At 44.4% G+C, this 69,191-nt stretch overlaps 6 protein-coding genes across 12 annotated transcripts; all 6 read right to left on the bottom strand.

The window, feature by feature from the left end:
* Positions 1-12,128: 12,128 nt before the first annotated feature.
* LOC128930645 (G antigen 10-like) lies at positions 12,129-19,752 on the bottom strand. 2 transcript variants are annotated; one of them, XM_054251020.2, is made up of 5 exons: positions 19,656-19,752; positions 18,477-18,565; positions 17,800-17,923; positions 14,115-14,240; positions 12,129-12,245 (listed from the first exon to the last, which is right to left on the bottom strand). In XM_054251020.2, exons 2-5 carry the CDS (start codon positions 18,555-18,557, stop codon positions 12,223-12,225), a joined length of 354 nt encoding a protein of 117 aa, XP_054106995.1. In that variant the 5' UTR covers positions 18,558-18,565; positions 19,656-19,752; the 3' UTR covers positions 12,129-12,222. The 2 variants fall into 2 exon arrangements, with proteins under 2 accessions (XP_054106995.1, XP_054106996.1); XM_054251021.2 differs by lacking the exon at positions 19,656-19,752 and adding an exon at positions 18,717-18,860.
* Positions 19,753-21,947: 2,195 nt separating this feature from the next.
* LOC144581084 (G antigen 10-like) lies at positions 21,948-29,570 on the bottom strand. 2 transcript variants are annotated; one of them, XM_078363239.1, is made up of 5 exons: positions 29,474-29,570; positions 28,295-28,383; positions 27,620-27,743; positions 23,935-24,060; positions 21,948-22,064 (listed from the first exon to the last, which is right to left on the bottom strand). In XM_078363239.1, the coding sequence occupies exons 2-5, from the start codon at positions 28,373-28,375 to the stop codon at positions 22,042-22,044; spliced, it is 354 nt and encodes a 117-aa protein (XP_078219365.1). In that variant the 5' UTR covers positions 28,376-28,383; positions 29,474-29,570; the 3' UTR covers positions 21,948-22,041. The 2 variants fall into 2 exon arrangements, with proteins under 2 accessions (XP_078219365.1, XP_078219366.1); XM_078363240.1 differs by lacking the exon at positions 29,474-29,570 and adding an exon at positions 28,535-28,678.
* Positions 29,571-31,766: 2,196 nt separating this feature from the next.
* Positions 31,767-39,399, bottom strand: LOC100386748 (G antigen 10). Of its 2 annotated transcripts, none has more exons than XM_008989283.4 (5): positions 39,303-39,399; positions 38,124-38,212; positions 37,447-37,570; positions 33,754-33,879; positions 31,767-31,883 (listed from the first exon to the last, which is right to left on the bottom strand). In XM_008989283.4, exons 2-5 carry the CDS (start codon positions 38,202-38,204, stop codon positions 31,861-31,863), a joined length of 354 nt encoding a protein of 117 aa, XP_008987531.1. In that variant the 5' UTR covers positions 38,205-38,212; positions 39,303-39,399; the 3' UTR covers positions 31,767-31,860. The 2 variants fall into 2 exon arrangements, with proteins under 2 accessions (XP_008987531.1, XP_017823875.1); XM_017968386.4 differs by lacking the exon at positions 39,303-39,399 and adding an exon at positions 38,364-38,507.
* Positions 39,400-41,595: 2,196 nt separating this feature from the next.
* LOC128930644 (G antigen 10-like) lies at positions 41,596-49,220 on the bottom strand. 2 transcript variants are annotated; one of them, XM_054251016.2, is made up of 5 exons: positions 49,124-49,220; positions 47,945-48,033; positions 47,268-47,391; positions 43,583-43,708; positions 41,596-41,712 (listed from the first exon to the last, which is right to left on the bottom strand). In XM_054251016.2, the coding sequence occupies exons 2-5, from the start codon at positions 48,023-48,025 to the stop codon at positions 41,690-41,692; spliced, it is 354 nt and encodes a 117-aa protein (XP_054106991.1). In that variant the 5' UTR covers positions 48,026-48,033; positions 49,124-49,220; the 3' UTR covers positions 41,596-41,689. The 2 variants fall into 2 exon arrangements, with proteins under 2 accessions (XP_054106991.1, XP_054106992.1); XM_054251017.2 differs by lacking the exon at positions 49,124-49,220 and adding an exon at positions 48,185-48,328.
* A 2,196-nt stretch (positions 49,221-51,416) lies between these two features.
* LOC100409965 (G antigen 10-like) lies at positions 51,417-59,033 on the bottom strand. 2 transcript variants are annotated; one of them, XM_054251018.2, is made up of 5 exons: positions 58,937-59,033; positions 57,758-57,846; positions 57,085-57,208; positions 53,404-53,529; positions 51,417-51,533 (listed from the first exon to the last, which is right to left on the bottom strand). In XM_054251018.2, exons 2-5 carry the CDS (start codon positions 57,836-57,838, stop codon positions 51,511-51,513), a joined length of 354 nt encoding a protein of 117 aa, XP_054106993.1. In that variant the 5' UTR covers positions 57,839-57,846; positions 58,937-59,033; the 3' UTR covers positions 51,417-51,510. The 2 variants fall into 2 exon arrangements, with proteins under 2 accessions (XP_054106993.1, XP_054106994.1); XM_054251019.2 differs by lacking the exon at positions 58,937-59,033 and adding an exon at positions 57,998-58,141.
* A 2,196-nt stretch (positions 59,034-61,229) lies between these two features.
* Positions 61,230-68,852, bottom strand: LOC144581083 (G antigen 10-like). Of its 2 annotated transcripts, none has more exons than XM_078363236.1 (5): positions 68,756-68,852; positions 67,577-67,665; positions 66,900-67,023; positions 63,217-63,342; positions 61,230-61,346 (listed from the first exon to the last, which is right to left on the bottom strand). In XM_078363236.1, exons 2-5 carry the CDS (start codon positions 67,655-67,657, stop codon positions 61,324-61,326), a joined length of 354 nt encoding a protein of 117 aa, XP_078219362.1. In that variant the 5' UTR covers positions 67,658-67,665; positions 68,756-68,852; the 3' UTR covers positions 61,230-61,323. The 2 variants fall into 2 exon arrangements, with proteins under 2 accessions (XP_078219362.1, XP_078219363.1); XM_078363237.1 differs by lacking the exon at positions 68,756-68,852 and adding an exon at positions 67,817-67,960.
* Positions 68,853-69,191: the final 339 nt, after the last annotated feature.

Here is a 69,191-nt window from a genome sequence, read left to right as displayed (position 1 = left end):
CAATACGTGTCAATAAAATATATACATATATTACACATATATGTATTTAATATGCATACAATACACACATGCATGTATTTATATGTGAATGAAATATGTTCACATAAACATACACATGCAAAGAATACATAGCTGCTTCTGATCACAACTAAGCCTAAAGACCTTTCCCCCACTCTATTCTATATACTTAATAAGGTTACTCTATCCACAGAAAGATAATTCTGGGAAAAGTTTCCCGCAAGGACTCTGGAAGCTGTTTTACTCTATTGCAGAACAGATGTGTACAATCTGAAACTAACAAGCATGAAGAAAGTCCTGGCAAAAGCTGGAGAACACAAGAGAAAAAAAAATCTTCCTGAATCAATGTTTCCTTCATGAGACACCATAATCATTTTTTACCTCTCTCAGTGTATCTATACTAATGCAACAACACTATCACAAAAATTAATTCCTGCTAACCAAAAACATCAAATGTTAAAGCACTCACCAGCATAGGCCTAATCACCTTAGAAGGTTTTATATATCATACTACTCTAGGCTTCCTCACCAACTCATATTTCACACTGAAAAACAGAAAACCGTGACTGGGAACATGTACTTGAGAGGACAGCTGTATTCTATCACTTCCATAGCCAAATTTTAATTTTGAAAATACTTTTAAAATAAGGATCAGAGATAAGCATAAATTGTACGTTTCCCGAGTGCTTGCAAAGCCACTTATGGTGCCCAAGGTCACAGAGCAATCATCTTAAGGCACGTGGCATAAGGCAGAGGACATTATTTTAAAATTTATTTTTGATGTGGGGTCTTACTCTGTTGCCGGCGCTGCAGTGCAGCAGCACGATCACAGCTCACTGCAGCCTTGACCTCCCGCTCAAGTGATCCTCCTGCCTCAGTGTCCAGAGTAGCTGGGACAACAGGCACGTGCAACTACACCTCGGTGACGCACGACATTTCTCATGAGGTTTAGTTTCCCAAGTGTACTCCACATGAAAACACTAGTGAATCACAATTCCCATGACTGCTGCTTTTGGTACACTCCCACTTACTACAGCCAGTCACTCCCTTCAAATCAAGTTTGCTTTGACCGCATAGCCTCGCCCAGTCCTTGCCATTGTTTCCAGACCTTCCATAACGGATATGAGACCTTGCATGGCTTCTCACTGGGGTGCTCCCCATTTCACGCTGCTGGGGAGCCCTCACCATCCCGCAGCCTTCCCTAATGCCAGGCCCCTTTGTTACTGCCCACCTTACCCCCATCACCACACCCCCGGGGCCCCATTCAGGATTCAGGGATCTGCCCTGTGTCAGGGGTTCCCAGAACCTCGGGACTTCCGTCCCTCCAACATCATACCCAGCACTCGCACCATCTTCACCTGAGCCCATGACCACCTCCCCTCTGCAGCCCACCTTCCTCCCTGTCCTAGCCCCTTCACGACCACAAAGCCAGTGGTGGCCTCAGAGCCTGTGAAGAGAAGAAAGACAACCTCGAGGCCCTGTGCTTTCGGAGGTCAGGAGGCCCTTCTCCCTCAGAGACCACAGACCATGCAGCAGGACCCACCACACCTCCCCAAAGCTCACTGTCTCCTCTGCACCATCACTCACACTTCAGCACCCAGAGGTCTGGCCTGCAGGCCTACCAGATGAGTTTCAGTAGAGGAAAAAGAGTCCGGACAGCAGGAAAGCGACGGCACACCCTCATAGCTCCCTGGCGATTTCCACGAGGGTGAAGATGCTGACCAGATGTCGACCAGTGAACATGCGCACTGAGACGGGAGCCCAAGGAGCATGCTTGGCTGTGGGTGGGAAGGAAAGGGCTGCCGTTCCCAGCCCCAGAGCCCAAACCCCCTATTCCCATCCTGACTGGGGATAATGGAATTCGACCTTCCTCTGCTGTTTCCTATGCCTCTGGGGCTCAAATACCTCAAATAGTGCTCCCCTCAAAACTCACTCCATCTTCAACTGAACCCCCTTCATTACAGGATCCTCTCTTGCCCTGGCTGCACCACTGGAACAAGGACCATAGTGATTGCCTGGAAAGACAGGTAGACCACCTGCTAAAACAGAAATAATGACCTACCCCAAAAGGAAATTGTTCAACATGAACAAGACAGAGGAAGAGACTGAAAGAAAAATGAATACAACCTCAAGGGTCTGTAGGAAAATACTAAAATGTCTATCATTTGTAGCATCAGAATTACAGAAGGAGAAGTGACAGTACCAGGGAAACAGGAGCCTAGGACAGCCAGAGTGAACTGTTTAAAAATCGACTCCATCTTGAAACTAGCAGGACACATTCCTTACCAGTCACAACGCACGGCCCTAACATGTTTGCAGTTGAGAAAACAGACTAAAGGTACCCACAGGGACAGGCCCCCACAGCAGCAGAGAGTGCAGGGGTCCCAATTATTTTGAAAGCAATATATGCTTTCAAAATAATTAACTTTCACGTACTCACACACTAGAAAGTCAAGGATAGTTTTCTTTCAATCAATAGAATGATAAATTTCATCATGCTGTTAGCCCACCCATGCAAAGATACAGCTAAGGTTAGTCGTTACATGGATAAGAACCCAATGTGCCAGGCCAAGGCTCACGCCCGGAATCCTAGAATGGTGGGAGGCTGAGCTGGACAAATTGCTTGAGCTCGGCAATTTGAAACCAGCGTAAGAAACATGACAAAATCTCATCACTACAAAAAAAAATTAGAAAAATTAGCTGGGCATGGTAGCATGTACCTAGAGTCACAGCTACTCAGGAGGCTGAGGTGTGATTATCCCTTGAGCCCAGAAGGTCAAGGATGCAGAGCTCTGATAACACCACTGCACTCCAGGCTGGATGACAGAGTGAGATCCTGTCTCAATTTTTAAAAATAGGAATTAAAAATTACAAATTTATCAACCTAATGGACTACATTAACAGATTAATGGGAAAAGAATGCTGTGGTAATTGAAATAGATGCACTGTTTGATGAAACTCAACATATACTCAAAATGAATACTCTCAGAATATTAGAATAGAATGGAATGACTTACTCTGATAAAGTCCAAAAATAGTACAGTAAACATGATAGTGAAATACTGAAATGATTTCATTTCTCATCAGGGATAAGACAAGGATGTCCACTATCACCATTCTATCAGGTGGGTCTGCCCAATGCCATAAAATCAAAAAAGGAAGTAAAACTCTTAAAAATGGCAGCAACAGGCCTGGCGCAGTGGCCCACCACAGTGGGAGGCCAAGGTGGGTGCATCACATGCACTCAGGAGTTAAAGAACAACCCAGGAAACATATCAAAACTCCCTCTCTACAAAACGACAAACAAAAGAAATAGAAAAAAAATGGCAGAAACAGAATTGTATTTATTCAAAGATGACATGACTCCTTTTGCTGAAGACTGAAAGGGATCTAGAAGTAAACTTTTGGAATTCATAAGCACATTTAACAGGTTTCTTGTTGAGAAATGTTGACTGTATAATAGAATGTATCATTTGCTAAGAAGAACAATGGCAAGAAAACATAGCTGCCCCTTTCCCCAAGTGGAAGAGTACCAGCGGCATTCTAAATTGGCAAGAGAGTATATGTATATCATACAGCGGTAAAAACAATTCTTTTTTTTTTTATTCCTGAGCTTTTTATTCTTCTCTACTGGGATTCCTTATTCTCAACCCTGTAGTACCTGTAGATGTGTTGATGTGAAATTATTTTATCTATAATGGGAGAAAAAGTCATGTTCAAGGTTTTTACAAAATGAATATTCTCACATGCTTTCATTTGTTTTTTGTTTGTTTGGTTGTTTTTTTTTATTGCATTTTAGGTTTTGGGGTACATGTGCAGAACATGCAAGATAGTTGCATAGGTACACACATGGCAGTGTGTTTTGCTGCCTTCCTCCCCTTCACCCACATTTAGCATTTCTCCCCAGGCTATGCCTCCCCAGCTCCACCCTCGCTGTCCCTCCCCTATTCCCCCCACTAGACGCCAGTGTGTAGTACTCCCTTCCCTGTGTCCATGTGTTCTCATTTTTCCTCACCAGCCTATGAGTCAGAATATGCAGTATTTCATTTTCTGTTCTTGTGTCAGTTTGCTGAGAATGATGTTCTCCAGATTCATCCATGTCCCTACAAAGGACACAAACTCACCATTTTTGATTGCTACATAATATTTCATGGTGTATATGTGTCACATTTTCCCAGTCCAGTCTATCATCAATGGGCATTTGGGTTGGTTCCAGGTCTTTGCTATTGTAAACAAGGCTGCAATGAACATTCGTGTGCATGTGTCCTTATAGTAGAACGATTTATAGTCCTTTGGATATATACCTAGTAATGAGATTGCTGGGTCAAATGGAATTTCTATTTCTAGGTCCTTGAGGAATTGCCATACTGTCTTCCACAGTGGCTGAACTAATTTACACTCCTACCAATAGTGTAAAAGTGTTCCTATTTTTTAGGAGGAGAGTCCACATCCTCTCCAGCATCTGTTGTCTCCAGATTTTTTAATGATTGCTGTTCTAACTGGCATGAGATAGTATCTCAATGTGATTTTGATTTGCATCTCTCTTATGACCAGTGATGATGAGCATTTTTTCATATATTTGTTGGCCTCATGTATGTCTTCTTTTGTAAAGTGTCTCTTCATATCCTTTGCCCATTTTTGAATGGGCTTGTTTGTTTTTCTCCTGTAAATCTGTTTGAGTTCTTTGTAAATTCTGGATATCAGCCCTTTGTCAGATGGGGAAACTGCAAAAATTTTTTCACATTCTGTTGGTTGCCGATTCACTCTAGTGACTGTTTCTTTTGCCATGCAGAAGCTGTGGAGTTTGATTAGGTCCCATATGTCTATTTTGGCTTTTGTTGCCAATGCTTTTGGTGTTTTGGTAATGAACTCCTTGCCTACTCCTATGTCCTGAATGGTTTTGCCTAGATTTTCTTCTAGGGTTTTTATGGTGCCAGGTCTTTTGTTTAAGTCTTTAATCCATCTGGAGTTAATTTTAGTGTAAGGTGTCAGGAAGGGGTCCAGTTTCTGCTTTCTGCACATGGCTAGCCCGTTTTTCCAACACCATTTATTAAACAGGGAATCCTTTCCCCCTTGCTTGTTTTTGTCAGGTTTATCAAAGATTGTATGGTTGTAGATATGTTGTGTTGCCTCCGATGCCTCTGTTCTGTTCCATTGGTCTATATCTCTGTTTTGGTACCAGTACCATGCTGTTTTGATTACTGTAGCCTTGTAGTATAGTTTGAAGTCCGGTAGTGTGATGCCTCCCGCTGTGTTCTTTTTTCTTAGAATTGACTTGGCTATGTGGGCTCTCTTTTGGTTCCATATGAAGTTTAAGGTGGATTTTTACAGTTCTATGAAGAAAATCAATGGTAGCTTGATGGGGATAGCATTGATTCTGTAAATTACATTGGGCTGTATGGCCATTTTCACGATATTGATTATTCCTAACCATGAACATGGAATGTTTCTCCATCTGTTTGTGTTCTCTCTTATTTCGTTGAGCAGTGGTTTGTAGTTTTCCTTGAAGAGGTCCCTTACATTCCTTGTAAGTTGTATTCCTAGATATTTTATTCTTTTTGTAGCAATTGTGAATGGCAGTTCGTTCTTGATTTGGCTCTCTTTAAGTCTGTTATTGGTGTATAGGAATGCTTGTGATTTTTGCACATTGATTTTATATCCTGAGACTTTGCTGAAGTTGCTTATCAGTTTCAGGGGTTTTTGGGCTGAGGCAATGGGGTCTTCTAGGTATACTATCATGCTGTCTGCAAATAGAGACAATTTTGCTTCCACCTTTCCTATTGAATACCCTTTATTTCTTTTTCTCGCCTGATTGCTCTGGCTAGAACTTGCAGTACTATATTGAATAGGAGTGGTGAGAGAGGGTATCCTTGTCTGGTGCCAGATTTCAAAGAGAATGCTTCCAGTTTTTGCCCATTCAGTATGATATTGGCTGTTGGTTTGTTGTAAATAGCTTTTATTACTTTGAGATACGTGCCATTGATACCGAGTTTATTGAGGGTTTTTAACATAAAGGGCTGTTGAATTTTGTCAAATGCCTTCTCTACGTCAGTTGAGATAATCATGTGGTTTTTGTTTTTGGTTCTGTTTATGTGGTGAATTACGTTGATAGACTTGTGTATGTTGAACCAGCCTTGCATCCCCGGGATGAATCCTACTTGATCATGATGGATAAGTTTTTTGATGTGCTGTTGCAATCGGCTTGCCATTATTTTATTGAAGATTTTTGCATCTATGTTCATCATGGATATTGGCCTGAAGGTTTATTTTCTTGCTGAGTCTCTGCCAGGTTTTGGTATCAGGATGATGTTGGTCTCATAAAATGATTTGGGAAGGATTCTCTCTTTTTGAATTATTTGGAATAGTTTCAGAAGGAATGGTACCAGCTCCTCTTTGTGTGTCTGATAGAATTCGGCTGTGAACCCATCTGGACGTGGGCTTTTTTTATGTGGTAGGCTCTTAATTGCTGCTTCGACTTCAGACCTTGTTATTGGTCTATTCATACTTTCAGCTTCCTCCTGGTTTAGGCTTGGGAGGACACAAGTTTCCAGGAATTTATCCGTTTCTTCCAGGTTTCCTAGTTTATGTGCATAGAGTTATTTGTAATATTATCTGATGATGGTTTGAATTTCTGTGGAATCTGTGGTGATTTCCCCTTTATCGTTTTTTATTGCATCTATTTGGTTGTTCTCTCTTTTTTTTTTTTTTATCAGTCTGGCTAGTGGTCTGTCTATTTTCTTGATCTTTTCAAAAAACCAGCTCTTGGATTTATTGATTTTTTGAAGGGGTTTTCGTGTCTCTATCTCCTTCAGTTCTGCTCTGATCTTAGTTATTTCTTGTCTTCTGCTGGGTTTTGAGTTTTTTAAATCTTGTTCCTCTAGCTCTTTCAATTTTGACGATACGTTGTCAATTTTGGATCTCTCCACTCGTCTCATGTGGGCACTTATTGCTATATATTTTCCTCTAGAAACTGCTTTAAATGTGTCCCAGAGATTCTGGTATGTTGTGTCTTCGTTCTTGTTAGTTTTGAAAAACTTCTTTATTTCTGCCTTCATTTCATTGTTTATCCAATCAACATTCAAGAGCCGGTTGTTCAGTTTCCATGAAGCTGTGCAGCTCTGAGTTAGTTTCTGAATTCTGAGTTCTAACTTGATTGCACTGTGATCTGAGAGACTGTTTGTTATGATTTCCATTGTTTTGCATTTGCTGAGGAGTGCTTTACTTCCAATTATGTGGTCAATTTTAGAGTAGGTGTGATGTGGTGCTGAGAAGAATGTATATTCTGTGGATTTAGGGTGGAGAGTTCTGTAAATGTCTATCAGGTTTGCTTGCTCCAGGTCTGAGTTCAAGCCCTGGATATCCTTGTTAATTTTCTGTCTGGTTGATCTGTCTAATATTGACAGTGGAGTGTTAAAGTCTCCCACTATTATTGTGTGGGAGTCTAAGTCTCTTTGGAAGTCGTTAAGAACTTGCCTTATATATCTGGGTGCTCCTGTATTGGGTCCATATATATTTAGAATCGTTAGCTATTCTTGTTGTATCAATTCTTTTACCATTAGGTAATGACCTTCTTTGTCGCTTTTGATATTTGTTGCTTTAAAGTCTATTTCATCAGAGACGAGAATTGCAACTCCTGCTTTTTTTGCTCTCCATTTGCTTGGTAAATCTTCCTCCATCCATCTATTTTGAGCCTTTGTGTATCCTTGCATGTGAGATGGGTTTCCTGGATACAGCACACTGATGGGTTTTGGTTTTTTATCCAACTTGCCAGTCTGTGTCTTTTGATTGGTGCATTTAGCCCATTTACATTTAGGGTTAATATTGTCATGTGTGAATTTGATACTGCCATTTTGATGCTAGCTGCCTGTTTTGCCCATGTTGATGCAGATTCTTCATTTTGTTGATGCTCTTTAGCATTTGTTATGTTTTTGGAATGGCTGGTACTGGTTGTTCCTTTCTATGTGTAGTGCCTCTTTCAGGAGCTGTTGTAGAGCAGGCCTGGTGGTGACAAAATCTCTGAGTACTTGCTTGTTTGCAAAGGATTTTATTTTTCCCTCACTTATGAAGCTCAGTTTGGCTGGATATGAAATTCTGGGTTGAAAGTTCTTTTCTTTAAGGATGCTAAATATTGGCCCCACTCTCTTCTGGCTTGTAGAGTTTCTGCTGAGAGATCTGCTGTGAGTCTGATGGGCTTCCCTTTGTGGGTGACCCAACCTTTCTCTCTGGCTGCCCTTAGTATTTTCTCCTTCATTTCAACCCTGATGAATCTGACGATTATGTGCTTTGGGGTTTCTCTTCTTGCGGAATATCTTTGTGGTGTTCTATTTCCTGGACTTGAACATTGGCCTGTCTTGCTAGGTTGGGGTAATCTTCCTGGATAATATCCTGAAGAGTATTTTCAAGCTTGGATTCATTCTCTTCGTCACATTCTGTTACACCTATCAACTGTAGGTTAGGTCTTTTCACATAGTCCCACATTTCTTGGAGACTCTGTTCATTCCTTTTTGCACTTTTTTCTCTAATATTGGTTTCTCCTTTTATTTTATTGAGTTAATCTTCGACTTCTGATATTCTTTCTTCTGCTTGGTCAATTCGGCTGTTGAAACTTGTGCATGCTTCGCGAAGTTCTCGTGTTGTGTTTTTCAGCTCCTTCAATTCATTCATATTCCTCTCTAAGTTGTCCATTCTTGTTATCATTTCCTCGAATATTTTTTCAAGGTTCTTAGTTTCTTTGCATTGATTTAGAACATGTTCTTTTAGCTCACAGATGTTTCTCATTATCCACATTCTGAAGTCTGATTCCATCATTTCGTCACACTCATTCTCCATCCAGCTTTGTTCCCTTGCTGGTGACGAGTTTTGGTCCTTTGTAGGAGGCGAGGTGTTTTGGTTTCAGGTGTTTTCCTCCTTTTTGCGCTGGTTTCTTCCCATCTTTGTGGATTTATCCACCTGTCATCTGAGTAGTTGCTGACTTTTCGATTGGGTCTCTGAGTGGGCGCCCAGATTATTGATGATGAAGTATTTCTGTTACTTAGTTTTCCTTCCAACAGTCTAGCCCTTCTGCTGTATGACTGCTGAGGTCCACTCCAGGCCCTGACTTGTCTGGGGTACACCTGTAGCAGCTGCGGAACAGTGAGGGGTGCTACCAGTTTCTTCTTCTGCTTTCTTTGTCCCAGAATGATGCCCACCAAATTGTCAGTCTGATCAGTCCTTTTTGAGGTGACTCTTTAAATACACAAGGGTCAGGGAGCTGCTGGAGGAGACGGTCTGTACTTTATAGGAGCTCAAGTGCTGAGCTGTGAGCTCCATTGTTCATTCAGGGCTGTTAGGCAGATGTGTTTAAGTCTGCTGCAGCAGAACTTATAAAACCCCTTTTTTTCTCAGATTCTCTGTCTCAGGGAGTTAGGGCTTTCTTTTTGAGTATCTGTTGCACTGTCCTGCCCAGCTAGGAGGCAGTCTAGTCACTATTTCCCGGCTGAGGCTCTGCCCTGTTACCGCGGGGTCCGCCCTGTTGCCAGGGGCTCCACCCTGCTGCTGGGGGCTCTGCCCTGTTGCTGTGGGCTCTGCCCCACTGTCGTGGGCTCCACCCTGTTGCCATGGGCTCCGCCCTGCTGTCATGGGCTCTGCCCTGTTGGCAGAGTCTCTTTGTTATGGTGGGTTGCCTCGGCAATGGCAGGCTGCATCAGCAATGGGAGTGTACCTCAGTAGGGGCAGAATGCCTGGGTAATGGCGGACGCCCGTCCCTCACTGAGCTGCACCATCCTTGATTCAGCTGTTCCCACAGTGAAACACTCAACCCCGAGCATTTCGAATCGCCATTTTGTTTGTTCCTGTGGGGGTGGGACCCACTGAACCTGATCAGCTGGCTCCCTACCTCAGAGCCCTTTTCCTTTTTTTTTTTTTTTAAGTTGAATGGTTGACTCTCTCCCAGGTGTTTCAGTCGCCTGCGGATAGGGCACTGGGATCTGTGTGATTTCCTGTGCAGCAACCCACTGCGCCGGCTCTAATGTCGCTTCCCAAAAATCTCCTGGTCTGGCTCACTGTCCAAGTCGCATTTAATCAGATGGATATGCTAATCTGCCCTCCCAAATCTCAGATTTCTGGTTTAACAGGGCACCCAGACCAGTGCGTTTTGTGCGGAGTGCCGCTGCGCTGCAGCGCCGGCCGAAATGACTGCGCCAGATGAAAGGGCTGCGCTGGCATCCCATGTCTCTCCTACACCTAGGAATTTCCCCATTCTGTGGGCAACAAAGATCCTTCTGGAAATGCAGCTTGGACTCACCCTCTGCGCCTTCACTGAGCGCTGCAATCCTGAGTTGCTAATAGTGCACCATCTATCTCAATTCATTCACATGCTTTCATTTGATGTTTAGTTAATTGCAAAACAATTCTTTAAGCATGGGGTATGTGACCCTGCCTCCCTGGCTCCTTCATGGAGAATAGTTTTCGGTTTCTGTATGGTCAGTAGTAAGCAGGAACCAGCTGCCTACCTGATTTATCTTGGGTATACAAAAAAACATACTACACCTGTTTGTTAATACTAATCACCTGTTAAGAGAGAAAAACTATGTGGGTCAGCATCTGCTAGAGACCCTGAGCCCAGAATGCTGTCACTGACTGAGGCTCTGAATTTGGAAGGCTATTGGCCCCCAGACACTCCCATTTGGTTGTTCTATCTGGGGGTCGGCTTCTTAATATCTTCAGGGCTGACAGGGTGGGTGTGTCTACTGCAGAGCTGAACTCGAAAGCTGCTGGAGAGAAACATCCATATATATTATGTCTCTAAATACCAGCTCAAACAGTTACATATGTCACTTCAAAGAATTACACATATTTCACAGCATCAAATACCTAGAAATCAACTTCACAAAAAATGCACAAGACTTCTTTACAGAAGGCTACGAAGCTTTATTGGGAGAACTTAAAACAGCCTGCATCATTTCACCAAGTCTTCTTTTAACCCTGTGATTGGTTATCACCTGCAACAGAAACACAACAGTTGGGAACATGACTTAGCAACAGATACTTTAGGTGACCGAAAAGGGACACAAAGCACATCGCATTTTGGGTTTTCTAAATTGCGCTACAAACAGAACTCTAATATGGATCCTCTGTCTTACATCCAATTAAACATCTATACACAGTCTGAGGGTAGACCTGGAGAACTTAAGTGTAATTTGCAGCATATGCAATGTGACAAAATCTCATCACTACCACAAAAATAAAAGCAAAAATAAACAAGCTGGGCATGGTGGCATGTACCTATTCTCACAGCTACTCAGGAGACTGAGGTGCGGTTACCGCTTGATCCAAGAAGGTCAAGGCTGCAGTGAGCTCGGATAACACCACTGCACTCCAGCCTGGGTGACACAGTGAGATCCTGTCTCAATATGTTACAATAGGAAATAAAAAGTACCAATGTATCAACCTAATGCACTGCAGTAACAGATTAATGGGAAGAATGCTGTGATAATCGAAATAGATGCACCGTTTGATGAAACTCAACATCTATTCAAAATGAATACTCTCAAAAAATTAGAACAGAATGGAATAACTTACTCTGATAAAGTCCATCTACAAAAATACTACGGTAAACACGATGGAGAAATATTTCCATTTCTCATCACGGATAAGACTAGGATGTCCACTATCACCACTGTACCCCAGGTGGGTCTGCCAAGAAATCAGAAGAGGAAATCAAACTCTTCAAATGGCAGCAACAGACCCGGTGCAGTGCCCCACGCCTACGATCCCAGCACTGTGGGAGGCCAAAGCGGGTGCATCACTTGCACTCAGGAGTTCAAGAACAGACCTGGGAAACATATCAAAACCCGTCTCTCAAAAAACACAAAAGGAAATAGGAAAAAAAAACGCAACTACTCTTATCCAAAGATGATATGACTCTGCATGTTGAAGACTGTAAAGGATCTAGAAGTAAACTTTTAGAATTCATACGCATATTTAACAGGGTGCTGGACAGAAAACTCCATATATAAGTATTGGGTCTCTACATACCAGCACAAACAGTTAGAATATCAAATTCCAAAGAACGATAGATATTTGACAGCACCGAATACCTAGAAATAAAGTTCACACAAGATGCGAAAGACTTCATTGCAAAGGGCTGTATAGCTTTATTGAGAGAACGTTAACGAACAACTTCCCAACTTCAAAGCAGCCTCCATCATTTCAGCGTGTCTTCTTTTAACACTGTGATTGCTTTCCACCTGTACCAGAAACACAACAGTTGGGAACATGACTTAGCAACAGATAATTTAGGTGACCCCAAAGGCATACAAAGCACATTACACTTTGGGTTTTCGAAAATGGGCTACAAACAGAACCCGAAGCGTGATCCTGTGTCTTACATCCAATTAAACCTCTGTACACACTCTGAGGGTACATCTGCAGAACTTAAGGGTAATTTCCTCCCTAAACATCGAGTGCGTCCTTTAAACTCAGAAGCACTTATAATTCACAGTCAGTAATTTGGAAAACACATGTGTAAAACATACTTCAGTTGATTACTCAGGAAGTATTAAAGTCATGGTATTTAAACTTCAGATTTTATCAACTCATGTCCAAAAAGTTGAACCTTACATATAACATTTGATATGATTAGAGCTGATTATATCATCTATGTGTCTACAGTCTTATTAGAAATAGTGGCTCATAAAGACTGACAGTGGGGCAGGGAGCGTGCTTAACACAGGCATCTTCCTACCCACACCGATGCTGAGCATCACTGATCAACATGCCACAGATGATAGAAACTAAACCGTCTCTAGCCATTTGATAACCCAGTCACGCAAGGTTTCTTTGGGAAAAGATTTAAAAACCAATTATTCATTAAGAGCCAGACAATCCCAGGCTTAGCAACATAGTGAGACCTCATCTCTATAGTGAATTAAAAAAAAGAAAAAAAAAACTAGGCACAGTGGCTTGTGCATGTAGTTCCAGCCGCTGAAGAGGCTGAGATGGGAGGATCGCTTGAGTGTGGGAGGCAGAGATGACAGCTAGCTGAAATCCCACCACTGCACTCCAGCATGGGTGACAGAATGAGACTCTGTCTCAAACAAACAAACAGAAGAAGCCAGAGAATTCAGAATTTGACAGGATCTAACCATACACATTCAGGTCTCCACACAGAAAAACAAACATGAAGCAGAGTGCCCACTCGCTTTCTTAGCAGCAATGAAACCTGAACTCACAGGTTTTCAGATGACACAGGCCAGGGTTTCATGACATATGGTAAACAAATCATGCAAACGGAAGATCTTTGTATCCTATGCCTTCTATCCGTCAGGATCACAGTATGAAAGGACCAGAATGAAAAATGATTTTAACATATCTGACTTAAACTCACTATTTTTATAGTAACCAAAGATAGGTTGAGAAGTTAAAGGATCCGCTCAAAATCTCACAAATGCTGTAAGAGAGCTGGTATTGGAACCTGCATCAAGGGCTTCAGAATATTTCACACCAACTGATGGGTGTTACAAATGTCTTATGTATTTGTTTAAAGCAGACCTTTACAAACAATATGAAAATTATGAGCCACTGGTTGGAGGATTTATACTCAAAAGTTGTCATTCAAGATGACTTTGACTCAGTGTGTTTCTCTATCTGACAGGCTATAGGTCGGGCGCTGAACTACGTTGCAAATAACTACTATGTTAGAAGACCTCTGTTATTGAGGAGGCAGTATTGTTACCTCTCCGTTATTAAAAATGGAATCCTCGGTTCGGCGCGGTGCCTCACACTTGAATCCCGGCACTTTGGGGGGCCGAGGCAGGTGGATCACCTGAGGTCAGGAGTTCGCGACCAGCCCGTGCAACATGACAAAAGCCCATCTTGACTAAAAGTACAAAAATTAGCTAGGCTGGGAGGCGAACGCCTGTAATCCCAGCTACTCGGGAGGCTCAGGCAGGAGAATCACTTCAACTTGGGAGCTGGAAGTTCCTGTGAGCTAAGATGGCACCACTGCGCTCCCCCTGGGCAACAGGGCGGGACTCCATCTCAAAAACAATAGGAATAAGAATATCACACTCTGGAAACAGACACCATGCAATCTGCATGCCTCAGAAATTGCCTACCTGCTTCTGGCGGTTGCACCTCCTCTGGATTTGGCAGGCACACCTCCTGGACATCAGGACTATCTCCACGCTCACACCCAGTCTTCGGGTGAACCTCTTCCTGACTATCAGCTTCAGGCTCCGGCCCTTAAAAATTAAAACAAAATTATCAATTCAAGCAGTAAAATATGAAATATGAATAAGGAAATCACATTCATGCTCTCGGTGTTATTAAATAAAGGCTTTAGCTAGTGTCATAAGAAATGTGCTCATCACAATCCCAGGAACATTATTTCAGGAGTCTGTTAGCAGAAAACAGGAAAACAGGGTTTTCCAAAAATATTACCCCCTTCTTTCCCCAAGACTGCCCTCACAACACTTTGTTGCCTCCTTTGCACTTCTCTGTTATTGGACTTCTCAGTGTCCTTATCGTATTAAATGACTCAAGGCTGAAATGCTTTCTCATAGCACTTACAGTCCTAGCACTTAGACGTCTAATATGGCACGAGTAGCCACCAATAAACGCTGAGTGAAAATCTCTGAAACATACACGAAAAAGCCCAGACTGCTGAACATTCTACAAACCAACTGGTCTATCCTCCTCAAAAATGTTCGCATCAGGAATGACAAAGAAAAATTAAGGAACCATTCCAGATTAAAGGAAAGTAAAACCACATGACAAGTACGTGCAACATGTGATCCTGAACTGCACTCTGCATTATATAAAGAAATTCTATGAAGGAAATTATCTAGGCTGGGCACAGTGGCTCACTCCTGTAATCCCCATCATTCTGGGATGCCAAGATGGGCAGATCAGGTGAGGTCCGAAGTTCAAGACCAGCCTGGCCAATGTGGTGAAACCCCACGTGTATTAAAAATAGAAGAAGAAAAAAAGAAAGAAAGAAAAAGAAACATTAGCCAGGCGCGATGGCCGGCAACTGTACTCCCAGCTACTCAGAAGGCTGAGGCATGAGAATCCCTTCATCCTCAGACGGTAGGCTGCAGTAAGCCAACATCGTACTACTGCACTCCAGCCTGGGCAACACAGTGAGACTCTCTCTCAATCAATCAATCAATGCAAGTGTCTGAATAACTGGCAAAAGTTGAGTACACACTGTACGCGAAATGACTGCATTTTCTCATTGTTAAATTTGCTGATTTTGGTCTTTGTGCAGTGAGAATCCAAGGAATGACTTCTTCTAGGTTCGGACAATATACACACAATCAAGTACACAGGGTGAAGGGCCACAGTACCTGAAACTTTATCTAAACAATTGACCATTTAGAACAGTAAACATAATATCCATAAGTGAGTGTGTGAGTGTGTGGGCAGCAGGGTAAGACAGGGAGGGAACAGATATCAAACTAATAAAGCAAAAGCTATTAACGGTTGCTAAATCTAGGTGACAAGTATGTGACCTCATTGTAGTAAAATTGCAAATTTTCTATTATTGTTATGTCTTCAAAATATACAAATAAATACTTGGAAGAATATATGACAACTACACTGAATTTACAAAGCCAGGAGGTTTCTTTTAGTTGTGGTTTAAAAAATACACACACACACAAACACACACATACACACACACACACACACACACACACACACGACATAGAATTTATCATCTTAACTATTTTTAAATGTTACAGATCAGTAAGGACCTATGTGTGCAACATTACCAGCAACTAGAAACAAACTTTGCATGTTTGTTTTCCTATATGATGAAAGCTTTAAGTATTCATTTCTTTGTTTCTATCCTTATTTATGTATTTGTTAGCGATAAGGTCTTGCTATGTTTCCCGGGCTGGGCTTGAACTCCGGGCTTGAACTCCGGGGCTCAAGCAATCCTCTCAGCTCAGCCTCCTAAGTAGCTGAGACTATGAGTGCATGGCATTCAACTCGCGTTGAGACCTTGCTCTTAAATGAAAATCTGAGGATAAACCACGGGATTTCTACAATGCTTATATTCAGCCATAAACTACCAAGAGCAGTGGGCATCAGCTAAGAAATCTGAAGTCCACAACACGGATAGGATTTCAGTAACAATTACTATGTAAATTTCTGAGGATTCATTAGCTGAATGCACTTGAGGACTATGGAAAATCTTACACTCATGACACCCATTACCTATTGGGGTAAACAGAAACTTAATCTTTTTCAAATAAAGTTATATTTCTGTCCAAAGGTACTAAATATACTAGTCCATAAATGAACCCCATGTAGAACAAAGCACCAAAAATTACATGGTTTGTGAATCACAGCAAATATACTGTCCTGCACTGAGAATAAGGGAGCGGGTGGACAGCAATTAATGGGTATTGTTGTCAGTCATATTCGAGAAACCTTTAAAATAAATCCCTAAAATAATCCATGACCTGAGTTACATAAATGTTTTGTTTCAAACTGTCTTTTTTTTTTTTTTCTTGAGACTGAGTTTTGCTCTTGTCACCCAGGCCGGAGTGCAATGCTGTGAACTTGGCTGACTGCAACCTCTGCCTCCCAGGATCAAGTAACTCTCCTGCCTCAGCCTCCTGAGTATCTGGGATTAGAGGCGCCCACCACCACGCCCAGCTAATTTTTTGTATTTTTACTAGAGATGGGGTTTCACCACGTCGGCCAGGCTGTTCTCAAACTTCTGACCTCAGGTGATCCACCTGCATCCACCTACCATACTGCTGGGATTACAAGCGTGAGCCGCCACCCCTACCTCAAACTATTTTATCTAGGAGAAATTATTTCTCTCGTGTTGACCTCAGAATAATTACTTTTATGGTCTTTCTAACCACAAGAGGATAGCATCACCTCCTAAACCCAATTAGAAAATCATACTGAATCGGCCAGGCGTGGTGACTCCCACCTGTAATCCCAGCACTTTGGGAGTCTGAGGCGGGCAGGTCCCAAGATCAAGAGAAGAGGTCAAGAGCAGCCTGACCAACGTGGTGAAATGCCGTCTCTATTAAAAATACAAAAATTAATTGCCTGTGGTGGTGGGCGCCTATACTCCCAGCTACTGTACTGAGGATGAGGACAGGAGAACTGCTTCAACCCAGGAGGCGCAGGTTGCAATGAGCCGAGATCACGTCACTGCACTCCATCCTGGGCAACAGAGCGAGAGACTCTGTCTCAAAAAGAAAAACAATAGTAAAGAAAAGAACATCGTACTAAAGCAGCTCCACATATGGCAGTATCCCGATTCATTCAGTTTTTATCAAACCCATCACATTAAAATTTCAATCCAAGCAAACAGTGGCCAACGTTCAGTGACTCCGTTTTTAGAGCTAGTCCTGCTCCTCCGACCTGGATCTATTCCTGGGCCACTACTAAGCTACCTTACAGTAAACCATTTGAGTTGTAAGCATTTTCAGCAAAATTATTTACTTCTTTTTACAGTAACGTAGACAGATGATAGAAGGACTCAAACTTTGAAACAAAGCACAAATCTTGCATTCACCAGTCAACTCTTCTTGGATTAAACCCAGTCTCCGAGCCTGCATGATCTTATTCATAACGTGGACATGTTTCATCATAGTGAGGAGTTTCCCTAAGCTAAGCTGCAAACCATATACCCTCCTCACTTTTTCAGTCCACTGCAGCCATTCTTTTCATTGTTTCCTTTCCTCCTGTGCCTGCTATGTGGCAATACATGAGACACACGCCCCACCCCATCCCCCCCACGACAGGCATTCTTCTTCCCTTTCCCTTCACCTTGACCTGAAGATGCTCCCTCATCTTCTCCCTCCTGAGCAGGTACAGGATCCTGACTTTCAGCTGCCGGTTCCCCTTCTTCAGGTTTTGGTGGTACCACTTCTTCATCACTGAACTGCTCGGGCTAGGGAAAGTGTGTGGGTGTGTGTGTGTGTGTGTGTGTGTGTGTGTGTGTGTTTGCAAATCAAGAAAAAACAGGTTTCTTGTTAATACAAGATTACATATATATATACATATACAGAATACACAGATATTTCTGATCATAACTAAGACTAAAGACAGTTCTTCTTCATGAGACAGCAGGAAGGAGAGGAAAAGAAAAACAAAAACAAAAAACAGACATTTCTCCAAATCCATTGTCCATGCCCAATAAGGTTACTCCACCCACAGGAAGCTTACTGTGAGAACAGTGACCCACAAGGACTTTGGAAGCTATTACACGATGTGTATCATCTGTCATTTACAAGCCCACCATGAGAAAAATGTCATGGGCAAAAGCTGAAGAACACGAGAGAGAAACAAAATCCACCTGAATCAATGTTCCCTTCACGAGACGCCATAATCATTTTTATCAGCATGAAAGAATTTTATCAGTGTCTATACACCTATGCAACAACATTATCACAAATATTACTGTCTGCTAATAGAAAATATCGAATTAACATTAAAGCACTCACCAGCATACGCCCAATCATCTCAGGAGGTTCTATACGGCGTCTTGGATTAGGCCGATAGGTTGATCTTCCACGCCAACTCATATTTCTCGCTGAAAAAACAGCAATAAAAAAAATCGTGATTGGGAACGTGCACTTGCGAGGACAGCTATATTCGATCACTTCCGTGGCTAAACGGTAACTTCTCATTTATTTTTGAAAACACTCTCACAATAAGTCCCTCAGTTAAGCAGACGCGTGTACCTTTTCTAAGTGCCTGCAAAGCCACTTATGCTGGCCATGCTGGCAGAACAATCATCTTAAGGCGTGTGGCAAAACGCAGCAGACATGTTTTCTCTAAATTTCTTTTGGATGCGCGGTCTCGCTCTGTTGCTCAGGCTGGAGTGCAGCAGCGCGGTCACAGATCGCTGAAGCCTTGACCTCCCTGCTCAAGGGAACCGCCCTCCTCAGATGAGGTTTCCTTTCACGAGTGAACTCCACATGAAAACACTAGTGAATCACAATTCCCCTGACTACTGCTTGTGGCACACTCCCACTTACTAGAGCCAGTCACCCCCCTCAAATCAAGTTTGCTTGGACGGCACAGCCTCGCCCAGTCCTTCCCGTTGTTTCCGGACCCTCCATGGTGGAGGTGAGACCTGGCGTGGCTTCTCACTCGGGCGCTCTGCTCTCCACGATGCTAGGGGGCGCGAAGCAGCCCGCAGCCTTCCCAGATGCCAGGCCCGGTCTTCACTTTCCACCTCGCACCCATCCCCTCGCCCCCACCCACGGGGACCCATTCAGGACTCAGGAATCTGCCCTGTAGGGGGGCTTCTGGCACCTCAGGACTTCCATTCCTCCAACATCACCCCCAGCACTCGCCCCAGCTTCACCTGAGCCCCGGACCGCCTCCCTTCTGCGGCCCACCTTCCTCGCTGTCCTGGCCCCTTCACGACCACAAAGCTCATGGTGGCCTCGCAGCATGTAAAGAGGAGGATGACCTCCAGGCCCTGCTCTTTCGAGGTAAGGAGGCCCTTCTCTTTCAGAAGCCATGAGGCCCTTGTCTCTCAAGGGCCACGAGGCCCTTCTCTCTCAGAGACCACAGACCACGCAGCAGGACCCGCCGGACCCCCACGAAGCTCACTGCCTCCTCCTCAGCCTCACTCACACTTCAGTGCCTCGGGGGACTGCTTTCAGACCTACCAGATGAGTCTCCGTAGAGGAAAAAGAATCCGGATGGCAGGAACGCGACACCGCACCCTCACAGCTGCCTGGCGTTCTTCACGCGAGCGAACGCACCAACCGGAAGACGGTCAGTGGACATGCGCACTGAGACGGGAGCCCAAGGAGCATGCGCGGCTGTGGGTGGGAAAGGGAGGGCTGCCGTTACAAGCCCCACACCCCAAACTCCCAAGTCCCATCCCCGCTGAGGATAACGGAATCCGACCTCCCTCTGCTGTTTCCTACGCCTCGGGGACTCAAATCCCTCAAATAGTGCTCCCCTCAAAACTCACTCCACCTTCAACTGAACCCCCCTCCCATCCAGGGCCCTCCCTCGCTCTGGCCTCACCATGGGGGCTGGGACCATGGAGACTGCCTGGAAAGACATTTAGACCACCTGCTGAAACAGAAATAACGACCTACCCCAAAAAGAGATCGTTCACCACGAACAAGTCAGAGAAAGAGACTGAAAGAAAAATGAATACAACCTCAAGGACCTGTAGGAAATTACTCGAACATCTATCATTTGTAGCATCAGAATCGCCGAAGGAGAAGTGACGGTACCCGTGAAACAGGAGCCAAGGACAGCCAGAGTGACACCGTTTGAAAAGCAACTCCCATCTTGAAACTAACAAGACACATTCCTTACCAATCACAACCCATGGCCCCAACATGTTCGTAGTTGAGAAAACAGACTAAAGGTACCTACAAGGACATGCTCCCACAGCAGCGGAAAGTGCAGGGGTCCCAACACTCGTAGCAATATATGCTTTCAAAATAATTATGCTGTCACATACTTACACACTGGAGTGTCAAGGATACTTTTCTTTTAATCAGTAGAATGATAAATCTCATCATGCTGTCAGCCGTCCCGCACAAAGGTACAAATAAGATTGGTCTGTTTTGGGGCTTTTTTTTTTTTTTAGATGCAGTCACACTCTGTCACCCAGGCTGTAGTGCAGTGGTGGGATCTCAGCAAACTTCCACTTCCACCTCCCCGGTTCAAGCGATTCTTCAGCCTCAGGCTCTCCAGTACGTGAGACTACATGCCGTGCCACCACACCCGCCTAATTTTCGTACTTTTCGTAGAGAAGGGGTTTTACCATCTTGGCCAGGCTGGTCTTGAACTCCAGACCTCGTCATCCACCCACCTGGGCCCCTCAACCTGTTGGGATTACAGGCGTGACCCACGGCACCCAGTCTAATGTTCGTCTGTACATGAATAAAACCCTGAGATAAGAAAACCCTTGCCAGGCCAAGGCTCTGTGCTGTAATCCTACTCTTTTGGAAGGCTGAGCTGGGCAGATCGCCTGAGCTCAGGAGTTTGAGACCAGCCTATGCAATGTGGCAAAATCTCATCACTACCACAAGAAAAAAAAAAACAAAAAAAAGCAGAGAAAAGGAAGCTGGGCGTGGTGGCATGTACCTATTCTCACAGCTACTCAGGAGACTGAGGTGCGGTTATTGCTTGAGCCCAGAAGGTCAAGGCTGCAGTGAGCTCGGATAACACCACTGCACTCCAGCCTGGGTGACACAGTGAGATCCTGTCTCAATTTTTTTCAGTAGGAAATAAAAAGTACCAATGTATCAACCTAATGCACTGCAGTAACAGATTAATGGGAAAAATGCTGTGATAATCGAAATAGATGCACCGTTTGATGAAACTCAGCATCTATTCAAAATGAATACTCTCAAAAAATTAGAACAGAATGGAATAACTTACTCTGATAAAGTCCATCTACAAAAATACTACGGTAAACACGATGGAGAAATATTTCCATTTCTCATCACGGATAAGACTAGGATGTCCACTATCACCACTGTACCCCAGGTGGGTCTGCCAAGAAATCAGAAGAGGAAATCAAACTCTTCAAATGGCAGCAACAGACCCGGTGCAGTGCCCCACGCCTACGATCCCAGCACTGTGGGAGGCCAAAGCGGGTGCATCACTTGCACTCAGGAGTTCAAGAACAGACCTGGGAAACATATCAAAACCCGTCTCTCAAAAAACACAAAAGGAAATAGGAAAAAAAAACGCAACTACTCTTATCCAAAGATGATATGACTCTGCATGTTGAAGACTGTAAAGGATCTAGAAGTAAACTTTTAGAATTCATACGCATATTTAACAGGGTGCTGGACAGAAAACTCCATATATAAGTATTGGGTCTCTACATACCAGCACAAACAGTTAGAATATCAAATTCCAAAGAACGATAGATATTTGACAGCACCGAATACCTAGAAATAAAGTTCACACAAGATGCGAAAGACTTCATTGCAAAGGGCTGTATAGCTTTATTGAGAGAACGTTAACGAACAACTTCCCAACTTCAAAGCAGCCTCCATCATTTCAGCGTGTCTTCTTTTAACACTGTGATTGCTTTCCACCTGTACCAGAAACACAACAGTTGGGAACATGACTTAGCAACAGATAATTTAGGTGACCCCAAAGGCATACAAAGCACATTACACTTTGGGTTTTCGAAAATGGGCTACAAACAGAACCCGAAGCGTGATCCTGTGTCTTACATCCAATTAAACCTCTGTACACACTCTGAGGGTACATCTGCAGAACTTAAGGGTAATTTCCTCCCTAAACATCGAGTGCGTCCTTTAAACTCAGAAGCACTTATAATTCACAGTCAGTAATTTGGAAAACACATGTGTAAAACATACTTCAGTTGATTACTCAGGAAGTATTAAAGTCATGGTATTTAAACTTCAGATTTTATCAACTCATGTCCAAAAAGTTGAACCTTACATATAACATTTGATATGATTAGAGCTGATTATATCATCTATGTGTCTACAGTCTTATTAGAAATAGTGGCTCATAAAGACTGACAGTGGGGCAGGGAGCGTGCTTAACACAGGCATCTTCCTACCCACACCGATGCTGAGCATCACTGATCAACATGCCACAGATGATAGAAACTAAACCGTCTCTAGCCATTTGATAACCCAGTCACGCAAGGTTTCTTTGGGAAAAGATTTAAAAACCAATTATTCATTAAGAGCCAGACAATCCCAGGCTTAGCAACATAGTGAGACCTCATCTCTATAGTGAATTAAAAAAAAGAAAAAAAAAAACTAGGCACAGTGGCTTGTGCATGTAGTTCCAGCCGCTGAAGAGGCTGAGATGGGAGGATCGCTTGAGTGTGGGAGGCAGAGATGACAGCTAGCTGAAATCCCACCACTGCACTCCAGCATGGGTGACAGAATGAGACTCTGTCTCAAACAAACAAACAGAAGAAGCCAGAGAATTCAGAATTTGACAGGATCTAACCATACACATTCAGGTCTCCACACAGAAAAACAAACATGAAGCAGAGTGCCCACTCGCTTTCTTAGCAGCAATGAAACCTGAACTCACAGGTTTTCAGATGACACAGGCCAGGGTTTCATGACATATGGTAAACAAATCATGCAAACGGAAGATCTTTGTATCCTATGCCTTCTATCCGTCAGGATCACAGTATGAAAGGACCAGAATGAAAAATGATTTTAACATATCTGACTTAAACTCACTATTTTTATAGTAACCAAAGATAGGTTGAGAAGTTAAAGGATCCGCTCAAAATCTCACAAATGCTGTAAGAGAGCTGGTATTGGAACCTGCATCAAGGGCTTCAGAATATTTCACACCAACTGATGGGTGTTACAAATGTCTTATGTATTTGTTTAAAGCAGACCTTTACAAACAATATGAAAATTATGAGCCACTGGTTGGAGGATTTATACTCAAAAGTTGTCATTCAAGATGACTTTGACTCAGTGTGTTTCTCTATCTGACAGGCTATAGGTCGGGCGCTGAACTACGTTGCAAATAACTACTATGTTAGAAGACCTCTGTTATTGAGGAGGCAGTATTGTTACCTCCCCGTTATTAAAAATGGAATCCTCGGTTCGGCGCGGTGCCTCACACTTGAATCCCGGCACTTTGGGGGGCCGAGGCAGGTGGATCACCTGAGGTCAGGAGTTCGCGACCAGCCCGTGCAACATGACAAAAGCCCATCTTGACTAAAAGTACAAAAATTAGCTAGGCTGGGAGGCGAACGCCTGTAATCCCAGCTACTCGGGAGGCTCAGGCAGGAGAATCACTTCAACTTGGGAGCTGGAAGTTCCTGTGAGCTAAGATGGCACCACTGCGCTCCCCCTGGGCAACAGGGCGGGACTCCATCTCAAAAACAATAGGAATAAGAATATCACACTCTGGAAACAGACACCATGCAATCTGCATGCCTCAGAAATTGCCTACCTGCTTCTGGCGGTTGCACCTCCTCTGGATTTGGCAGGCACACCTCCTGGACATCAGGACTATCTCCACGCTCACACCCAGTCTTCGGGTGAACCTCTTCCTGACTATCAGCTTCAGGCTCCGGCCCTTAAAAATTAAAACAAAATTATCAATTCAAGCAGTAAAATATGAAATATGAATAAGGAAATCACATTCATGCTCTCGGTGTTATTAAATAAAGGCTTTAGCTAGTGTCATAAGAAATGTGCTCATCACAATCCCAGGAACATTATTTCAGGAGTCTGTTAGCAGAAAACAGGAAAACAGGGTTTTCCAAAAATATTACCCCCTTCTTTCCCCAAGACTGCCCTCACAACACTTTGTTGCCTCCTTTGCACTTCTCTGTTATTGGACTTCTCAGTGTCCTTATCGTATTAAATGACTCAAGGCTGAAATGCTTTCTCATAGCACTTACAGTCCTAGCACTTAGACGTCTAATATGGCACGAGTAGCCACCAATAAACGCTGAGTGAAAATCTCTGAAACATACACGAAAAAGCCCAGACTGCTGAACATTCTACAAACCAACTGGTCTATCCTCCTCAAAAATGTTCGCATCAGGAATGACAAAGAAAAATTAAGGAACCATTCCAGATTAAAGGAAAGTAAAACCACATGACAAGTACGTGCAACATGTGATCCTGAACTGCACTCTGCATTATATAAAGAAATTCTATGAAGGAAATTATCTAGGCTGGGCACAGTGGCTCACTCCTGTAATCCCCATCATTCTGGGATGCCAAGATGGGCAGATCAGGTGAGGTCCGAAGTTCAAGACCAGCCTGGCCAACGTGGTGAAACCCCACGTGTATTAAAAATAGAAGAAGAAAAAAAGAAAGAAAGAAAAAGAAACATTAGCCAGGCGCGATGGCCGGCAACTGTACTCCCAGCTACTCAGAAAGCTGAGGCATGAGAATCCCTTCATCCTCAGACGGTAGGCTGCAGTAAGCCAACATCGTACTACTGCACTCCAGCCTGGGCAACACAGTGAGACTCTCTCTCAATCAATCAATCAATGCAAGTGTCTGAATAACTGGCAAAAGTTGAGTACACACTGTACGCGAAATGACTGCATTTTCTCATTGTTAAATTTGCTGATTTTGGTCTTTGTGCAGTGAGAATCCAAGGAATGACTTCTTCTAGGTTCGGACAATATACACACAATCAAGTACACAGGGTGAAGGGCCACAGTACCTGAAACTTTATCTAAACAATTGACCATTTAGAACAGTAAACATAATATCCATAAGTGAGTGTGTGAGTGTGTGGGCAGCAGGGTAAGACAGGGAGGGAACAGATATCAAACTAATAAAGCAAAAGCTATTAACGGTTGCTAAATCTAGGTGACAAGTATGTGACCTCATTGTAGTAAAATTGCAAATTTTCTATTATTGTTATGTCTTCAAAATATACAAATAAATACTTGGAAGAATATATGACAACTACACTGAATTTACAAAGCCAGGAGGTTTCTTTTAGTTGTGGTTTAAAAAATACACACACACACAAACACACACATACACACACACACACACACACACACACACACGACATAGAATTTATCATCTTAACTATTTTTAAATGTTACAGATCAGTAAGGACCTATGTGTGCAACATTACCAGCAACTAGAAACAAACTTTGCATGTTTGTTTTCCTATATGATGAAAGCTTTAAGTATTCATTTCTTTGTTTCTATCCTTATTTATGTATTTGTTAGCGATAAGGTCTTGCTATGTTTCCCGGGCTGGGCTTGAACTCCGGGCTTGAACTCCGGGGCTCAAGCAATCCTCTCAGCTCAGCCTCCTAAGTAGCTGAGACTATGAGTGCATGGCATTCAACTCGCGTTGAGACCTTGCTCTTAAATGAAAATCTGAGGATAAACCACGGGATTTCTACAATGCTTATATTCAGCCATAAACTACCAAGAGCAGTGGGCATCAGCTAAGAAATCTGAAGTCCACAACACGGATAGGATTTCAGTAACAATTACTATGTAAATTTCTGAGGATTCATTAGCTGAATGCACTTGAGGACTATGGAAAATCTTACACTCATGACACCCATTACCTATTGGGGTAAACAGAAACTTAATCTTTTTCAAATAAAGTTATATTTCTGTCCAAAGGTACTAAATATACTAGTCCATAAATGAACCCCATGTAGAACAAAGCACCAAAAATTACATGGTTTGTGAATCACAGCAAATATACTGTCCTGCACTGAGAATAAGGGAGCGGGTGGACAGCAATTAATGGGTATTGTTGTCAGTCATATTCGAGAAACCTTTAAAATAAATCCCTAAAATAATCCATGACCTGAGTTACATAAATGTTTTGTTTCAAACTGTCTTTTTTTTTTTTTTCTTGAGACTGAGTTTTGCTCTTGTCACCCAGGCCGGAGTGCAATGCTGTGAACTTGGCTGACTGCAACCTCTGCCTCCCAGGATCAAGTAACTCTCCTGCCTCAGCCTCCTGAGTATCTGGGATTAGAGGCGCCCACCACCACGCCCAGCTAATTTTTTGTATTTTTACTAGAGATGGGGTTTCACCACGTCGGCCAGGCTGTTCTCAAACTTCTGACCTCAGGTGATCCACCTGCATCCACCTACCATACTGCTGGGATTACAAGCGTGAGCCGCCACCCCTACCTCAAACTATTTTATCTAGGAGAAATTATTTCTCTCGTGTTGACCTCAGAATAATTACTTTTATGGTCTTTCTAACCACAAGAGGATAGCATCACCTCCTAAACCCAATTAGAAAATCATACTGAATCGGCCAGGCGTGGTGACTCCCACCTGTAATCCCAGCACTTTGGGAGTCTGAGGCGGGCAGGTCCCAAGATCAAGAGAAGAGGTCAAGAGCAGCCTGACCAACGTGGTGAAATGCCGTCTCTATTAAAAATACAAAAATTAATTGCCTGTGGTGGTGGGCGCCTATACTCCCAGCTACTGTACTGAGGATGAGGACAGGAGAACTGCTTCAACCCAGGAGGCGCAGGTTGCAATGAGCCGAGATCACGTCACTGCACTCCATCCTGGGCAACAGAGCGAGAGACTCTGTCTCAAAAAGAAAAACAATAGTAAAGAAAAGAACATCGTACTAAAGCAGCTCCACATATGGCAGTATCCCGATTCATTCAGTTTTTATCAAACCCATCACATTAAAATTTCAATCCAAGCAAACAGTGGCCAACGTTCAGTGACTCCGTTTTTAGAGCTAGTCCTGCTCCTCCGACCTGGATCTATTCCTGGGCCACTACTAAGCTACCTTACAGTAAACCATTTGAGTTGTAAGCATTTTCAGCAAAATTATTTACTTCTTTTTACAGTAACGTAGACAGATGATAGAAGGACTCAAACTTTGAAACAAAGCACAAATCTTGCATTCACCAGTCAACTCTTCTTGGATTAAACCCAGTCTCCGAGCCTGCATGATCTTATTCATAACGTGGACATGTTTCATCATAGTGAGGAGTTTCCCTAAGCTAAGCTGCAAACCATATACCCTCCTCACTTTTTCAGTCCACTGCAGCCATTCTTTTCATTGTTTCCTTTCCTCCTGTGCCTGCTATGTGGCAATACATGAGACACACGCCCCACCCCATCCCCCCCACGACAGGCATTCTTCTTCCCTTTCCCTTCACCTTGACCTGAAGATGCTCCCTCATCTTCTCCCTCCTGAGCAGGTACAGGATCCTGACTTTCAGCTGCCGGTTCCCCTTCTTCAGGTTTTGGTGGTACCACTTCTTCATCACTGAACTGCTCGGGCTAGGGAAAGTGTGTGGGGGTGTGTGTGTGTGTGTGTGTGTGTGTGTGTGTTTGCAAATCAAGAAAAAACAGGTTTCTTGTTAATACAAGATTACATATATATATACATATACAGAATACACAGATATTTCTGATCATAACTAAGACTAAAGACAGTTCTTCTTCATGAGACAGCAGGAAGGAGAGGAAAAGAAAAACAAAAACAAAAAACAGACATTTCTCCAAATCCATTGTCCATGCCCAATAAGGTTACTCCACCCACAGGAAGCTTACTGTGAGAACAGTGACCCACAAGGACTTTGGAAGCTATTACACGATGTGTATCATCTGTCATTTACAAGCCCACCATGAGAAAAATGTCATGGGCAAAAGCTGAAGAACACGAGAGAGAAACAAAATCCACCTGAATCAATGTTCCCTTCACGAGACGCCATAATCATTTTTATCAGCATGAAAGAATTTTATCAGTGTCTATACACCTATGCAACAACATTATCACAAATATTACTGTCTGCTAATAGAAAATATCGAATTAACATTAAAGCACTCACCAGCATACGCCCAATCATCTCAGGAGGTTCTATACGGCGTCTTGGATTAGGCCGATAGGTTGATCTTCCACGCCAACTCATATTTCTCGCTGAAAAAACAGCAATAAAAAAAATCGTGATTGGGAACGTGCACTTGCGAGGACAGCTATATTCGATCACTTCCGTGGCTAAACGGTAACTTCTCATTTATTTTTGAAAACACTCTCACAATAAGTCCCTCAGTTAAGCAGACGCGTGTACCTTTTCTAAGTGCCTGCAAAGCCACTTATGCTGGCCATGCTGGCAGAACAATCATCTTAAGGCGTGTGGCAAAACGCAGCAGACATGTTTTCTCTAAATTTCTTTTGGATGCGCGGTCTCGCTCTGTTGCTCAGGCTGGAGTGCAGCAGCGCGGTCACAGATCGCTGAAGCCTTGACCTCCCTGCTCAAGGGAACCGCCCTCCTCAGATGAGGTTTCCTTTCACGAGTGAACTCCACATGAAAACACTAGTGAATCACAATTCCCCTGACTACTGCTTGTGGCACACTCCCACTTACTAGAGCCAGTCACCCCCCTCAAATCAAGTTTGCTTGGACGGCACAGCCTCGCCCAGTCCTTCCCGTTGTTTCCGGACCCTCCATGGTGGAGGTGAGACCTGGCGTGGCTTCTCACTCGGGCGCTCTGCTCTCCACGATGCTAGGGGGCGCGAAGCAGCCCGCAGCCTTCCCAGATGCCAGGCCCGGTCTTCACTTTCCACCTCGCACCCATCCCCTCGCCCCCACCCACGGGGACCCATTCAGGACTCAGGAATCTGCCCTGTAGGGGGGCTTCTGGCACCTCAGGACTTCCATTCCTCCAACATCACCCCCAGCACTCGCCCCAGCTTCACCTGAGCCCCGGACCGCCTCCCTTCTGCGGCCCACCTTCCTCGCTGTCCTGGCCCCTTCACGACCACAAAGCTCATGGTGGCCTCGCAGCATGTAAAGAGGAGGATGACCTCCAGGCCCTGCTCTTTCGAGGTAAGGAGGCCCTTCTCTTTCAGAAGCCATGAGGCCCTTGTCTCTCAAGGGCCACGAGGCCCTTCTCTCTCAGAGACCACAGACCACGCAGCAGGACCCGCCGGACCCCCACGAAGCTCACTGCCTCCTCCTCAGCCTCACTCACACTTCAGTGCCTCGGGGGACTGCTTTCAGACCTACCAGATGAGTCTCCGTAGAGGAAAAAGAATCCGGATGGCAGGAACGCGACACCGCACCCTCACAGCTGCCTGGCGTTCTTCACGCGAGCGAACGCACCAACCGGAAGACGGTCAGTGGACATGCGCACTGAGACGGGAGCCCAAGGAGCATGCGCGGCTGTGGGTGGGAAAGGGAGGGCTGCCGTTACAAGCCCCACACCCCAAACTCCCAAGTCCCATCCCCGCTGAGGATAACGGAATCCGACCTCCCTCTGCTGTTTCCTACGCCTCGGGGACTCAAATCCCTCAAATAGTGCTCCCCTCAAAACTCACTCCACCTTCAACTGAACCCCCCTCCCATCCAGGGCCCTCCCTCGCTCTGGCCTCACCATGGGGGCTGGGACCATGGAGACTGCCTGGAAAGACATTTAGACCACCTGCTGAAACAGAAATAACGACCTACCCCAAAAAGAGATCGTTCACCACGAACAAGTCAGAGAAAGAGACTGAAAGAAAAATGAATACAACCTCAAGGACCTGTAGGAAATTACTCGAACATCTATCATTTGTAGCATCAGAATCGCCGAAGGAGAAGTGACGGTACCCGTGAAACAGGAGCCAAGGACAGCCAGAGTGACACCGTTTGAAAAGCAACTCCCATCTTGAAACTAACAAGACACATTCCTTACCAATCACAACCCATGGCCCCAACATGTTCGTAGTTGAGAAAACAGACTAAAGGTACCTACAAGGACATGCTCCCACAGCAGCGGAAAGTGCAGGGGTCCCAACACTCGTAGCAATATATGCTTTCAAAATAATTATGCTGTCACATACTTACACACTGGAGTGTCAAGGATACTTTTCTTTTAATCAGTAGAATGATAAATCTCATCATGCTGTCAGCCGTCCCGCACAAAGGTACAAATAAGATTGGTCTGTTTTGGGGCTTTTTTTTTTTTTTAGATGCAGTCACACTCTGTCACCCAGGCTGTAGTGCAGTGGTGGGATCTCAGCAAACTTCCACTTCCACCTCCCCGGTTCAAGCGATTCTTCAGCCTCAGGCTCTCCAGTACGTGAGACTACATGCCGTGCCACCACACCCGCCTAATTTTCGTACTTTTCGTAGAGAAGGGGTTTTACCATCTTGGCCAGGCTGGTCTTGAACTCCAGACCTCGTCATCCACCCACCTGGGCCCCTCAACCTGTTGGGATTACAGGCGTGACCCACGGCACCCAGTCTAATGTTCGTCTGTACATGAATAAAACCCTGAGATAAGAAAACCCTTGCCAGGCCAAGGCTCTGTGCTGTAATCCTACTCTTTTGGAAGGCTGAGCTGGGCAGATCGCCTGAGCTCAGGAGTTTGAGACCAGCCTATGCAATGTGGCAAAATCTCATCACTACCACAAGAAAAAAAAAAAACAAAAAAAAGCAGAGAAAAGGAAGCTGGGCGTGGTGGCATGTACCTACTCTCACAGCTACTCAGGAGACTGAGGTGCGGTTATTGCTTGAGCCCAGAAGGTCAAGGCTGCAGTGAGCTCGGATAACACCACTGCACTCCAGCCTGGGTGACACAGTGAGATCCTGTCTCAATTTTTTTCAGTAGGAAATAAAAAGTACCAATGTATCAACCTAATGCACTGCAGTAACAGATTAATGGGAAAAATGCTGTGATAATCGAAATAGATGCACCGTTTGATGAAACTCAGCATCTATTCAAAATGAATACTCTCAAAAAATTAGAACAGAATGGAATAACTTACTCTGATAAAGTCCATCTACAAAAATACTACGGTAAACACGATGGAGAAATATTTCCATTTCTCATCACGGATAAGACTAGGATGTCCACTATCACCACTGTACCCCAGGTGGGTCTGCCAAGAAATCAGAAGAGGAAATCAAACTCTTCAAATGGCAGCAACAGACCCGGTGCAGTGCCCCACGCCTACGATCCCAGCACTGTGGGAGGCCAAAGCGGGTGCATCACTTGCACTCAGGAGTTCAAGAACAGACCTGGGAAACATATCAAAACCCGTCTCTCAAAAAACACAAAAGGAAATAGGAAAAAAAAACGCAACTACTCTTATCCAAAGATGATATGACTCTGCATGTTGAAGACTGTAAAGGATCTAGAAGTAAACTTTTAGAATTCATACGCATATTTAACAGGGTGCTGGACAGAAAACTCCATATATAAGTATTGGGTCTCTACATACCAGCACAAACAGTTAGAATATCAAATTCCAAAGAACGATAGATATTTGACAGCACCGAATACCTAGAAATAAAGTTCACACAAGATGCGAAAGACTTCATTGCAAAGGGCTGTATAGCTTTATTGAGAGAACGTTAACGAACAACTTCCCAACTTCAAAGCAGCCTCCATCATTTCAGCGTGTCTTCTTTTAACACTGTGATTGCTTTCCACCTGTACCAGAAACACAACAGTTGGGAACATGACTTAGCAACAGATAATTTAGGTGACCCCAAAGGCATACAAAGCACATTACACTTTGGGTTTTCGAAAATGGGCTACAAACAGAACCCGAAGCGTGATCCTGTGTCTTACATCCAATTAAACCTCTGTACACACTCTGAGGGTACATCTGCAGAACTTAAGGGTAATTTCCTCCCTAAACATCGAGTGCGTCCTTTAAACTCAGAAGCACTTATAATTCACAGTCAGTAATTTGGAAAACACATGTGTAAAACATACTTCAGTTGATTACTCAGGAAGTATTAAAGTCATGGTATTTAAACTTCAGATTTTATCAACTCATGTCCAAAAAGTTGAACCTTACATATAACATTTGATATGATTAGAGCTGATTATATCATCTATGTGTCTACAGTCTTATTAGAAATAGTGGCTCATAAAGACTGACAGTGGGGCAGGGAGCGTGCTTAACACAGGCATCTTCCTACCCACACCGATGCTGAGCATCACTGATCAACATGCCACAGATGATAGAAACTAAACCGTCTCTAGCCATTTGATAACCCAGTCACGCAAGGTTTCTTTGGGAAAAGATTTAAAAACCAATTATTCATTAAGAGCCAGACAATCCCAGGCTTAGCAACATAGTGAGACCTCATCTCTATAGTGAATTAAAAAAAAGAAAAAAAAAAACTAGGCACAGTGGCTTGTGCATGTAGTTCCAGCCGCTGAAGAGGCTGAGATGGGAGGATCGCTTGAGTGTGGGAGGCAGAGATGACAGCTAGCTGAAATCCCACCACTGCACTCCAGCATGGGTGACAGAATGAGACTCTGTCTCAAACAAACAAACAGAAGAAGCCAGAGAATTCAGAATTTGACAGGATCTAACCATACACATTCAGGTCTCCACACAGAAAAACAAACATGAAGCAGAGTGCCCACTCGCTTTCTTAGCAGCAATGAAACCTGAACTCACAGGTTTTCAGATGACACAGGCCAGGGTTTCATGACATATGGTAAACAAATCATGCAAACGGAAGATCTTTGTATCCTATGCCTTCTATCCGTCAGGATCACAGTATGAAAGGACCAGAATGAAAAATGATTTTAACATATCTGACTTAAACTCACTATTTTTATAGTAACCAAAGATAGGTTGAGAAGTTAAAGGATCCGCTCAAAATCTCACAAATGCTGTAAGAGAGCTGGTATTGGAACCTGCATCAAGGGCTTCAGAATATTTCACACCAACTGATGGGTGTTACAAATGTCTTATGTATTTGTTTAAAGCAGACCTTTACAAACAATATGAAAATTATGAGCCACTGGTTGGAGGATTTATACTCAAAAGTTGTCATTCAAGATGACTTTGACTCAGTGTGTTTCTCTATCTGACAGGCTATAGGTCGGGCGCTGAACTACGTTGCAAATAACTACTATGTTAGAAGACCTCTGTTATTGAGGAGGCAGTATTGTTACCTCCCCGTTATTAAAAATGGAATCCTCGGTTCGGCGCGGTGCCTCACACTTGAATCCCGGCACTTTGGGGGGCCGAGGCAGGTGGATCACCTGAGGTCAGGAGTTCGCGACCAGCCCGTGCAACATGACAAAAGCCCATCTTGACTAAAAGTACAAAAATTAGCTAGGCTGGGAGGCGAACGCCTGTAATCCCAGCTACTCGGGAGGCTCAGGCAGGAGAATCACTTCAACTTGGGAGCTGGAAGTTCCTGTGAGCTAAGATGGCACCACTGCGCTCCCCCTGGGCAACAGGGCGGGACTCCATCTCAAAAACAATAGGAATAAGAATATCACACTCTGGAAACAGACACCATGCAATCTGCATGCCTCAGAAATTGCCTACCTGCTTCTGGCGGTTGCACCTCCTCTGGATTTGGCAGGCACACCTCCTGGACATCAGGACTATCTCCACGCTCACACCCAGTCTTCGGGTGAACCTCTTCCTGACTATCAGCTTCAGGCTCCGGCCCTTAAAAATTAAAACAAAATTATCAATTCAAGCAGTAAAATATGAAATATGAATAAGGAAATCACATTCATGCTCTCGGTGTTATTAAATAAAGGCTTTAGCTAGTGTCATAAGAAATGTGCTCATCACAATCCCAGGAACATTATTTCAGGAGTCTGTTAGCAGAAAACAGGAAAACAGGGTTTTCCAAAAATATTACCCCCTTCTTTCCCCAAGACTGCCCTCACAACACTTTGTTGCCTCCTTTGCACTTCTCTGTTATTGGACTTCTCAGTGTCCTTATCGTATTAAATGACTCAAGGCTGAAATGCTTTCTCATAGCACTTACAGTCCTAGCACTTAGACGTCTAATATGGCACGAGTAGCCACCAATAAACGCTGAGTGAAAATCTCTGAAACATACACGAAAAAGCCCAGACTGCTGAACATTCTACAAACCAACTGGTCTATCCTCCTCAAAAATGTTCGCATCAGGAATGACAAAGAAAAATTAAGGAACCATTCCAGATTAAAGGAAAGTAAAACCACATGACAAGTACGTGCAACATGTGATCCTGAACTGCACTCTGCATTATATAAAGAAATTCTATGAAGGAAATTATCTAGGCTGGGCACAGTGGCTCACTCCTGTAATCCCCATCATTCTGGGATGCCAAGATGGGCAGATCAGGTGAGGTCCGAAGTTCAAGACCAGCCTGGCCAACGTGGTGAAACCCCACGTGTATTAAAAATAGAAGAAGAAAAAAAGAAAGAAAGAAAAAGAAACATTAGCCAGGCGCGATGGCCGGCAACTGTACTCCCAGCTACTCAGAAGGCTGAGGCATGAGAATCCCTTCATCCTCAGACGGTAGGCTGCAGTAAGCCAACATCGTACTACTGCACTCCAGCCTGGGCAACACAGTGAGACTCTCTCTCAATCAATCAATCAATCAATCAATCAATGCAAGTGTCTGAATAACTGGCAAAAGTTGAGTACACACTGTACGCGAAATGACTGCATTTTCTCATTGTTAAATTTGCTGATTTTGGTCTTTGTGCAGTGAGAATCCAAGGAATGACTTCTTCTAGGTTCGGACAATATACACACAATCAAGTACACAGGGTGAAGGGCCACAGTACCTGAAACTTTATCTAAACAATTGACCATTTAGAACAGTAAACATAATATCCATAAGTGAGTGTGTGAGTGTGTGGGCAGCAGGGTAAGACAGGGAGGGAACAGATATCAAACTAATAAAGCAAAAGCTATTAACGGTTGCTAAATCTAGGTGACAAGTATGTGACCTCATTGTAGTAAAATTGCAAATTTTCTATTATTGTTATGTCTTCAAAATATACAAATAAATACTTGGAAGAATATATGACAACTACACTGAATTTACAAAGCCAGGAGGTTTCTTTTAGTTGTGGTTTAAAAAATACACACACACACAAACACACACATACACACACACACACACACACACACACGACATAGAATTTATCATCTTAACTATTTTTAAATGTTACAGATCAGTAAGGACCTATGTGTGCAACATTACCAGCAACTAGAAACAAACTTTGCATGTTTGTTTTCCTATATGATGAAAGCTTTAAGTATTCATTTCTTTGTTTCTATCCTTATTTATGTATTTGTTAGCGATAAGGTCTTGCTATGTTTCCCGGGCTGGGCTTGAACTCCGGGCTTGAACTCCGGGGCTCAAGCAATCCTCTCAGCTCAGCCTCCTAAGTAGCTGAGACTATGAGTGCATGGCATTCAACTCGCGTTGAGACCTTGCTCTTAAATGAAAATCTGAGGATAAACCACGGGATTTCTACAATGCTTATATTCAGCCATAAACTACCAAGAGCAGTGGGCATCAGCTAAGAAATCTGAAGTCCACAACACGGATAGGATTTCAGTAACAATTACTATGTAAATTTCTGAGGATTCATTAGCTGAATGCACTTGAGGACTATGGAAAATCTTACACTCATGACACCCATTACCTATTGGGGTAAACAGAAACTTAATCTTTTTCAAATAAAGTTATATTTCTGTCCAAAGGTACTAAATATACTAGTCCATAAATGAACCCCATGTAGAACAAAGCACCAAAAATTACATGGTTTGTGAATCACAGCAAATATACTGTCCTGCACTGAGAATAAGGGAGCGGGTGGACAGCAATTAATGGGTATTGTTGTCAGTCATATTCGAGAAACCTTTAAAATAAATCCCTAAAATAATCCATGACCTGAGTTACATAAATGTTTTGTTTCAAACTGTCTTTTTTTTTTTTTTCTTGAGACTGAGTTTTGCTCTTGTCACCCAGGCCGGAGTGCAATGCTGTGAACTTGGCTGACTGCAACCTCTGCCTCCCAGGATCAAGTAACTCTCCTGCCTCAGCCTCCTGAGTATCTGGGATTAGAGGCGCCCACCACCACGCCCAGCTAATTTTTTGTATTTTTACTAGAGATGGGGTTTCACCACGTCGGCCAGGCTGTTCTCAAACTTCTGACCTCAGGTGATCCACCTGCATCCACCTACCATACTGCTGGGATTACAAGCGTGAGCCGCCACCCCTACCTCAAACTATTTTATCTAGGAGAAATTATTTCTCTCGTGTTGACCTCAGAATAATTACTTTTATGGTCTTTCTAACCACAAGAGGATAGCATCACCTCCTAAACCCAATTAGAAAATCATACTGAATCGGCCAGGCGTGGTGACTCACACCTGTAATCCCAGCACTTTGGGAGTCTGAGGCGGGCAGGTCCCAAGATCAAGAGAAGAGGTCAAGAGCAGCCTGACCAACGTGGTGAAATGCCGTCTCTATTAAAAATACAAAAATTAATTGCCTGTGGTGGTGGGCGCCTATACTCCCAGCTACTGTACTGAGGATGAGGACAGGAGAACTGCTTCAACCCAGGAGGCGCAGGTTGCAATGAGCCGAGATCACGTCACTGCACTCCATCCTGGGCAACAGAGCGAGAGACTCTGTCTCAAAAAGAAAAACAATAATAAAGAAAAGAACATCGTACTAAAGCAGCTCCACATATGGCAGTATCCCGATTCATTCAGTTTTTATCAAACCCATCACATTAAAATTTCAATCCAAGCAAACAGTGGCCAACGTTCAGTGACTCCGTTTTTAGAGCTAGTCCTGCTCCTCCGACCTGGATCTATTCCTGGGCCACTACTAAGCTACCTTACAGTAAACCATTTGAGTTGTAAGCATTTTCAGCAAAATTATTTACTTCTTTTTACAGTAACGTAGACAGATGATAGAAGGACTCAAACTTTGAAACAAAGCACAAATCTTGCATTCACCAGTCAACTCTTCTTGGATTAAACCCAGTCTCCGAGCCTGCATGATCTTATTCATAACGTGGACATGTTTCATCATAGTGAGGAGTTTCCCTAAGCTAAGCTGCAAACCATATACCCTCCTCACTTTTTCAGTCCACTGCAGCCATTCTTTTCATTGTTTCCTTTCCTCCTGTGCCTGCTATGTGGCAATACATGAGACACACGCCCCACCCCATCCCCCCCACGACAGGCATTCTTCTTCCCTTTCCCTTCACCTTGACCTGAAGATGCTCCCTCATCTTCTCCCTCCTGAGCAGGTACAGGATCCTGACTTTCAGCTGCCGGTTCCCCTTCTTCAGGTTTTGGTGGTACCACTTCTTCATCACTGAACTGCTCGGGCTAGGGAAAGTGTGTGGGGGTGTGTGTGTGTGTGTGTGTGTGTGTGTGTGTGTTTGCAAATCAAGAAAAAACAGGTTTCTTGTTAATACAAGATTACATATATATATACATATACAGAATACACAGATATTTCTGATCATAACTAAGACTAAAGACAGTTCTTCTTCATGAGACAGCAGGAAGGAGAGGAAAAGAAAAACAAAAACAAAAAACAGACATTTCTCCAAATCCATTGTCCATGCCCAATAAGGTTACTCCACCCACAGGAAGCTTACTGTGAGAACAGTGACCCACAAGGACTTTGGAAGCTATTACACGATGTGTATCATCTGTCATTTACAAGCCCACCATGAGAAAAATGTCATGGGCAAAAGCTGAAGAACACGAGAGAGAAACAAAATCCACCTGAATCAATGTTCCCTTCACGAGACGCCATAATCATTTTTATCAGCATGAAAGAATTTTATCAGTGTCTATACACCTATGCAACAACATTATCACAAATATTACTGTCTGCTAATAGAAAATATCGAATTAACATTAAAGCACTCACCAGCATACGCCCAATCATCTCAGGAGGTTCTATACGGCGTCTTGGATTAGGCCGATAGGTTGATCTTCCACGCCAACTCATATTTCTCGCTGAAAAAACAGCAATAAAAAAAATCGTGATTGGGAACGTGCACTTGCGAGGACAGCTATATTCGATCACTTCCGTGGCTAAACGGTAACTTCTCATTTATTTTTGAAAACACTCTCACAATAAGTCCCTCAGTTAAGCAGACGCGTGTACCTTTTCTAAGTGCCTGCAAAGCCACTTATGCTGGCCATGCTGGCAGAACAATCATCTTAAGGCGTGTGGCAAAACGCAGCAGACATGTTTTCTCTAAATTTCTTTTGGATGCGCGGTCTCGCTCTGTTGCTCAGGCTGGAGTGCAGCAGCGCGGTCACAGATCGCTGAAGCCTTGACCTCCCTGCTCAAGGGAACCGCCCTCCTCAGATGAGGTTTCCTTTCACGAGTGAACTCCACATGAAAACACTAGTGAATCACAATTCCCCTGACTACTGCTTGTGGCACACTCCCACTTACTAGAGCCAGTCACCCCCCTCAAATCAAGTTTGCTTGGACGGCACAGCCTCGCCCAGTCCTTCCCGTTGTTTCCGGACCCTCCATGGTGGAGGTGAGACCTGGCGTGGCTTCTCACTCGGGCGCTCTGCTCTCCACGATGCTAGGGGGCGCGAAGCAGCCCGCAGCCTTCCCAGATGCCAGGCCCGGTCTTCACTTTCCACCTCGCACCCATCCCCTCGCCCCCACCCACGGGGACCCATTCAGGACTCAGGAATCTGCCCTGTAGGGGGGCTTCTGGCACCTCAGGACTTCCATTCCTCCAACATCACCCCCAGCACTCGCCCCAGCTTCACCTGAGCCCCGGACCGCCTCCCTTCTGCGGCCCACCTTCCTCGCTGTCCTGGCCCCTTCACGACCACAAAGCTCATGGTGGCCTCGCAGCATGTAAAGAGGAGGATGACCTCCAGGCCCTGCTCTTTCGAGGTAAGGAGGCCCTTCTCTTTCAGAAGCCATGAGGCCCTTGTCTCTCAAGGGCCACGAGGCCCTTCTCTCTCAGAGACCACAGACCACGCAGCAGGACCCGCCGGACCCCCACGAAGCTCACTGCCTCCTCCTCAGCCTCACTCACACTTCAGTGCCTCGGGGGACTGCTTTCAGACCTACCAGATGAGTCTCCGTAGAGGAAAAAGAATCCGGATGGCAGGAACGCGACACCGCACCCTCACAGCTGCCTGGCGTTCTTCACGCGAGCGAACGCACCAACCGGAAGACGGTCAGTGGACATGCGCACTGAGACGGGAGCCCAAGGAGCATGCGCGGCTGTGGGTGGGAAAGGGAGGGCTGCCGTTACAAGCCCCACACCCCAAACTCCCAAGTCCCATCCCCGCTGAGGATAACGGAATCCGACCTCCCTCTGCTGTTTCCTACGCCTCGGGGACTCAAATCCCTCAAATAGTGCTCCCCTCAAAACTCACTCCACCTTCAACTGAACCCCCCTCCCATCCAGGGCCCTCCCTCGCTCTGGCCTCACCATGGGGGCTGGGACCATGGAGACTGCCTGGAAAGACATTTAGACCACCTGCTGAAACAGAAATAACGACCTACCCCAAAAAGAGATCGTTCACCACGAACAAGTCAGAGAAAGAGACTGAAAGAAAAATGAATACAACCTCAAGGACCTGTAGGAAATTACTCGAACATCTATCATTTGTAGCATCAGAATCGCCGAAGGAGAAGTGACGGTACCCGTGAAACAGGAGCCAAGGACAGCCAGAGTGACACCGTTTGAAAAGCAACTCCCATCTTGAAACTAACAAGACACATTCCTTACCAATCACAACCCATGGCCCCAACATGTTCGTAGTTGAGAAAACAGACTAAAGGTACCTACAAGGACATGCTCCCACAGCAGCGGAAAGTGCAGGGGTCCCAACACTCGTAGCAATATATGCTTTCAAAATAATTATGCTGTCACATACTTACACACTGGAGTGTCAAGGATACTTTTCTTTTAATCAGTAGAATGATAAATCTCATCATGCTGTCAGCCGTCCCGCACAAAGGTACAAATAAGATTGGTCTGTTTTGGGGCTTTTTTTTTTTTTTTAGATGCAGTCACACTCTGTCACCCAGGCTGTAGTGCAGTGGTGGGATCTCAGCAAACTTCCACTTCCACCTCCCCGGTTCAAGCGATTCTTCAGCCTCAGGCTCTCCAGTACGTGAGACTACATGCCGTGCCACCACACCCGCCTAATTTTCGTACTTTTCGTAGAGAAGGGGTTTTACCATCTTGGCCAGGCTGGTCTTGAACTCCAGACCTCGTCATCCACCCACCTGGGCCCCTCAACCTGTTGGGATTACAGGCGTGACCCACGGCACCCAGTCTAATGTTCGTCTGTACATGAATAAAACCCTGAGATAAGAAAACCCTTGCCAGGCCAAGGCTCTGTGCTGTAATCCTACTCTTTTGGAAGGCTGAGCTGGGCAGATCGCCTGAGCTCAGGAGTTTGAGACCAGCCTATGCAATGTGGCAAAATCTCATCACTACCACAAGAAAAAAAAAAACAAAACAAAGCAGAGAAAAGGAAGCTGGGCGTGGTGGCATGTACCTACTCTCACAGCTACTCAGGAGACTGAGGTGCGGTTATTGCTTGAGCCCAGAAGGTCAAGGCTGCAGTGAGCTCGGATAACACCACTGCACTCCAGCCTGGGTGACACAGTGAGATCCTGTCTCAATTTTTTTCAGTAGGAAATAAAAAGTACCAATGTATCAACCTAATGCACTGCAGTAACAGATTAATGGGAAAAATGCTGTGATAATCGAAATAGATGCACCGTTTGATGAAACTCAGCATCTATTCAAAATGAATACTCTCAAAAAATTAGAACAGAATGGAATAACTTACTCTGATAAAGTCCATCTACAAAAATACTACGGTAAACACGATGGAGAAATATTTCCATTTCTCATCACGGATAAGACTAGGATGTCCACTATCACCACTGTACCCCAGGTGGGTCTGCCAAGAAATCAGAAGAGGAAATCAAACTCTTCAAATGGCAGCAACAGACCCGGTGCAGTGCCCCACGCCTACGATCCCAGCACTGTGGGAGGCCAAAGCGGGTGCATCACTTGCACTCAGGAGTTCAAGAACAGACCTGGGAAACATATCAAAACCCGTCTCTCAAAAAACACAAAAGGAAATAGGAAAAAAAAACGCAACTACTCTTATCCAAAGATGATATGACTCTGCATGTTGAAGACTGTAAAGGATCTAGAAGTAAACTTTTAGAATTCATACGCATATTTAACAGGGTGCTGGACAGAAAACTCCATATATAAGTATTGGGTCTCTACATACCAGCACAAACAGTTAGAATATCAAATTCCAAAGAACGATAGATATTTGACAGCACCGAATACCTAGAAATAAAGTTCACACAAGATGCGAAAGACTTCATTGCAAAGGGCTGTATAGCTTTATTGAGAGAACGTTAACGAACAACTTCCCAACTTCAAAGCAGCCTCCATCATTTCAGCGTGTCTTCTTTTAACACTGTGATTGCTTTCCACCTGTACCAGAAACACAACAGTTGGGAACATGACTTAGCAACAGATAATTTAGGTGACCCCAAAGGCATACAAAGCACATTACACTTTGGGTTTTCGAAAATGGGCTACAAACAGAACCCGAAGCGTGATCCTGTGTCTTACATCCAATTAAACCTCTGTACACACTCTGAGGGTACATCTGCAGAACTTAAGGGTAATTTCCTCCCTAAACATCGAGTGCGTCCTTTAAACTCAGAAGCACTTATAATTCACAGTCAGTAATTTGGAAAACACATGTGTAAAACATACTTCAGTTGATTACTCAGGAAGTATTAAAGTCATGGTATTTAAACTTCAGATTTTATCAACTCATGTCCAAAAAGTTGAACCTTACATATAACATTTGATATGATTAGAGCTGATTATATCATCTATGTGTCTACAGTCTTATTAGAAATAGTGGCTCATAAAGACTGACAGTGGGGCAGGGAGCGTGCTTAACACAGGCATCTTCCTACCCACACCGATGCTGAGCATCACTGATCAACATGCCACAGATGATAGAAACTAAACCGTCTCTAGCCATTTGATAACCCAGTCACGCAAGGTTTCTTTGGGAAAAGATTTAAAAACCAATTATTCATTAAGAGCCAGACAATCCCAGGCTTAGCAACATAGTGAGACCTCATCTCTATAGTGAATTAAAAAAAAGAAAAAAAAAAACTAGGCACAGTGGCTTGTGCATGTAGTTCCAGCCGCTGAAGAGGCTGAGATGGGAGGATCGCTTGAGTGTGGGAGGCAGAGATGACAGCTAGCTGAAATCCCACCACTGCACTCCAGCATGGGTGACAGAATGAGACTCTGTCTCAAACAAACAAACAGAAGAAGCCAGAGAATTCAGAATTTGACAGGATCTAACCATACACATTCAGGTCTCCACACAGAAAAACAAACATGAAGCAGAGTGCCCACTCGCTTTCTTAGCAGCAATGAAACCTGAACTCACAGGTTTTCAGATGACACAGGCCAGGGTTTCATGACATATGGTAAACAAATCATGCAAACGGAAGATCTTTGTATCCTATGCCTTCTATCCGTCAGGATCACAGTATGAAAGGACCAGAATGAAAAATGATTTTAACATATCTGACTTAAACTCACTATTTTTATAGTAACCAAAGATAGGTTGAGAAGTTAAAGGATCCGCTCAAAATCTCACAAATGCTGTAAGAGAGCTGGTATTGGAACCTGCATCAAGGGCTTCAGAATATTTCACACCAACTGATGGGTGTTACAAATGTCTTATGTATTTGTTTAAAGCAGACCTTTACAAACAATATGAAAATTATGAGCCACTGGTTGGAGGATTTATACTCAAAAGTTGTCATTCAAGATGACTTTGACTCAGTGTGTTTCTCTATCTGACAGGCTATAGGTCGGGCGCTGAACTACGTTGCAAATAACTACTATGTTAGAAGACCTCTGTTATTGAGGAGGCAGTATTGTTACCTCCCCGTTATTAAAAATGGAATCCTCGGTTCGGCGCGGTGCCTCACACTTGAATCCCGGCACTTTGGGGGGCCGAGGCAGGTGGATCACCTGAGGTCAGGAGTTCGCGACCAGCCCGTGCAACATGACAAAAGCCCATCTTGACTAAAAGTACAAAAATTAGCTAGGCTGGGAGGCGAACGCCTGTAATCCCAGCTACTCGGGAGGCTCAGGCAGGAGAATCACTTCAACTTGGGAGCTGGAAGTTCCTGTGAGCTAAGATGGCACCACTGCGCTCCCCCTGGGCAACAGGGCGGGACTCCATCTCAAAAACAATAGGAATAAGAATATCACACTCTGGAAACAGACACCATGCAATCTGCATGCCTCAGAAATTGCCTACCTGCTTCTGGCGGTTGCACCTCCTCTGGATTTGGCAGGCACACCTCCTGGACATCAGGACTATCTCCACGCTCACACCCAGTCTTCGGGTGAACCTCTTCCTGACTATCAGCTTCAGGCTCCGGCCCTTAAAAATTAAAACAAAATTATCAATTCAAGCAGTAAAATATGAAATATGAATAAGGAAATCACATTCATGCTCTCGGTGTTATTAAATAAAGGCTTTAGCTAGTGTCATAAGAAATGTGCTCATCACAATCCCAGGAACATTATTTCAGGAGTCTGTTAGCAGAAAACAGGAAAACAGGGTTTTCCAAAAATATTACCCCCTTCTTTCCCCAAGACTGCCCTCACAACACTTTGTTGCCTCCTTTGCACTTCTCTGTTATTGGACTTCTCAGTGTCCTTATCGTATTAAATGACTCAAGGCTGAAATGCTTTCTCATAGCACTTACAGTCCTAGCACTTAGACGTCTAATATGGCACGAGTAGCCACCAATAAACGCTGAGTGAAAATCTCTGAAACATACACGAAAAAGCCCAGACTGCTGAACATTCTACAAACCAACTGGTCTATCCTCCTCAAAAATGTTCGCATCAGGAATGACAAAGAAAAATTAAGGAACCATTCCAGATTAAAGGAAAGTAAAACCACATGACAAGTACGTGCAACATGTGATCCTGAACTGCACTCTGCATTATATAAAGAAATTCTATGAAGGAAATTATCTAGGCTGGGCACAGTGGCTCACTCCTGTAATCCCCATCATTCTGGGATGCCAAGATGGGCAGATCAGGTGAGGTCCGAAGTTCAAGACCAGCCTGGCCAACGTGGTGAAACCCCACGTGTATTAAAAATAGAAGAAGAAAAAAAGAAAGAAAGAAAAAGAAACATTAGCCAGGCGCGATGGCCGGCAACTGTACTCCCAGCTACTCAGAAGGCTGAGGCATGAGAATCCCTTCATCCTCAGACGGTAGGCTGCAGTAAGCCAACATCGTACTACTGCACTCCAGCCTGGGCAACACAGTGAGACTCTCTCTCAATCAATCAATCAATGCAAGTGTCTGAATAACTGGCAAAAGTTGAGTACACACTGTACGCGAAATGACTGCATTTTCTCATTGTTAAATTTGCTGATTTTGGTCTTTGTGCAGTGAGAATCCAAGGAATGACTTCTTCTAGGTTCGGACAATATACACACAATCAAGTACACAGGGTGAAGGGCCACAGTACCTGAAACTTTATCTAAACAATTGACCATTTAGAACAGTAAACATAATATCCATAAGTGAGTGTGTGAGTGTGTGGGCAGCAGGGTAAGACAGGGAGGGAACAGATATCAAACTAATAAAGCAAAAGCTATTAACGGTTGCTAAATCTAGGTGACAAGTATGTGACCTCATTGTAGTAAAATTGCAAATTTTCTATTATTGTTATGTCTTCAAAATATACAAATAAATACTTGGAAGAATATATGACAACTACACTGAATTTACAAAGCCAGGAGGTTTCTTTTAGTTGTGGTTTAAAAAATACACACACACACAAACACACACATACACACACACACACACACACACACACACACGACATAGAATTTATCATCTTAACTATTTTTAAATGTTACAGATCAGTAAGGACCTATGTGTGCAACATTACCAGCAACTAGAAACAAACTTTGCATGTTTGTTTTCCTATATGATGAAAGCTTTAAGTATTCATTTCTTTGTTTCTATCCTTATTTATGTATTTGTTAGCGATAAGGTCTTGCTATGTTTCCCGGGCTGGGCTTGAACTCCGGGCTTGAACTCCGGGGCTCAAGCAATCCTCTCAGCTCAGCCTCCTAAGTAGCTGAGACTATGAGTGCATGGCATTCAACTCGCGTTGAGACCTTGCTCTTAAATGAAAATCTGAGGATAAACCACGGGATTTCTACAATGCTTATATTCAGCCATAAACTACCAAGAGCAGTGGGCATCAGCTAAGAAATCTGAAGTCCACAACACGGATAGGATTTCAGTAACAATTACTATGTAAATTTCTGAGGATTCATTAGCTGAATGCACTTGAGGACTATGGAAAATCTTACACTCATGACACCCATTACCTATTGGGGTAAACAGAAACTTAATCTTTTTCAAATAAAGTTATATTTCTGTCCAAAGGTACTAAATATACTAGTCCATAAATGAACCCCATGTAGAACAAAGCACCAAAAATTACATGGTTTGTGAATCACAGCAAATATACTGTCCTGCACTGAGAATAAGGGAGCGGGTGGACAGCAATTAATGGGTATTGTTGTCAGTCATATTCGAGAAACCTTTAAAATAAATCCCTAAAATAATCCATGACCTGAGTTACATAAATGTTTTGTTTCAAACTGTCTTTTTTTTTTTTTTCTTGAGACTGAGTTTTGCTCTTGTCACCCAGGCCGGAGTGCAATGCTGTGAACTTGGCTGACTGCAACCTCTGCCTCCCAGGATCAAGTAACTCTCCTGCCTCAGCCTCCTGAGTATCTGGGATTAGAGGCGCCCACCACCACGCCCAGCTAATTTTTTGTATTTTTACTAGAGATGGGGTTTCACCACGTCGGCCAGGCTGTTCTCAAACTTCTGACCTCAGGTGATCCACCTGCATCCACCTACCATACTGCTGGGATTACAAGCGTGAGCCGCCACCCCTACCTCAAACTATTTTATCTAGGAGAAATTATTTCTCTCGTGTTGACCTCAGAATAATTACTTTTATGGTCTTTCTAACCACAAGAGGATAGCATCACCTCCTAAACCCAATTAGAAAATCATACTGAATCGGCCAGGCGTGGTGACTCACACCTGTAATCCCAGCACTTTGGGAGTCTGAGGCGGGCAGGTCCCAAGATCAAGAGAAGAGGTCAAGAGCAGCCTGACCAACGTGGTGAAATGCCGTCTCTATTAAAAATACAAAAATTAATTGCCTGTGGTGGTGGGCGCCTATACTCCCAGCTACTGTACTGAGGATGAGGACAGGAGAACTGCTTCAACCCAGGAGGCGCAGGTTGCAATGAGCCGAGATCACGTCACTGCACTCCATCCTGGGCAACAGAGCGAGAGACTCTGTCTCAAAAAGAAAAACAATAGTAAAGAAAAGAACATCGTACTAAAGCAGCTCCACATATGGCAGTATCCCGATTCATTCAGTTTTTATCAAACCCATCACATTAAAATTTCAATCCAAGCAAACAGTGGCCAACGTTCAGTGACTCCGTTTTTAGAGCTAGTCCTGCTCCTCCGACCTGGATCTATTCCTGGGCCACTACTAAGCTACCTTACAGTAAACCATTTGAGTTGTAAGCATTTTCAGCAAAATTATTTACTTCTTTTTACAGTAACGTAGACAGATGATAGAAGGACTCAAACTTTGAAACAAAGCACAAATCTTGCATTCACCAGTCAACTCTTCTTGGATTAAACCCAGTCTCCGAGCCTGCATGATCTTATTCATAATGTGGACATGTTTCATCATAGTGAGGAGTTTCCCTAAGCTAAGCTGCAAACCATATACCCTCCTCACTTTTTCAGTCCACTGCAGCCATTCTTTTCATTGTTTCCTTTCCTCCTGTGCCTGCTATGTGGCAATACATGAGACACACGCCCCACCCCATCCCCCCCACGACAGGCATTCTTCTTCCCTTTCCCTTCACCTTGACCTGAAGATGCTCCCTCATCTTCTCCCTCCTGAGCAGGTACAGGATCCTGACTTTCAGCTGCCGGTTCCCCTTCTTCAGGTTTTGGTGGTACCACTTCTTCATCACTGAACTGCTCGGGCTAGGGAAAGTGTGTGGGGGTGTGTGTGTGTGTGTGTGTGTGTGTGTGTGTGTTTGCAAATCAAGAAAAAACAGGTTTCTTGTTAATACAAGATTACATATATATATACATATACAGAATACACAGATATTTCTGATCATAACTAAGACTAAAGACAGTTCTTCTTCATGAGACAGCAGGAAGGAGAGGAAAAGAAAAACAAAAACAAAAAACAGACATTTCTCCAAATCCATTGTCCATGCCCAATAAGGTTACTCCACCCACAGGAAGCTTACTGTGAGAACAGTGACCCACAAGGACTTTGGAAGCTATTACACGATGTGTATCATCTGTCATTTACAAGCCCACCATGAGAAAAATGTCATGGGCAAAAGCTGAAGAACACGAGAGAGAAACAAAATCCACCTGAATCAATGTTCCCTTCACGAGACGCCATAATCATTTTTATCAGCATGAAAGAATTTTATCAGTGTCTATACACCTATGCAACAACATTATCACAAATATTACTGTCTGCTAATAGAAAATATCGAATTAACATTAAAGCACTCACCAGCATACGCCCAATCATCTCAGGAGGTTCTATACGGCGTCTTGGATTAGGCCGATAGGTTGATCTTCCACGCCAACTCATATTTCTCGCTGAAAAAACAGCAATAAAAAAAATCGTGATTGGGAACGTGCACTTGCGAGGACAGCTATATTCGATCACTTCCGTGGCTAAACGGTAACTTCTCATTTATTTTTGAAAACACTCTCACAATAAGTCCCTCAGTTAAGCAGACGCGTGTACCTTTTCTAAGTGCCTGCAAAGCCACTTATGCTGGCCATGCTGGCAGAACAATCATCTTAAGGCGTGTGGCAAAACGCAGCAGACATGTTTTCTCTAAATTTCTTTTGGATGCGCGGTCTCGCTCTGTTGCTCAGGCTGGAGTGCAGCAGCGCGGTCACAGATCGCTGAAGCCTTGACCTCCCTGCTCAAGGGAACCGCCCTCCTCAGATGAGGTTTCCTTTCACGAGTGAACTCCACATGAAAACACTAGTGAATCACAATTCCCCTGACTACTGCTTGTGGCACACTCCCACTTACTAGAGCCAGTCACCCCCCTCAAATCAAGTTTGCTTGGACGGCACAGCCTCGCCCAGTCCTTCCCGTTGTTTCCGGACCCTCCATGGTGGAGGTGAGACCTGGCGTGGCTTCTCACTCGGGCGCTCTGCTCTCCACGATGCTAGGGGGCGCGAAGCAGCCCGCAGCCTTCCCAGATGCCAGGCCCGGTCTTCACTTTCCACCTCGCACCCATCCCCTCGCCCCCACCCACGGGGACCCATTCAGGACTCAGGAATCTGCCCTGTAGGGGGGCTTCTGGCACCTCAGGACTTCCATTCCTCCAACATCACCCCCAGCACTCGCCCCAGCTTCACCTGAGCCCCGGACCGCCTCCCTTCTGCGGCCCACCTTCCTCGCTGTCCTGGCCCCTTCACGACCACAAAGCTCATGGTGGCCTCGCAGCATGTAAAGAGGAGGATGACCTCCAGGCCCTGCTCTTTCGAGGTAAGGAGGCCCTTCTCTTTCAGAAGCCATGAGGCCCTTGTCTCTCAAGGGCCACGAGGCCCTTCTCTCTCAGAGACCACAGACCACGCAGCAGGACCCGCCGGACCCCCACGAAGCTCACTGCCTCCTCCTCAGCCTCACTCACACTTCAGTGCCTCGGGGGACTGCTTTCAGACCTACCAGATGAGTCTCCGTAGAGGAAAAAGAATCCGGATGGCAGGAACGCGACACCGCACCCTCACAGCTGCCTGGCGTTCTTCACGCGAGCGAACGCACCAACCGGAAGACGGTCAGTGGACATGCGCACTGAGACGGGAGCCCAAGGAGCATGCGCGGCTGTGGGTGGGAAAGGGAGGGCTGCCGTTACAAGCCCCACACCCCAAACTCCCAAGTCCCATCCCCGCTGAGGATAACGGAATCCGACCTCCCTCTGCTGTTTCCTACGCCTCGGGGACTCAAATCCCTCAAATAGTGCTCCCCTCAAAACTCACTCCACCTTCAACTGAACCCCCCTCCCATCCAGGGCCCTCCCTCGCTCTGGCCTCACCATGGGGGCTGGGACCATGGAGACTGCCTGGAAAGACATTTAGACCACCTGCTGAAACAGAAATAACGACCTACCCCAAAAAGAGATCGTTCACCACGAACAAGTCAGAGAAAGAGACTGAAAGAAAAATGAATACAACCTCAAGGACCTGTAGGAAATTACTCGAACATCTATCATTTGTAGCATCAGAATCGCCGAAGGAGAAGTGACGGTACCCGTGAAACAGGAGCCAAGGACAGCCAGAGTGACACCGTTTGAAAAGCAACTCCCATCTTGAAACTAACAAGACACATTCCTTACCAATCACAACCCATGGCCCCAACATGTTCGTAGTTGAGAAAACAGACTAAAGGTACCTACAAGGACATGCTCCCACAGCAGCGGAAAGTGCAGGGGTCCCAACACTCGTAGCAATATATGCTTTCAAAATAATTATGCTGTCACATACTTACACACTGGAGTGTCAAGGATACTTTTCTTTTAATCAGTAGAATGATAAATCTCATCATGCTGTCAGCCGTCCCGCACAAAGGTACAAATAAGATTGGTCTGTTTTGGGGCTTTTTTTTTTTTTTTAGATGCAGTCACACTCTGTCACCCAGGCTGTAGTGCAGTGGTGGGATCTCAGCAAACTTCCACTTCCACCTCCCCGGTTCAAGCGATTCTTCAGCCTCAGGCTCTCCAGTACGTGAGACTACATGCCGTGCCACCACACCCGCCTAATTTTCGTACTTTTCGTAGAGAAGGGGTTTTACCATCTTGGCCAGGCTGGTCTTGAACTCCAGACCTCGTCATCCACCCACCTGGGCCCCTCAACCTGTTGGGATTACAGGCGTGACCCACGGCACCCAGTCTAATGTTCGTCTGTACATGAATAAAACCCTGAGATAAGAAAACCCTTGCCAGGCCAAGGCTCTGTGCTGTAATCCTACTCTTTTGGAAGGCTGAGCTGGGCAGATCGCCTGAGCTCAGGAGTTTGAGACCAGCCTATGCAATGTGGCAAAATCTCATCACTACCACAAGAAAAAAAAAAACAAAACAAAGCAGAGAAAAGGAAGCTGGGCGTGGTGGCATGTACCTACTCTCACAGCTACTCAGGAGACTGAGGTGCGGTTATTGCTTGAGCCCAGAAGGTCAAGGCTGCAGTGAGCTCGGATAACACCACTGCACTCCAGCCTGGGTGACACAGTGAGATCCTGTCTCAATTTTTTTCAATAGGAAATAAAAAGTACCAATGTATCAACCTAATGCACTGCAGTAACAGATTAATGGGAAAAATGCTGTGATAATCGAAATAGATGCACCGTTTGATGAAACTCAGCATCTATTCAAAATGAATACTCTCAAAAAATTAGAACAGAATGGAATAACTTACTCTGATAAAGTCCATCTACAAAAATACTACGGTAAACACGATGGAGAAATATTTCCATTTCTCATCACGGATAAGACTAGGATGTCCACTATCACCACTGTACCCCAGGTGGGTCTGCCAAGAAATCAGAAGAGGAAATCAAACTCTTCAAATGGCAGCAACAGACCCGGTGCAGTGCCCCACGCCTACGATCCCAGCACTGTGGGAGGCCAAAGCGGGTGCATCACTTGCACTCAGGAGTTCAAGAACAGACCTGGGAAACATATCAAAACCCGTCTCTCAAAAAACACAAAAGGAAATAGGAAAAAAAAACGCAACTACTCTTATCCAAAGATGATATGACTCTGCATGTTGAAGACTGTAAAGGATCTAGAAGTAAACTTTTAGAATTCATACGCATATTTAACAGGGTGCTGGACAGAAAACTCCATATATAAGTATTGGGTCTCTACATACCAGCACAAACAGTTAGAATATCAAATTCCAAAGAACGATAGATATTTGACAGCACCGAATACCTAGAAATAAAGTTCACACAAGATGCGAAAGACTTCATTGCAAAGGGCTGTATAGCTTTATTGAGAGAACGTTAACGAACAACTTCCCAACTTCAAAGCAGCCTCCATCATTTCAGCGTGTCTTCTTTTAACACTGTGATTGCTTTCCACCTGTACCAGAAACACAACAGTTGGGAACATGACTTAGCAACAGATAATTTAGGTGACCCCAAAGGCATACAAAGCACATTACACTTTGGGTTTTCGAAAATGGGCTACAAACAGAACCCGAAGCGTGATCCTGTGTCTTACATCCAATTAAACCTCTGTACACACTCTGAGGGTACATCTGCAGAACTTAAGGGTAATTTCCTCCCTAAACATCGAGTGCGTCCTTTAAACTCAGAAGCACTTATAATTCACAGTCAGTAATTTGGAAAACACATGTGTAAAACATACTTCAGTTGATTACTCAGGAAGTATTAAAGTCATGGTATTTAAACTTCAGATTTTATCAACTCATGTCCAAAAAGTTGAACCTTACATATAACATTTGATATGATTAGAGCTGATTATATCATCTATGTGTCTACAGTCTTATTAGAAATAGTGGCTCATAAAGACTGACAGTGGGGCAGGGAGCGTGCTTAACACAGGCATCTTCCTACCCACACCGATGCTGAGCATCACTGATCAACATGCCACAGATGATAGAAACTAAACCGTCTCTAGCCATTTGATAACCCAGTCACGCAAGGTTTCTTTGGGAAAAGATTTAAAAACCAATTATTCATTAAGAGCCAGACAATCCCAGGCTTAGCAACATAGTGAGACCTCATCTCTATAGTGAATTAAAAAAAAGAAAAAAAAAAACTAGGCACAGTGGCTTGTGCATGTAGTTCCAGCCGCTGAAGAGGCTGAGATGGGAGGATCGCTTGAGTGTGGGAGGCAGAGATGACAGCTAGCTGAAATCCCACCACTGCACTCCAGCATGGGTGACAGAATGAGACTCTGTCTCAAACAAACAAACAGAAGAAGCCAGAGAATTCAGAATTTGACAGGATCTAACCATACACATTCAGGTCTCCACACAGAAAAACAAACATGAAGCAGAGTGCCCACTCGCTTTCTTAGCAGCAATGAAACCTGAACTCACAGGTTTTCAGATGACACAGGCCAGGGTTTCATGACATATGGTAAACAAATCATGCAAACGGAAGATCTTTGTATCCTATGCCTTCTATCCGTCAGGATCACAGTATGAAAGGACCAGAATGAAAAATGATTTTAACATATCTGACTTAAACTCACTATTTTTATAGTAACCAAAGATAGGTTGAGAAGTTAAAGGATCCGCTCAAAATCTCACAAATGCTGTAAGAGAGCTGGTATTGGAACCTGCATCAAGGGCTTCAGAATATTTCACACCAACTGATGGGTGTTACAAATGTCTTATGTATTTGTTTAAAGCAGACCTTTACAAACAATATGAAAATTATGAGCCACTGGTTGGAGGATTTATACTCAAAAGTTGTCATTCAAGATGACTTTGACTCAGTGTGTTTCTCTATCTGACAGGCTATAGGTCGGGCGCTGAACTACGTTGCAAATAACTACTATGTTAGAAGACCTCTGTTATTGAGGAGGCAGTATTGTTACCTCCCCGTTATTAAAAATGGAATCCTCGGTTCGGCGCGGTGCCTCACACTTGAATCCCGGCACTTTGGGGGGCCGAGGCAGGTGGATCACCTGAGGTCAGGAGTTCGCGACCAGCCCGTGCAACATGACAAAAGCCCATCTTGACTAAAAGTACAAAAATTAGCTAGGCTGGGAGGCGAACGCCTGTAATCCCAGCTACTCGGGAGGCTCAGGCAGGAGAATCACTTCAACTTGGGAGCTGGAAGTTCCTGTGAGCTAAGATGGCACCACTGCGCTCCCCCTGGGCAACAGGGCGGGACTCCATCTCAAAAACAATAGGAATAAGAATATCACACTCTGGAAACAGACACCATGCAATCTGCATGCCTCAGAAATTGCCTACCTGCTTCTGGCGGTTGCACCTCCTCTGGATTTGGCAGGCACACCTCCTGGACATCAGGACTATCTCCACGCTCACACCCAGTCTTCGGGTGAACCTCTTCCTGACTATCAGCTTCAGGCTCCGGCCCTTAAAAATTAAAACAAAATTATCAATTCAAGCAGTAAAATATGAAATATGAATAAGGAAATCACATTCATGCTCTCGGTGTTATTAAATAAAGGCTTTAGCTAGTGTCATAAGAAATGTGCTCATCACAATCCCAGGAACATTATTTCAGGAGTCTGTTAGCAGAAAACAGGAAAACAGGGTTTTCCAAAAATATTACCCCCTTCTTTCCCCAAGACTGCCCTCACAACACTTTGTTGCCTCCTTTGCACTTCTCTGTTATTGGACTTCTCAGTGTCCTTATCGTATTAAATGACTCAAGGCTGAAATGCTTTCTCATAGCACTTACAGTCCTAGCACTTAGACGTCTAATATGGCACGAGTAGCCACCAATAAACGCTGAGTGAAAATCTCTGAAACATACACGAAAAAGCCCAGACTGCTGAACATTCTACAAACCAACTGGTCTATCCTCCTCAAAAATGTTCGCATCAGGAATGACAAAGAAAAATTAAGGAACCATTCCAGATTAAAGGAAAGTAAAACCACATGACAAGTACGTGCAACATGTGATCCTGAACTGCACTCTGCATTATATAAAGAAATTCTATGAAGGAAATTATCTAGGCTGGGCACAGTGGCTCACTCCTGTAATCCCCATCATTCTGGGATGCCAAGATGGGCAGATCAGGTGAGGTCCGAAGTTCAAGACCAGCCTGGCCAACGTGGTGAAACCCCACGTGTATTAAAAATAGAAGAAGAAAAAAAGAAAGAAAGAAAAAGAAACATTAGCCAGGCGCGATGGCCGGCAACTGTACTCCCAGCTACTCAGAAGGCTGAGGCATGAGAATCCCTTCATCCTCAGACGGTAGGCTGCAGTAAGCCAACATCGTACTACTGCACTCCAGCCTGGGCAACACAGTGAGACTCTCTCTCAATCAATCAATCAATGCAAGTGTCTGAATAACTGGCAAAAGTTGAGTACACACTGTACGCGAAATGACTGCATTTTCTCATTGTTAAATTTGCTGATTTTGGTCTTTGTGCAGTGAGAATCCAAGGAATGACTTCTTCTAGGTTCGGACAATATACACACAATCAAGTACACAGGGTGAAGGGCCACAGTACCTGAAACTTTATCTAAACAATTGACCATTTAGAACAGTAAACATAATATCCATAAGTGAGTGTGTGAGTGTGTGGGCAGCAGGGTAAGACAGGGAGGGAACAGATATCAAACTAATAAAGCAAAAGCTATTAACGGTTGCTAAATCTAGGTGACAAGTATGTGACCTCATTGTAGTAAAATTGCAAATTTTCTATTATTGTTATGTCTTCAAAATATACAAATAAATACTTGGAAGAATATATGACAACTACACTGAATTTACAAAGCCAGGAGGTTTCTTTTAGTTGTGGTTTAAAAAATACACACACACACAAACACACACATACACACACACACACACACACACACACGACATAGAATTTATCATCTTAACTATTTTTAAATGTTACAGATCAGTAAGGACCTATGTGTGCAACATTACCAGCAACTAGAAACAAACTTTGCATGTTTGTTTTCCTATATGATGAAAGCTTTAAGTATTCATTTCTTTGTTTCTATCCTTATTTATGTATTTGTTAGCGATAAGGTCTTGCTATGTTTCCCGGGCTGGGCTTGAACTCCGGGCTTGAACTCCGGGGCTCAAGCAATCCTCTCAGCTCAGCCTCCTAAGTAGCTGAGACTATGAGTGCATGGCATTCAACTCGCGTTGAGACCTTGCTCTTAAATGAAAATCTGAGGATAAACCACGGGATTTCTACAATGCTTATATTCAGCCATAAACTACCAAGAGCAGTGGGCATCAGCTAAGAAATCTGAAGTCCACAACACGGATAGGATTTCAGTAACAATTACTATGTAAATTTCTGAGGATTCATTAGCTGAATGCACTTGAGGACTATGGAAAATCTTACACTCATGACACCCATTACCTATTGGGGTAAACAGAAACTTAATCTTTTTCAAATAAAGTTATATTTCTGTCCAAAGGTACTAAATATACTAGTCCATAAATGAACCCCATGTAGAACAAAGCACCAAAAATTACATGGTTTGTGAATCACAGCAAATATACTGTCCTGCACTGAGAATAAGGGAGCGGGTGGACAGCAATTAATGGGTATTGTTGTCAGTCATATTCGAGAAACCTTTAAAATAAATCCCTAAAATAATCCATGACCTGAGTTACATAAATGTTTTGTTTCAAACTGTCTTTTTTTTTTTTTTCTTGAGACTGAGTTTTGCTCTTGTCACCCAGGCCGGAGTGCAATGCTGTGAACTTGGCTGACTGCAACCTCTGCCTCCCAGGATCAAGTAACTCTCCTGCCTCAGCCTCCTGAGTATCTGGGATTAGAGGCGCCCACCACCACGCCCAGCTAATTTTTTGTATTTTTACTAGAGATGGGGTTTCACCACGTCGGCCAGGCTGTTCTCAAACTTCTGACCTCAGGTGATCCACCTGCATCCACCTACCATACTGCTGGGATTACAAGCGTGAGCCGCCACCCCTACCTCAAACTATTTTATCTAGGAGAAATTATTTCTCTCGTGTTGACCTCAGAATAATTACTTTTATGGTCTTTCTAACCACAAGAGGATAGCATCACCTCCTAAACCCAATTAGAAAATCATACTGAATCGGCCAGGCGTGGTGACTCACACCTGTAATCCCAGCACTTTGGGAGTCTGAGGCGGGCAGGTCCCAAGATCAAGAGAAGAGGTCAAGAGCAGCCTGACCAACGTGGTGAAATGCCGTCTCTATTAAAAATACAAAAATTAATTGCCTGTGGTGGTGGGCGCCTATACTCCCAGCTACTGTACTGAGGATGAGGACAGGAGAACTGCTTCAACCCAGGAGGCGCAGGTTGCAATGAGCCGAGATCACGTCACTGCACTCCATCCTGGGCAACAGAGCGAGAGACTCTGTCTCAAAAAGAAAAACAATAGTAAAGAAAAGAACATCGTACTAAAGCAGCTCCACATATGGCAGTATCCCGATTCATTCAGTTTTTATCAAACCCATCACATTAAAATTTCAATCCAAGCAAACAGTGGCCAACGTTCAGTGACTCCGTTTTTAGAGCTAGTCCTGCTCCTCCGACCTGGATCTATTCCTGGGCCACTACTAAGCTACCTTACAGTAAACCATTTGAGTTGTAAGCATTTTCAGCAAAATTATTTACTTCTTTTTACAGTAACGTAGACAGATGATAGAAGGACTCAAACTTTGAAACAAAGCACAAATCTTGCATTCACCAGTCAACTCTTCTTGGATTAAACCCAGTCTCCGAGCCTGCATGATCTTATTCATAACGTGGACATGTTTCATCATAGTGAGGAGTTTCCCTAAGCTAAGCTGCAAACCATATACCCTCCTCACTTTTTCAGTCCACTGCAGCCATTCTTTTCATTGTTTCCTTTCCTCCTGTGCCTGCTATGTGGCAATACATGAGACACACGCCCCACCCCATCCCCCCCACGACAGGCATTCTTCTTCCCTTTCCCTTCACCTTGACCTGAAGATGCTCCCTCATCTTCTCCCTCCTGAGCAGGTACAGGATCCTGACTTTCAGCTGCCGGTTCCCCTTCTTCAGGTTTTGGTGGTACCACTTCTTCATCACTGAACTGCTCGGGCTAGGGAAAGTGTGTGGGGGTGTGTGTGTGTGTGTGTGTGTGTGTGTGTTTGCAAATCAAGAAAAAACAGGTTTCTTGTTAATACAAGATTACATATATATATACATATACAGAATACACAGATATTTCTGATCATAACTAAGACTAAAGACAGTTCTTCTTCATGAGACAGCAGGAAGGAGAGGAAAAGAAAAACAAAAACAAAAAACAGACATTTCTCCAAATCCATTGTCCATGCCCAATAAGGTTACTCCACCCACAGGAAGCTTACTGTGAGAACAGTGACCCACAAGGACTTTGGAAGCTATTACACGATGTGTATCATCTGTCATTTACAAGCCCACCATGAGAAAAATGTCATGGGCAAAAGCTGAAGAACACGAGAGAGAAACAAAATCCACCTGAATCAATGTTCCCTTCACGAGACGCCATAATCATTTTTATCAGCATGAAAGAATTTTATCAGTGTCTATACACCTATGCAACAACATTATCACAAATATTACTGTCTGCTAATAGAAAATATCGAATTAACATTAAAGCACTCACCAGCATACGCCCAATCATCTCAGGAGGTTCTATACGGCGTCTTGGATTAGGCCGATAGGTTGATCTTCCACGCCAACTCATATTTCTCGCTGAAAAAACAGCAATAAAAAAAATCGTGATTGGGAACGTGCACTTGCGAGGACAGCTATATTCGATCACTTCCGTGGCTAAACGGTAACTTCTCATTTATTTTTGAAAACACTCTCACAATAAGTCCCTCAGTTAAGCAGACGCGTGTACCTTTTCTAAGTGCCTGCAAAGCCACTTATGCTGGCCATGCTGGCAGAACAATCATCTTAAGGCGTGTGGCAAAACGCAGCAGACATGTTTTCTCTAAATTTCTTTTGGATGCGCGGTCTCGCTCTGTTGCTCAGGCTGGAGTGCAGCAGCGCGGTCACAGATCGCTGAAGCCTTGACCTCCCTGCTCAAGGGAACCGCCCTCCTCAGATGAGGTTTCCTTTCACGAGTGAACCCCACATGAAAACACTAGTGAATCACAATTCCCCTGACTACTGCTTGTGGCACACTCCCACTTACTAGAGCCAGTCACCCCCCTCAAATCAAGTTTGCTTGGACGGCACAGCCTCGCCCAGTCCTTCCCGTTGTTTCCGGACCCTCCATGGTGGAGGTGAGACCTGGCGTGGCTTCTCACTCGGGCGCTCTGCTCTCCACGATGCTAGGGGGCGCGAAGCAGCCCGCAGCCTTCCCAGATGCCAGGCCCGGTCTTCACTTTCCACCTCGCACCCATCCCCTCGCCCCCACCCACGGGGACCCATTCAGGACTCAGGAATCTGCCCTGTAGGGGGGCTTCTGGCACCTCAGGACTTCCATTCCTCCAACATCACCCCCAGCACTCGCCCCAGCTTCACCTGAGCCCCGGACCGCCTCCCTTCTGCGGCCCACCTTCCTCGCTGTCCTGGCCCCTTCACGACCACAAAGCTCATGGTGGCCTCGCAGCATGTAAAGAGGAGGATGACCTCCAGGCCCTGCTCTTTCGAGGTAAGGAGGCCCTTCTCTTTCAGAAGCCATGAGGCCCTTGTCTCTCAAGGGCCACGAGGCCCTTCTCTCTCAGAGACCACAGACCACGCAGCAGGACCCGCCGGACCCCCACGAAGCTCACTGCCTCCTCCTCAGCCTCACTCACACTTCAGTGCCTCGGGGGACTGCTTTCAGACCTACCAGATGAGTCTCCGTAGAGGAAAAAGAATCCGGATGGCAGGAACGCGACACCGCACCCTCACAGCTGCCTGGCGTTCTTCACGCGAGCGAACGCACCAACCGGAAGACGGTCAGTGGACATGCGCACTGAGACGGGAGCCCAAGGAGCATGCGCGGCTGTGGGTGGGAAAGGGAGGGCTGCCGTTACAAGCCCCACACCCCAAACTCCCAAGTCCCATCCCCGCTGAGGATAACGGAATCCGACCTCCCTCTGCTGTTTCCTACGCCTCGGGGACTCAAATCCCTCAAATAGTGCTCCCCTCAAAACTCACTCCACCTTCAACTGAACCCCCCTCCCATCCAGGGCCCTCCCTCGCTCTGGCCTCACCATGGGGGCTGGGACCATGGAGACTGCCTGGAAAGACATTTAGACCACCTGCTGAAACAGAAATAACGACCTACCCCAAAAAGAGATCGTTCACCACGAACAAGTCAGAGAAAGAGACTGAAAGAAAAATGAATACAACCTCAAGGACCTGTAGGAAATTACTCGAACATCTATCATTTGTAGCATCAGAATCGCCGAAGGAGAAGTGACGGTACCCGTGAAACAGGAGCCAAGGACAGCCAGAGTGACACCGTTTGAAAAGCAACTCCCATCTTGAAACTAACAAGACACATTCCTTACCAATCACAACCCATGGCCCCAACATGTTCGTAGTTGAGAAAACAGACTAAAGGTACCTACAAGGACATGCTCCCACAGCAGCGGAAAGTGCAGGGGTCCCAACACTCGTAGCAATATATGCTTTCAAAATAATTATGCTGTCACATACTTACACACTGGAGTGTCAAGGATACTTTTCTTTTAATCAGTAGAATGATAAATCTCATCATGCTGTCAGCCGTCCCGCACAAAGGTACAAATAAGATTGGTCTGTTTTGGGGCTTTTTTTTTTTTTTAGATGCAGTCACACTCTGTCACCCAGGCTGTAGTGCAGTGGTGGGATCTCAGCAAACTTCCACTTCCACCTCCCCGGTTCAAGCGATTCTTCAGCCTCAGGCTCTCCAGTACGTGAGACTACATGCCGTGCCACCACACCCGCCTAATTTTCGTACTTTTCGTAGAGAAGGGGTTTTACCATCTTGGCCAGGCTGGTCTTGAACTCCAGACCTCGTCATCCACCCACCTGGGCCCCTCAACCTGTTGGGATTACAGGCGTGACCCACGGCACCCAGTCTAATGTTCGTCTGTACATGAATAAAACCCTGAGATAAGAAAACCCTTGCCAGGCCAAGGCTCTGTGCTGTAATCCTACTCTTTTGGAAGGCTGAGCTGGGCAGATCGCCTGAGCTCAGGAGTTTGAGACCAGCCTATGCAATGTGGCAAAATCTCATCACTACCACAAGAAAAAAAAAAAACAAAAAAAAGCAGAGAAAAGGAAGCTGGGCGTGGTGGCATGTACCTACTCTCACAGCTACTCAGGAGACTGAGGTGCGGTTATTGCTTGAGCCCAGAAGGTCAAGGCTGCAGTGAGCTCGGATAACACCACTGCACTCCAGCCTGGGTGACACAGTGAGATCCTGTCTCAATTTTTTTCAGTAGGAAATAAAAAGTACCAATGTATCAACCTAATGCACTGCAGTAACAGATTAATGGGAAAAATGCTGTGATAATCGAAATAGATGCACCGTTTGATGAAACTCAGCATCTATTCAAAATGAATACTCTCAAAAAATTAGAACAGAATGGAATAACTTACTCTGATAAAGTCCATCTACAAAAATACTACGGTAAACACGATGGAGAAATATTTCCATTTCTCATCACGGATAAGACTAGGATGTCCACTATCACCACTGTACCCCAGGTGGGTCTGCCAAGAAATCAGAAGAGGAAATCAAACTCTTCAAATGGCAGCAACAGACCCGGTGCAGTGCCCCACGCCTACGATCCCAGCACTGTGGGAGGCCAAAGCGGGTGCATCACTTGCACTCAGGAGTTCAAGAACAGACCTGGGAAACATATCAAAACCCGTCTCTCAAAAAACACAAAAGGAAATAGGAAAAAAAAACGCAACTACTCTTATCCAAAGATGATATGACTCTGCATGTTGAAGACTGTAAAGGATCTAGAAGTAAACTTTTAGAATTCATACGCATATTTAACAGGGTGCTGGACAGAAAACTCCATATATAAGTATTGGGTCTCTACATACCAGCACAAACAGTTAGAATATCAAATTCCAAAGAACGATAGATATTTGACAGCACCGAATACCTAGAAATAAAGTTCACACAAGATGCGAAAGACTTCATTGCAAAGGGCTGTATAGCTTTATTGAGAGAACGTTAACGAACAACTTCCCAACTTCAAAGCAGCCTCCATCATTTCAGCGTGTCTTCTTTTAACACTGTGATTGCTTTCCACCTGTACCAGAAACACAACAGTTGGGAACATGACTTAGCAACAGATAATTTAGGTGACCCCAAAGGCATACAAAGCACATTACACTTTGGGTTTTCGAAAATGGGCTACAAACAGAACCCGAAGCGTGATCCTGTGTCTTACATCCAATTAAACCTCTGTACACACTCTGAGGGTACATCTGCAGAACTTAAGGGTAATTTCCTCCCTAAACATCGAGTGCGTCCTTTAAACTCAGAAGCACTTATAATTCACAGTCAGTAATTTGGAAAACACATGTGTAAAACATACTTCAGTTGATTACTCAGGAAGTATTAAAGTCATGGTATTTAAACTTCAGATTTTATCAACTCATGTCCAAAAAGTTGAACCTTACATATAACATTTGATATGATTAGAGCTGATTATATCATCTATGTGTCTACAGTCTTATTAGAAATAGTGGCTCATAAAGACTGACAGTGGGGCAGGGAGCGTGCTTAACACAGGCATCTTCCTACCCACACCGATGCTGAGCATCACTGATCAACATGCCACAGATGATAGAAACTAAACCGTCTCTAGCCATTTGATAACCCAGTCACGCAAGGTTTCTTTGGGAAAAGATTTAAAAACCAATTATTCATTAAGAGCCAGACAATCCCAGGCTTAGCAACATAGTGAGACCTCATCTCTATAGTGAATTAAAAAAAAGAAAAAAAAAAACTAGGCACAGTGGCTTGTGCATGTAGTTCCAGCCGCTGAAGAGGCTGAGATGGGAGGATCGCTTGAGTGTGGGAGGCAGAGATGACAGCTAGCTGAAATCCCACCACTGCACTCCAGCATGGGTGACAGAATGAGACTCTGTCTCAAACAAACAAACAGAAGAAGCCAGAGAATTCAGAATTTGACAGGATCTAACCATACACATTCAGGTCTCCACACAGAAAAACAAACATGAAGCAGAGTGCCCACTCGCTTTCTTAGCAGCAATGAAACCTGAACTCACAGGTTTTCAGATGACACAGGCCAGGGTTTCATGACATATGGTAAACAAATCATGCAAACGGAAGATCTTTGTATCCTATGCCTTCTATCCGTCAGGATCACAGTATGAAAGGACCAGAATGAAAAATGATTTTAACATATCTGACTTAAACTCACTATTTTTATAGTAACCAAAGATAGGTTGAGAAGTTAAAGGATCCGCTCAAAATCTCACAAATGCTGTAAGAGAGCTGGTATTGGAACCTGCATCAAGGGCTTCAGAATATTTCACACCAACTGATGGGTGTTACAAATGTCTTATGTATTTGTTTAAAGCAGACCTTTACAAACAATATGAAAATTATGAGCCACTGGTTGGAGGATTTATACTCAAAAGTTGTCATTCAAGATGACTTTGACTCAGTGTGTTTCTCTATCTGACAGGCTATAGGTCGGGCGCTGAACTACGTTGCAAATAACTACTATGTTAGAAGACCTCTGTTATTGAGGAGGCAGTATTGTTACCTCCCCGTTATTAAAAATGGAATCCTCGGTTCGGCGCGGTGCCTCACACTTGAATCCCGGCACTTTGGGGGGCCGAGGCAGGTGGATCACCTGAGGTCAGGAGTTCGCGACCAGCCCGTGCAACATGACAAAAGCCCATCTTGACTAAAAGTACAAAAATTAGCTAGGCTGGGAGGCGAACGCCTGTAATCCCAGCTACTCGGGAGGCTCAGGCAGGAGAATCACTTCAACTTGGGAGCTGGAAGTTCCTGTGAGCTAAGATGGCACCACTGCGCTCCCCCTGGGCAACAGGGCGGGACTCCATCTCAAAAACAATAGGAATAAGAATATCACACTCTGGAAACAGACACCATGCAATCTGCATGCCTCAGAAATTGCCTACCTGCTTCTGGCGGTTGCACCTCCTCTGGATTTGGCAGGCACACCTCCTGGACATCAGGACTATCTCCACGCTCACACCCAGTCTTCGGGTGAACCTCTTCCTGACTATCAGCTTCAGGCTCCGGCCCTTAAAAATTAAAACAAAATTATCAATTCAAGCAGTAAAATATGAAATATGAATAAGGAAATCACATTCATGCTCTCGGTGTTATTAAATAAAGGCTTTAGCTAGTGTCATAAGAAATGTGCTCATCACAATCCCAGGAACATTATTTCAGGAGTCTGTTAGCAGAAAACAGGAAAACAGGGTTTTCCAAAAATATTACCCCCTTCTTTCCCCAAGACTGCCCTCACAACACTTTGTTGCCTCCTTTGCACTTCTCTGTTATTGGACTTCTCAGTGTCCTTATCGTATTAAATGACTCAAGGCTGAAATGCTTTCTCATAGCACTTACAGTCCTAGCACTTAGACGTCTAATATGGCACGAGTAGCCACCAATAAACGCTGAGTGAAAATCTCTGAAACATACACGAAAAAGCCCAGACTGCTGAACATTCTACAAACCAACTGGTCTATCCTCCTCAAAAATGTTCGCATCAGGAATGACAAAGAAAAATTAAGGAACCATTCCAGATTAAAGGAAAGTAAAACCACATGACAAGTACGTGCAACATGTGATCCTGAACTGCACTCTGCATTATATAAAGAAATTCTATGAAGGAAATTATCTAGGCTGGGCACAGTGGCTCACTCCTGTAATCCCCATCATTCTGGGATGCCAAGATGGGCAGATCAGGTGAGGTCCGAAGTTCAAGACCAGCCTGGCCAACGTGGTGAAACCCCACGTGTATTAAAAATAGAAGAAGAAAAAAAGAAAGAAAGAAAAAGAAACATTAGCCAGGCGCGATGGCCGGCAACTGTACTCCCAGCTACTCAGAAGGCTGAGGCATGAGAATCCCTTCATCCTCAGACGGTAGGCTGCAGTAAGCCAACATCGTACTACTGCACTCCAGCCTGGGCAACACAGTGAGACTCTCTCTCAATCAATCAATCAATGCAAGTGTCTGAATAACTGGCAAAAGTTGAGTACACACTGTACGCGAAATGACTGCATTTTCTCATTGTTAAATTTGCTGATTTTGGTCTTTGTGCAGTGAGAATCCAAGGAATGACTTCTTCTAGGTTCGGACAATATACACACAATCAAGTACACAGGGTGAAGGGCCACAGTACCTGAAACTTTATCTAAACAATTGACCATTTAGAACAGTAAACATAATATCCATAAGTGAGTGTGTGAGTGTGTGGGCAGCAGGGTAAGACAGGGAGGGAACAGATATCAAACTAATAAAGCAAAAGCTATTAACGGTTGCTAAATCTAGGTGACAAGTATGTGACCTCATTGTAGTAAAATTGCAAATTTTCTATTATTGTTATGTCTTCAAAATATACAAATAAATACTTGGAAGAATATATGACAACTACACTGAATTTACAAAGCCAGGAGGTTTCTTTTAGTTGTGGTTTAAAAAATACACACACACACAAACACACACATACACACACACACACACACACACACACACGACATAGAATTTATCATCTTAACTATTTTTAAATGTTACAGATCAGTAAGGACCTATGTGTGCAACATTACCAGCAACTAGAAACAAACTTTGCATGTTTGTTTTCCTATATGATGAAAGCTTTAAGTATTCATTTCTTTGTTTCTATCCTTATTTATGTATTTGTTAGCGATAAGGTCTTGCTATGTTTCCCGGGCTGGGCTTGAACTCCGGGCTTGAACTCCGGGGCTCAAGCAATCCTCTCAGCTCAGCCTCCTAAGTAGCTGAGACTATGAGTGCATGGCATTCAACTCGCGTTGAGACCTTGCTCTTAAATGAAAATCTGAGGATAAACCACGGGATTTCTACAATGCTTATATTCAGCCATAAACTACCAAGAGCAGTGGGCATCAGCTAAGAAATCTGAAGTCCACAACACGGATAGGATTTCAGTAACAATTACTATGTAAATTTCTGAGGATTCATTAGCTGAATGCACTTGAGGACTATGGAAAATCTTACACTCATGACACCCATTACCTATTGGGGTAAACAGAAACTTAATCTTTTTCAAATAAAGTTATATTTCTGTCCAAAGGTACTAAATATACTAGTCCATAAATGAACCCCATGTAGAACAAAGCACCAAAAATTACATGGTTTGTGAATCACAGCAAATATACTGTCCTGCACTGAGAATAAGGGAGCGGGTGGACAGCAATTAATGGGTATTGTTGTCAGTCATATTCGAGAAACCTTTAAAATAAATCCCTAAAATAATCCATGACCTGAGTTACATAAATGTTTTGTTTCAAACTGTCTTTTTTTTTTTTTTCTTGAGACTGAGTTTTGCTCTTGTCACCCAGGCCGGAGTGCAATGCTGTGAACTTGGCTGACTGCAACCTCTGCCTCCCAGGATCAAGTAACTCTCCTGCCTCAGCCTCCTGAGTATCTGGGATTAGAGGCGCCCACCACCACGCCCAGCTAATTTTTTGTATTTTTACTAGAGATGGGGTTTCACCACGTCGGCCAGGCTGTTCTCAAACTTCTGACCTCAGGTGATCCACCTGCATCCACCTACCATACTGCTGGGATTACAAGCGTGAGCCGCCACCCCTACCTCAAACTATTTTATCTAGGAGAAATTATTTCTCTCGTGTTGACCTCAGAATAATTACTTTTATGGTCTTTCTAACCACAAGAGGATAGCATCACCTCCTAAACCCAATTAGAAAATCATACTGAATCGGCCAGGCGTGGTGACTCACACCTGTAATCCCAGCACTTTGGGAGTCTGAGGCGGGCAGGTCCCAAGATCAAGAGAAGAGGTCAAGAGCAGCCTGACCAACGTGGTGAAATGCCGTCTCTATTAAAAATACAAAAATTAATTGCCTGTGGTGGTGGGCGCCTATACTCCCAGCTACTGTACTGAGGATGAGGACAGGAGAACTGCTTCAACCCAGGAGGCGCAGGTTGCAATGAGCCGAGATCACGTCACTGCACTCCATCCTGGGCAACAGAGCGAGAGACTCTGTCTCAAAAAGAAAAACAATAGTAAAGAAAAGAACATCGTACTAAAGCAGCTCCACATATGGCAGTATCCCGATTCATTCAGTTTTTATCAAACCCATCACATTAAAATTTCAATCCAAGCAAACAGTGGCCAACGTTCAGTGACTCCGTTTTTAGAGCTAGTCCTGCTCCTCCGACCTGGATCTATTCCTGGGCCACTACTAAGCTACCTTACAGTAAACCATTTGAGTTGTAAGCATTTTCAGCAAAATTATTTACTTCTTTTTACAGTAACGTAGACAGATGATAGAAGGACTCAAACTTTGAAACAAAGCACAAATCTTGCATTCACCAGTCAACTCTTCTTGGATTAAACCCAGTCTCCGAGCCTGCATGATCTTATTCATAACGTGGACATGTTTCATCATAGTGAGGAGTTTCCCTAAGCTAAGCTGCAAACCATATACCCTCCTCACTTTTTCAGTCCACTGCAGCCATTCTTTTCATTGTTTCCTTTCCTCCTGTGCCTGCTATGTGGCAATACATGAGACACACGCCCCACCCCATCCCCCCCACGACAGGCATTCTTCTTCCCTTTCCCTTCACCTTGACCTGAAGATGCTCCCTCATCTTCTCCCTCCTGAGCAGGTACAGGATCCTGACTTTCAGCTGCCGGTTCCCCTTCTTCAGGTTTTGGTGGTACCACTTCTTCATCACTGAACTGCTCGGGCTAGGGAAAGTGTGTGGGTGTGTGTGTGTGTGTGTGTGTGTGTGTGTGTGTGTTTGCAAATCAAGAAAAAACAGGTTTCTTGTTAATACAAGATTACATATATATATACATATACAGAATACACAGATATTTCTGATCATAACTAAGACTAAAGACAGTTCTTCTTCATGAGACAGCAGGAAGGAGAGGAAAAGAAAAACAAAAACAAAAAACAGACATTTCTCCAAATCCATTGTCCATGCCCAATAAGGTTACTCCACCCACAGGAAGCTTACTGTGAGAACAGTGACCCACAAGGACTTTGGAAGCTATTACACGATGTGTATCATCTGTCATTTACAAGCCCACCATGAGAAAAATGTCATGGGCAAAAGCTGAAGAACACGAGAGAGAAACAAAATCCACCTGAATCAATGTTCCCTTCACGAGACGCCATAATCATTTTTATCAGCATGAAAGAATTTTATCAGTGTCTATACACCTATGCAACAACATTATCACAAATATTACTGTCTGCTAATAGAAAATATCGAATTAACATTAAAGCACTCACCAGCATACGCCCAATCATCTCAGGAGGTTCTATACGGCGTCTTGGATTAGGCCGATAGGTTGATCTTCCACGCCAACTCATATTTCTCGCTGAAAAAACAGCAATAAAAAAAATCGTGATTGGGAACGTGCACTTGCGAGGACAGCTATATTCGATCACTTCCGTGGCTAAACGGTAACTTCTCATTTATTTTTGAAAACACTCTCACAATAAGTCCCTCAGTTAAGCAGACGCGTGTACCTTTTCTAAGTGCCTGCAAAGCCACTTATGCTGGCCATGCTGGCAGAACAATCATCTTAAGGCGTGTGGCAAAACGCAGCAGACATGTTTTCTCTAAATTTCTTTTGGATGCGCGGTCTCGCTCTGTTGCTCAGGCTGGAGTGCAGCAGCGCGGTCACAGATCGCTGAAGCCTTGACCTCCCTGCTCAAGGGAACCGCCCTCCTCAGATGAGGTTTCCTTTCACGAGTGAACCCCACATGAAAACACTAGTGAATCACAATTCCCCTGACTACTGCTTGTGGCACACTCCCACTTACTAGAGCCAGTCACCCCCCTCAAATCAAGTTTGCTTGGACGGCACAGCCTCGCCCAGTCCTTCCCGTTGTTTCCGGACCCTCCATGGTGGAGGTGAGACCTGGCGTGGCTTCTCACTCGGGCGCTCTGCTCTCCACGATGCTAGGGGGCGCGAAGCAGCCCGCAGCCTTCCCAGATGCCAGGCCCGGTCTTCACTTTCCACCTCGCACCCATCCCCTCGCCCCCACCCACGGGGACCCATTCAGGACTCAGGAATCTGCCCTGTAGGGGGGCTTCTGGCACCTCAGGACTTCCATTCCTCCAACATCACCCCCAGCACTCGCCCCAGCTTCACCTGAGCCCCGGACCGCCTCCCTTCTGCGGCCCACCTTCCTCGCTGTCCTGGCCCCTTCACGACCACAAAGCTCATGGTGGCCTCGCAGCATGTAAAGAGGAGGATGACCTCCAGGCCCTGCTCTTTCGAGGTAAGGAGGCCCTTCTCTTTCAGAAGCCATGAGGCCCTTGTCTCTCAAGGGCCACGAGGCCCTTCTCTCTCAGAGACCACAGACCACGCAGCAGGACCCGCCGGACCCCCACGAAGCTCACTGCCTCCTCCTCAGCCTCACTCACACTTCAGTGCCTCGGGGGACTGCTTTCAGACCTACCAGATGAGTCTCCGTAGAGGAAAAAGAATCCGGATGGCAGGAACGCGACACCGCACCCTCACAGCTGCCTGGCGTTCTTCACGCGAGCGAACGCACCAACCGGAAGACGGTCAGTGGACATGCGCACTGAGACGGGAGCCCAAGGAGCATGCGCGGCTGTGGGTGGGAAAGGGAGGGCTGCCGTTACAAGCCCCACACCCCAAACTCCCAAGTCCCATCCCCGCTGAGGATAACGGAATCCGACCTCCCTCTGCTGTTTCCTACGCCTCGGGGACTCAAATCCCTCAAATAGTGCTCCCCTCAAAACTCACTCCACCTTCAACTGAACCCCCCTCCCATCCAGGGCCCTCCCTCGCTCTGGCCTCACCATGGGGGCTGGGACCATGGAGACTGCCTGGAAAGACATTTAGACCACCTGCTGAAACAGAAATAACGA

The sequence above is a fragment of the Callithrix jacchus genome, chromosome X (genome assembly GCF_049354715.1).
Source record: "Callithrix jacchus isolate 240 chromosome X, calJac240_pri, whole genome shotgun sequence".
NCBI classification, from domain to species: Eukaryota; Metazoa; Chordata; class Mammalia; order Primates; family Cebidae; genus Callithrix; species Callithrix jacchus.
The sequence above is the reverse complement of the archived record's forward strand: the minus strand, read 5'-3'. Positions and strand labels throughout refer to the sequence as shown.

What these genes read in the sequence shown, in the direction of transcription:
- LOC128930645 (XM_054251020.2), bottom strand. Translation starts at nt 18,557, where the DNA reads ATGAGTTGGCGTGGAAGATCAACCTATCGGCCTAATCCAAGACGCCGT. An exon ending in AGATGATTGGGCGTATGCTG is followed by an intron (nt 17,924 to 18,476) that starts GTGAGTGCTTTA and finishes CACTTTCCCTAG; the next exon opens with CCCGAGCAGTTCAGTGATGA. An exon ending in GGTGCAACCGCCAGAAGCAG is followed by an intron (nt 12,246 to 14,114) that starts GTAGGCAATTTC and finishes TTTCTGGTACAG; the next exon opens with GTGGAAAGCAATCACAGTGT.
- LOC144581084 (XM_078363239.1), bottom strand. Translation starts at nt 28,375, where the DNA reads ATGAGTTGGCGTGGAAGATCAACCTATCGGCCTAATCCAAGACGCCGT. An exon ending in AGATGATTGGGCGTATGCTG is followed by an intron (nt 27,744 to 28,294) that starts GTGAGTGCTTTA and finishes CACTTTCCCTAG; the next exon opens with CCCGAGCAGTTCAGTGATGA. An exon ending in GGTGCAACCGCCAGAAGCAG is followed by an intron (nt 22,065 to 23,934) that starts GTAGGCAATTTC and finishes TTTCTGGTACAG; the next exon opens with GTGGAAAGCAATCACAGTGT.
- LOC100386748 (XM_008989283.4), bottom strand. Translation starts at nt 38,204, where the DNA reads ATGAGTTGGCGTGGAAGATCAACCTATCGGCCTAATCCAAGACGCCGT. An exon ending in AGATGATTGGGCGTATGCTG is followed by an intron (nt 37,571 to 38,123) that starts GTGAGTGCTTTA and finishes CACTTTCCCTAG; the next exon opens with CCCGAGCAGTTCAGTGATGA. An exon ending in GGTGCAACCGCCAGAAGCAG is followed by an intron (nt 31,884 to 33,753) that starts GTAGGCAATTTC and finishes TTTCTGGTACAG; the next exon opens with GTGGAAAGCAATCACAGTGT.
- LOC128930644 (XM_054251016.2), bottom strand. Translation starts at nt 48,025, where the DNA reads ATGAGTTGGCGTGGAAGATCAACCTATCGGCCTAATCCAAGACGCCGT. An exon ending in AGATGATTGGGCGTATGCTG is followed by an intron (nt 47,392 to 47,944) that starts GTGAGTGCTTTA and finishes CACTTTCCCTAG; the next exon opens with CCCGAGCAGTTCAGTGATGA. An exon ending in GGTGCAACCGCCAGAAGCAG is followed by an intron (nt 41,713 to 43,582) that starts GTAGGCAATTTC and finishes TTTCTGGTACAG; the next exon opens with GTGGAAAGCAATCACAGTGT.
- LOC100409965 (XM_054251018.2), bottom strand. Translation starts at nt 57,838, where the DNA reads ATGAGTTGGCGTGGAAGATCAACCTATCGGCCTAATCCAAGACGCCGT. An exon ending in GGGAGCATCTTCAGGTCAAG is followed by an intron (nt 53,530 to 57,084) that starts GTGAAGGGAAAG and finishes TTAATTTTTAAG; the next exon opens with GGCCGGAGCCTGAAGCTGAT. An exon ending in GGTGCAACCGCCAGAAGCAG is followed by an intron (nt 51,534 to 53,403) that starts GTAGGCAATTTC and finishes TTTCTGGTACAG; the next exon opens with GTGGAAAGCAATCACAGTGT.
- LOC144581083 (XM_078363236.1), bottom strand. Translation starts at nt 67,657, where the DNA reads ATGAGTTGGCGTGGAAGATCAACCTATCGGCCTAATCCAAGACGCCGT. An exon ending in AGATGATTGGGCGTATGCTG is followed by an intron (nt 67,024 to 67,576) that starts GTGAGTGCTTTA and finishes CACTTTCCCTAG; the next exon opens with CCCGAGCAGTTCAGTGATGA. An exon ending in GGTGCAACCGCCAGAAGCAG is followed by an intron (nt 61,347 to 63,216) that starts GTAGGCAATTTC and finishes TTTCTGGTACAG; the next exon opens with GTGGAAAGCAATCACAGTGT.